Genomic DNA, 71817 nt, shown 5'->3' with positions numbered 1-71817 from the left:
TTAATAAATCAGAGTAGTAGACATAATTTATTATTCTTAAAATTATAATTTGGTTATAATTCCATATTGAAAAATAGCTGAGCTATGCAACAAAACAACTTCAGCAGTCTTGTTGCGTAGCTTTATTGAAACTTAAAATATCCACACTGCAAATTTAAACAAATCAGTTTATTTTTATTCACATACTTTTAGATGCATATTCATATCAATTTTGATTAGTCAACCGGCGGTTAGCTCTCTCTCTAACTAGAAATTTGATAAGAGAAGTGCGAAAGGATTGCAGGCTAGATTCAAGGTATGTCAGTTGTCCACGAAACTTTCAAGATTGGTTGAGTCTTAAGTGTACTTTAGTAAGAGTATGAAGGATCTAGTGGCCGTAATTATATGTCCACTCAAGGCGTTGCAAGCAAATGGCGAAAAACATATTTCCTATCATAATTAAGAAAATAATTCTCATTCAACTACTACTTCCATTAATTATGTTTCTATTTATAGTTTCTAATTATTAATATTGTCTTAAAATTGCCAAGTGGCTTCATTTTAGTTTGTCACTTGGCTTAAGCACAATGCATACTACTCTCCTTTTAATATAATATAGATAAATAGAAAAAAAATCCCCTAATAAATGGTCAATGTGGCTGGGCATAAGAAAGAATTCATATTTTTAGTTTTGGGATCATAAATTATTTTGTTTTTTTACTACTTTGGTTTGGACTCTTAGGTAATATATATAACTCAGGAAACTTTTGTCCAAAATTTAAAGGGAAGTTCCAGATTAGGAAAGCTCAAGGAAAAACGAGTACTTAATTTGGAAGATATTTATTTATTTAGTCAAGTAAGTTACACACACACAAAAAAAAAAAAAAAAAAAAATGCCAGTCCTTCAAATAAATTTGTTGGATGGTAGATAAAAAATAAAAAATTCTCACTGTCTTCCTTCTCCCTTCATCTTCCAAAATCCCCTAAATCCAAACTCCAAATGTGACGGAAAAAAATATTAAAAAATAATTTTAAAAAAATTGCAGTTGCATAGTAGGTAAAATGTGTAATAAATTTAAGCTTGTAGATAATAAAATTGACTATTTCATATAGATTGAAAATCACCTATATAGAAAAAGAAATGCTCCAAAATAACCTTCCGTTGAGTATTTAACTCTACCTCTACTTTACCCTCTTCTAGAATCAATCACTATCAAGTATCAACTCACAAGAAGGATACTAGTTATCCAAAATAATCAATTTTCACTAGTAGATTAAGACTTGTAACTACTAGCTTATGAAGTTACTTCAACAAAATTACAAGAAAATTTTACACTAAGCTGGTCCTAATTCATTACTAATTAAGCTGACTATATCAAAGCAGCACAGAAAATAAATAAATTAAAGACACATTTCATATGTCATAAATCATAATCTATCAATCATATTTCTTTATAACATAGTTAAATGCTCGATTACTCATTAATCACATATTCTAAGTATCTTTTGAAGTTGTATGCACTAAACATGTAAAAGATATTGATAAGCATTAATCGGTAATATGATAAAGGTAATAATTAACATGCATCACAGGTTTAACTATGCTGATAGTCAAAGTTGGATCCAGGATTTGAAGGTGACGCGGGCACATGAGCGGACTGATCAATTAATGGCCCTTTAGGTCTTTGATCTTAAGGGTTCAAAGCAAATTATATGACCATTTTCAACATATATGTGTACACATATGTATCCAGAATTTTTGACGATATTAACGGGATCCAGGGATAAAATTCACATACAAAGCAAAACTCCTAAAGCTTGATAACAGACTCAAGCTTTCGGTACACTAAGCTTCTGCTATACGCGTGATCCGGAGAAGGGCCGGATCATAAGGGTGTATTGTACGCTGTCTTACTCTATATTTCTGCAAGAAGATGTTTCTATGGCTCAAACCCATAACCTCCTGCTCACATGACAACAAATTTACCAGTTATGCCAAGGCTCCTTGAAGAATCCAGCTTTAGTAAAAGAAAAAACAATTTAAATCCATATTAAAAGATCACAGAGAGTAGATAGTAAGAAGCATTACTTCATTTGGAGATCATGGCTCAGTCATATGAAATTCTTTTCCTGCTTCCACTTTTCCTCTTACCTTCAATCTTTTTTCTCCTCAAACTTTGCAAATCATCAAAGATGCCACAACTTCCACCAGGACCAAAACCATGGCCAATCCTAGGAAACATTATTCATATGGGGAAAATGCCTCACATAACTCTAGCAAAATTTGCAAAAACTTATGGTCCCCTTATGTCTCTCAAACTTGGAACACAATGTTTGGTTGTTGGATCATCACCTTCTGTTGCTATAGAAATCCTTAAAACACATGATAGAATCCTATCTGGTAGACATGTTCCAAATGCTTTTCCATTCAAAAAATCAGAACTTGACAAGTCATCAATAGGTTGGACTTCTGAATGTAACAATGGATGGAGATACTTAAGAACTTTATGTAGAACTGAGCTTTTCTCAGGCAAAGTATTGGAGTCTCAAGCTTGTTCGAGGGAGAAAAAGGCGATAGAATTGGTGGAATTCTTGAGATCAAAAGAAGGTCAAGTGATCAATCTTGGAGAGTTAATTTTTGCAACTGTGTTGAACATGTTGAGTAATGTAATGATATCTCAAGATATTGTTAAGTTGGAGAAAGAAACAGAAGATGGTGGGATGAAAAGTCTAATAAGGGAAGCAATGGAAGTAGGATCTACTCCAAATATATCTGATTTTTATCCAATTTTGAGTAAACTTGATCTTCAAGGTTTGCACAGAAAATCTAAAGATTTAATGTCAAAGATTCGTTCTAAGATGTGGGAACGGATTGTTGAAGAAAGAAGGAAAAGTAAAGAGAGTGGCTTTTCTAGCCAACAAGATTTCTTGGAAACTCTTCTTGACAATGGTTTTACCAATGATGCTATACATCAACTATTTATGGTATGTTTTCTCACTTTCTATCGAAGGAGAGCTTTGGCGTAACTGTTAAAGTTGCTGCCATGTGACCAAGAGGTCACGGGTTCAACCTGACCCGTGGAAACAACCTCTTGCAGAAATGTAGGGTAAGACTGCGTACAACAGACCCTTGTGTTCTGGCCCTTCCCTGGACCAGTGCATAGCGGGAGCTTAGCGCACGGGGCTGCCTTTTCTCACTTTCTCTCAAAAGTTACTTCGTGAGATTCATTTTCTGGTCTAAACCAAGTTAGTAGCTTTTAGTAGTATATGAAAATCATAGTGATCATGTTAGTCTTTAGCACTTTCTCTTTTTGAAGTTCTTATATTCAATAAATTTGGAGTTCTCTATTGGGAAGTAGTATATAACAAGTTTCTTTTTAACCCTGTGAAGGAGTTATTCACTGCTGGTACAGACACCACTACCTCAACTATCGAGTGGGCGATGGCAGAACTGATTAAAAATGAAGAGTCAATGGAGAAACTTCAAGATGAGCTCGAGAGAGAACTCAGCGAAAGTGATTTCCCAAAAGAATCTAAACTGCTGCAGATGTCCTATATTCAAGCGTGTGTAAGGGAAACACTTAGGTTGCATCCTCCAGGTCCGTTTCTACTTCCGCATCGTGCTATCGAAACATGCCAAGTGATGAGTTACACAATTCCAAAAGATGCTCAAGTCTTGGTTAACATATGGGCTATCGGGAGAGATTCCTTCGATATGGAAAGAGCCAGAGATGTTTAGACCACAGAGGTTTCTGAGTTCCATTATGGACTTCAAAGGGAATGACTTTGAATTCTTACCATTTGGTTCAGGAAGGAGAATATGCCCAGGCCTACCTATGGCTGCAAAAAGCGTTCCTTTAGTCCTTGCTTCACTTGTTCATTTCTTTGATTGGGAACTTCCGAATGGAAAATGTTCCATCGAGCTAGACATGAACGAAAAGTTTGGAGTAACACTGCAAAAGAAAGAACCACTGCTTCTGATTCCCAAAGCTAGAAAATGATCATTGGGATAGTATCAATATTTTTTATGTGCGCTATCTCCTGCATTGTGCATAAGCTCCCGCGGTGATACAGAGGCAAGTTAGTCTACATTAAGAATAAGATCATGTGTCCAAGTGCATATATATTTCAAGTGGAAGTATTTTACAATGGAAAGTATCTTCAAGATTTTATATGCAGATATTTGCTTTGATGCTAAGCGATTTGTTGTGACAATGGCCTATTCAAAAGATACAGAGGATTCAAACATACTAAAACATAAATAAAGGCGAACGAATTCATAGTTAGACTGAAGAAATTACTAAAGCAATCACTTCATTGAAAATAATATCTGATATCTTCTTGCTACAATGAGATGAATAACAATAATGAATGATTACAACAAAGAATACATTGATGAACTTGACTGAATATAACTAAGAAAGAATACCCCTCCCTAGCTTACAAGAAGAATAAAGAATAAATACCAATATGAAATGAAAGGTACAAACAAAATGAAGCCTAGAATTTTTCCTGAGGAACTAGATTACCTGTACCTGACCACCTATGCAATTTGATCTAAAAGAATTTCTTTTCTTACTCATTTTGACAAATCTATCTGCAGTAAAGAATGAAAGAATGACTCTACCTACAAAGAATTTGGTAACCTTTTTCCTGTGTACGAAAAGAACAAAGATTGTCTGTTTAATGAACGAAGAGCTTCGACAAAAGACCAATCAATCAACTTCGCTGATAATAAGAGGATGAACTTCCAGCTGCATCAAGGGGCGACCACGCGGAGACTGTGCATAGAGGCTGGTCTAACCAACTCAATGTTAGTGCAGCGTCGTCGTTCCCCTGCTTTATGACCCTGAAGTCCTCACACGAGTACATCTTCAACAGCATTTGACTCTGAAGCAGTTCCCTTTCTGTAATCCCTGTGCATCTGAAACCCCCTTGTTCCATCAGCTTCCGCCATTTCCCAAAACATTCATGCCTTTCAGTCCTATCTCGTCCTTCACAAGCAATGATATTTCTAATATCGCGAGCAAACAACTCCTCTATCTTAATCCTGGAAGGGCTGTCTGGTGGAAGGCTGAAACCAATAGAATCAAAAACAGCAGCATAGTATCTGAGTGAGTTGACAAGTCTTGCTTCCAAGCTAGGCTCATTGTGCTCAGCTTCTTGCTCAGCCATCAGAATAATGGTGGGATTTGTGCTTCTAATCAACCCGAGAAAATCCCTCAGGATCCCACCAGAACTATCATATAGAAGCCTATGCATCTGTAATGCACAATTCACTGCAACACTTTCTCCTTCTTTCACATGTAACATCCATAGCCTCACATCTTCTAACCTGTCAACAACTGGATGGAACTCGAAAGCCAGATTCAACGCCTCAGCAAACTCGGCAAGTCTATCTCCTGTTTCAACAAGATCCTGCTTTGATTCTCCTATACCAGTAATTCTAACATGAGTGGGAGGGTTTGGCCTAGAAGCCAAACTCTGAAACAGACTAGGCCACTGCAGCCCTTGCTTAATGTCAAAATCAATAATGTGAACCCGGTCCTTCCCTTCAAAAGCTCTAAGCAGAATCTCATTTGATGTGAAATGGATGAACTTTGGAATTGGACTAACCTGATTCAACAGCCTCAATGCTGTACTGCTATCATCATCTAAACGATCAAGGTCCCGAGGGGGTATAATGTGAAAGATGTGAGGCCAAATCCTTGCAACACGCAAAGCTAAAGCCTCGGTGAAGTAAGCAGTTAGCCGGCATATTGGAGACCCTCTTGGAGAGGCAAGCTCCCCTAGCCTAGCTATCAGTTGATTAACACCAGTGACATTCCTCGAGCCAATTGCTTCAGCACAACTCACAAGTAAGCTGATCAGCTCAGCTGCATCATCCTCGCGATGGTTGTTATGCTCATTATGTGCTGCTACAACTTCACTCCTGTCATTTGGATTAGGTGGCCTCGAACCATTGCCTATTTCATGCTCCCCGGGATTCTCATTAAGCCTAAGAACCAAACCATGACTGTCCAAAGAAGCACTTGATACTGAGGCCTCCTTGGCCGGATCTTGACTTGTTGAAACATTCTTATCACCAAAATTAGTAATCTCAGTCACTACAGAATCAATCCAAGGATTGTTTGACAAAGGCGGAGGCGGTGATATCACTTCACTAGGCACATAACATACACTTTCTTCCTCTCCTGAACAAGAAAATGAGAATGGTGCTGCAGCTTGAACTGATCTCGACACGTTGTAACCTGATTGTAACCAGAAATTGCCACCACCCAATTGTCCCAAACTCAGACCATAGCCTTCTACTTCTTCTGAGCAGTCAACTGATTTCCTATTACCCTTTTTCCTCTTAGCTCCTCTACTCATACAGTTGTCATCATCAAAACATCCCTGATCAGCATACCTCTTCAAACTCCTACCCTTTTCCCAAAATTCATCTTTGCTTTCTCTCCTACCTTCTACATATGATGATGTCTGAGCAGTAGTCGGGGATGGCGGTAGACGAATGTTCTGCTTAAGAGAGCAACTACCGTTCTTGGTTTCAATAGGCTTATCAACAGAAAGGCTGCCTACTGGCCTAATAGATTGGGACCTTGGGTTGTCTTTTCTAGCAAAACTACATGGCAAATCCAATCTTTGTGTGCTCATTGAAGGGAAATTACAAGCTTGAAATTGTGCAGATGCTTCACTCCTTAATCTATGCCTAGGTGACAACAATGTAGAAGAACAACCAGCCAACATAATTCACACCCTTCCAATATTTTTTTTTCTTTCTTTTCAACTCCGACTCACCCACCCTTTTTCTTCTCTATATCTCTTTTATCTTTCTATATATATATTTTCACTATGAAATATACAATTTTTGATAACACTAAAGTTCTATAGAGGATTCAAAGAGAAACAGAACAATGTCTATATGTGAGTGTGTGAAGTTCCAAGAAAACAAAAAATAGGAATCCGATGTCAAAAAAAATCAAAACAAATGTGATATCTGTGTGTCCTATATGATGATCTTATAAATCTGTATAATAATATATTTCTATATGCAACAAAGAATGGAATCAATCAGCAACAAATACACACTTCTTTAAAGAATCAAAGAATTGGAAAGAATTCTCCTACTATCAACAATTTTAACACCTAGCCAAAAAAATCATCGGATTCCAATACATTCAAACTAGAGCAAAACTCATTCTCTAGAAATTTGATTGTTCAACGGATTGAAAGAAGCTGAACTCACACCATAAATGTAAGAGCTCTGGACACATCTTGAAATGCAGCAGAAAAATACTATTGTCCTTTTACGACTTGAGTTGGGCGTGATCAAATTTTGGCACCGTTAGTCTAACAATCCCATGCTACAATCTTGAACCAATCAACACCTTAAAAATTGAATCTTGAACCAATCAACACCTTAAAAATTGAATCTTTAACACCCCCATATCACCAAAACAAGATTGTCAAACAACCCCACAAGAAAATGAAATCCTAGTTGAAATTTAACAAAATTAACAGTACCCCAACAACCCCCCAAAAAGACCACCCCAAGATTTCTATCAAAGACCTTCAAACATGCACGAAAACAGACAAATCAACTGTCATCATCATAAAGAGAAGCTGAAGAAAAAATTAACTTCCTAAAGCCCCACTACCCAAAAAAGCTAAACCCCATATACAACTGTGTTTTTTATATATTGAGAATGAAATTTAACTCTCCTCTAGTTTTTTACTTCTCTAGGGAAAAACAAATGATGGCTTGGTAAAGATGATGTTGGGGAAAGAGGAGAGAGAACATTGGTTTTTGACCGTCTGATGAGAATCTAACGGTGGGGAAAGAAGAAGAATATGACCGTTGTAACATTTGTCAGTGGAATATGACCGTTGGAGGGAGTTGGTATTATAGGGAACAGTGTGTGTGTATCTTTGTGAAATTAGTTTTTTTCTTTTTGCTCTTTTGGAGGGTGCAGTTGAAGTCACGTCCCACGCACGTGCATGTCTCATAATACCCGTTTTTTCACTTGACCGTTGCTCTTTTTTTTTTTTCTGTATTAAGTGAAGTGAAGTTTCTAGGAGATTACAATAATTAACTGACTAATCAGGTAATTACTGTATGCATGGCAGTGGGGTAGTACTTAATTTTAGGGTAATTAATTAGATTGCTTTAATTATGGACATATCGATGAGGACAAAGAATGGCTAGTTGCAAAAAGATTCGTACTTTGTGTCGGAGTGATGTTTGTTTTATACTTTCATATTATGTGCATTTAAGTTTTTTTTTTTAAACAAATTGAGTTTAGAAAACGACTATTAGCTTGTTTGGCCAAACTTATTTTTGGTTAAAAGTGCTTTATTTTTGCCAAAAATATTTTTGGCCAAAAATTGAGGTGTTCGACCAAGCTTTTGGAAGGAAAAAAGTGCTTTTGAGGAGAAGCAGAAAAAAGTAGCTTCTCTCCAAAAGCACTTTTTTGAGAAGTACTTTTGAGAAAAATACACTTAGAAACAGTTTTTTAAATCTTGGCCAAACACTAATTGCTGCTCATAAGTAGGGGCATCCATTCAAATCGGTTTATCGATAAATCAAATCGATTATTTGTTATCGGTTTATCGATTTATCGATTTCGATTTCAAAATTTTCCTTATCGATTTTGATCTTGTCCTCTTCGGTTATCGGTTTATCGATAAACCGATAAGATATACTAAAAAGACAAAAAAAATTAATACCCTTATTCTATAATACCCTTCCCTTTACCCTAAGTTCCTAACCCTATTATTTCCTCCACCACATTTAAGGAATGATTATATTTAAAGCCCAAGGGAATGAAGTTCAAATTAATGGAAAACAGAATTAGCTGTGATGATGTATTTTTTTTTATACTGTTGGAGTGTTGGTGGCATACATTTGATCCCCTTACTTTAGTTTCGTTGCATGTGCTTGTTGACACAATTTTTATGTTATAAACGGTGTTCGTCTTATTTTAGCTTCTTTTTATCTATATTAGTTAGACGTGTTTATAGCGATATACTTTCCGTGGAATCCCGCAAATTTTCTTATTGGTGTAATCGATAACCGAATCGATAAGCCCCAAAAATCGATAAATCGAAATCGAAAAAATCGAAACCTTATTGAAATGATAACGATAAGCATATGTACAAATCGATAATTGATAAGTAATTATCGATAAAGGTCAAAATCGAATCGATAAATCGAATGCACATCCCTACTCAGAAGTGCTTTTTAAACTAATAAGCCAAACACAAACTGCTTCTCACCAAAAGTACTTTTGAAAAAAACACATCTCAAAATAAGCTGATTTTTGCAGTTTGGCCAAACGGGCTATAAATCTGGTGATAGAAGGAGATGTGATATGTAAACACGCACATAGTCAGTCACCTTTCTAGAAGAAAAAAAGGGTAGTCTGATGCACAAAGTATTCCGTATTTAACCAGAGTTCGGGAAACGGCTGCATCACCCTAAAGCAAGCATTAGTGGCTACTTCCACGCAAAGACGGATCCAACATTTCAAGAGGATGAGTGCACTATTGCGAAGAAGTGGATCTAGAATTTACATTTGACGGGTTTAACGTTAGTCTCTTACCATGAACCCATTGCACATTTGAAATTATAGGTCCAAAAGTGTATTCTTTTTTAAATTTTAGTAATTTTTACATATATATATATACTCCATGCCGAAAACAGGACCATTCAGAGTGAGATTTGAACTGTCAATTTCACTTGTAGAGGTGCACCCACTAATAATTACATCATAAGAGTCTTTGAGAATGGGTTCACGAGCATATATTTAAGTAATTTTGAAGAAATATAACATATACATGATTTAGGGCGAGAGGTATGGGTTCACGTGAACTCATATCCCTCAACTTGGATACGCCTTTACTTCCACGACTCGAATCCATAACCTATAAACTGAGATAAATTTACTGTTGCTCTAAAAAAGGTTAAAATAAATAAATACGTATGTTTTCATTTTAATAATTTCAGTTTTTAGATAACACATTATTAGAGCAAGCAAATGCCTTTGAGTTAGAGTCTTGCCACCATCAGTTAAAAATACAATTTGTCATTGCTTGGTTCAAGGAAAACAAACCATCACATAAGATAATGCTGACATACCAATAATTAAATACATTTTATAATAATTCAAACTTTTAAATAAGTTAATCTCACAATACAACAAATGCAAACCACTGAAAAATCATTTTGACATTGTCAACAACTCTTGCTGCCGTTGTAGGCAAATAAGTCTTGGTCTCATTAATTTCAGTAGAACAGGTAAATCCAAGAGTTGTGGAGCTCCTGGAGCAGAGCAATGATGATCGAGCATAGTAGCATCAGTTGATTTGGTCAAAAAACTTGTTTAGTTCATTCTGTGACTAGACACAATTATTCGAATTGATACTGTTAACTAAGACTTTTGTCGGTTTACTATTTAGGTGACAAAAATTGTTGGTTCTTCCGATGGGACTTAGGTAGAATAGCGAGGGGGTCGTTTGTTTGGAAAGAAGTTATCCTAGGATTAATTGTCCCGGGATTAGTTATTCCATTTTTTCATGGAATAAAGAAAATACTACAAACTCAGAATAATTAATCCCGAGATTAATTATACCGTAGTTTTCTGCCAACCAAACATGAAATAAACTCTTCTTAAATTTAGTCCCGAAATTAATTACTCTTTATCCTTCGTACCAAACGAGCCCCAAGAGCGCAACGTGGGGTTCAGTAGAATTATAACAGCTCGCGCTATGTAAATTAAACACATGTCACGAGTTTGAACTCTTACCGCAAACAAAGACGTGTGGAGCGAAATAGATAGAGGTGCACACCCGCTATCCACGGAATTTCTGACCGTGTGTCACTTACTCTTAGAGCTTTCTCGAGTATATAAAATAAACCTGAAAGTACTATATCGGGATGTCTTTTTCGAACCGTGCACCACTAACACGTGAAGCTTTCTCAGTTATGAAAATAACAAAACCCCCAACCTGGAAGCTACTCCATTAGGATGTCTTACCATTCTCTAGTTTCTCTTTTTAGAAATATATTGCTCGCTTTGATTTGCTCATATTTCTCTAAAGCCACTCCATGATGAGCATTAAAGGGACGTTTGGTTTGAAGACAAAGACAAGTTATGATTGAATGTTATACTGAAATTAATTATGTTAAAATTAGTGATCCTAATAGTATTTTCTTATTAATTGTTTGGTATACAATATTAATCTTAAAATTATCAATTTACTATTTTATCCTAAAATAACTTATCCTAAGATTACTATTCCACAATCCGACAGGTATAAATTATCTCCCAATATTATTTTTAATTTTGGGATAACTTATCCTAGAATTAGTAACCAAACAAAGGATTAAAGCCACACTTAATTTTTATCCCAAGATTGTTTTTATTTATCCATCAGACCAAATGACCCTTAAGTTCCGGATATGTCTCATGGCTCACATAGCAGGTCATTCCAGCGTTAACCTCAAACCTTCCCAGATTAGTATTTAAGTGCACAGAACCGAGACCGTGAACTCTTCAGTAGCTATCCTTGGTGCACCCTGAAGACCATTTGCAAGCCATATACAAACTACAATGACCCAAACAACGAAAACAGCAGCAACCATTTCACGAGCTTCGCAAGTTTTTTCAATTTTCAAGCAAACAAATATTTCCAAAGAAAAGGCACCATGAATCACTGTAATACTCCTCACCAAGGTAATCATTTGGCGTTTTCCCTACCAACCAGATAATTTAACCAAAACAACCCATCCCCCTAACACCATCTTCACCATGTATAATCTTAAGTCTTCAGAAGTGATTTTAAACTAATTACAGAATGAATAAATTATATCATCTCCAGATACAGCGCTTCTTGTTTGCTGGATAACCCCAGTTCGTCCAGAGAGAGGACACTCTCTCCATCGCTGAAAGCACGCCTAGGATAAGGTCTTACCTGCATGTAGGACATTGTATTAGCAGGTATTCAATATCTCTAGTTGTTACAAAGCAAACAAAATGTATAACTAATCTACGAAATAAGTACTAGGAAGCGAACTACCAAATCTTCTCTCTCTTCCACACCCCAAAAGCACAAACTACGTGACCATTTTTTTTAGAAGAATTAAGTGACCATTTAAAATGTATATGAACTTTCTGCAACACATTACTTCACTAGACACTGTCAAAGTGGAAGTTCCCAACCATTTTGAAACAACTCTTAGAGCAAAGAAACAACAATAATAACATAAACAACGTGATCCCACAAGTGGTGTTTGAGGAGGGTAGAGTGTACGCAGACCTTACACTCCTACCTTATATAAGGCAGAGAGGTTGTTCCCGATAGACCCACGGCTCAAAAAAAAGTATTTCAAAACAGATTTGAAAAATACAAGAGTAAAGAAGCTATGATGAAAGTAAAGAAGAAAGAAAAGTATTGATAGAAACAATATTAGTAATAAAATTGAAGAATAAGATAATAATAACATGATGATAATAATACTAGTGACAAGAGGAGTTGTTCTGATGTAAGCAACCTCTACTTCCAACCAAGAGGTTGTGAGTTCGAGTCTCCCCAAGAGCAAGGTGGGAAGTTCTTGGAGGGAAGGATGTCGGGGGTCTATTTGGAAACAACCTCTCTATCCCAGGGTAAGGGTAAGGTCTGCGTACACACTACCCTCCCCAGACCCCACTAAGTGGGATTATACTGGGTTATTGTTGTTGTTGATAATAATACTAGTAAGGAGAAGAGAGAGCAGATAAGGTGCTCAAACCTAGGGGTGTCAATATCTTTAAAAACCGACTAAACCGACCGAGCCGTATCGAACCGATTATAAGGTTTCTTTCAATAAAACCGTAGGTTTTTATATAAATTTATAACCATACCGAATAATAGGGTCGATTTTAAATTTTATAAAAATAAACCGAAAAAATACCAAACCGTACCGATAAATTTATATATGTTTCATATATTTTATATATTAAGCTTAAAACTAACAAAGCATTATATTTTTTTTTCTTTGGGCCTTTGAATTATGGAAATGGCTATAAGTGACCAAGTAATTAACACCCAAAAGTCCTAACTTTTAAATCTGTTCTGCTACTATTATTGAAACTAAATTAGTTCTAACATCTTGAGTAGCAAGCCACAAGGTATTGGATATCTTTCCTCTCTTATGATTTAGATTTCTCTTGTTGGATGCTAATCTTCTAATAAACTCTATTCTTGAGTCCCAACTTGATTAGTATCTTTCCACTCGTGTGACTTATAATTTCTCTTATTTTTGCTTAATTTATTTTATGATACCATAGAATAGTGGGATGAATCTCTATTATGGACATCTTGAGCTTTTCCAAAGTACTATGTAGCAAACATTTATCGCATTCTAACTTCTACTACCGATTGTTACATGACGTTTTAAAAGAATACCGAATTGTACCGATACCGAAGAGAACCTGAGATGATTGGGACGGTTCCGAAAAATCTAATTTTGGTCATGTAAAGTGGAAAAACCCGAAAAATAGGTATGGTACAAATTTTATAAAATAACTGGCCGAACTGAACAATTGATACCCCTACTCAAACCCTAACAAATAGAACACCACCACTTAGAATAGCTAGCTCCAAAGTTAAAGAGTTACCAATCTGTATGTGCCAGGCTTGACCGCTCTGCCAACATCAATGTAATCGAAAAGATACTGCGAAGCACACATTGATCCAGTTAAATCATCTTAAAATCATACCATAAAATCTGATGAAATCATGTCTCCCGAACACTAACATACCTGTAATCTATCAGATTTGAGAAAGCGCCGCCCTCTGCGGCTGCCATCTGGCATACGTACAACAAGATTCACAGCATTCTCGTTATCTGCTGTTGGCTCCTGAGGAAGTGAAGCTTCTTTTGCTGCTAATTGTCTCTCCATTTCCTGAATAATAACTGAGTCTGAGATTCTAAAGCCAGCAGAATATCTATACTTAACCAACTACAAAGATAAGAAGAATTCCTTTGATCTTCAATTTATATAGAATCAAAGAAAAGGTAAAATGAAAATTTTTGTCACCTAAAGGATCCAATCACATTTGTGCGCCCATGCACAGACAACATACAACACAGACAAACAAAAAGAGAGACTGGGAGCATATTACCCAAGTAACTAAAATGATAATATTTTTCAAGAAGAATACTGATATAAAGTAGATAGAGAAAAGAAGATTGAATGACAAAATCTGTACTACCATTAAAGTTCATGGGGGAAAAAGTGCTCGAGTTTCTGTTTTCCCATTGTTATCTCCCTTTTTAGGCAGAAAATTAGTACTTTATAGTTTATACCTTTTCCTCCTCTGCTTTCCTTTGTGATTCCTCCTCTTCCTGCCTCTTTTCTTCAAGAGCAGCTTCAGCTTCTTCCTTGGCCTTCAATTCCTTTTCTCTATCAGCTTGCAATGCAGCGTGATATTCATCATCCTAAGTACAAAGATTAGAACTGGAATGAGTGAAAACTAGCCAATTTAATTGCAGCTAAGGGCTTAAAATGCTAACCTGTTGTTCCCGAAGTAAACGCTGGGCCACAAGAGAGGGTGATGGGGGACGAGGCATGCGCCATTGATAAGGACCCATGGGTCCCTCAACACCATTCTGCATAAGCTGATGAGGTACATTAGGCAAACGATATCCACTACCCTCAGGTATTCCACCAAATAATGCAGCCTCAAGCATGACAGCTTCATCGTGTTCCAGGGATGAGATGCCGCCCCACTTCAAAGAAAACAAACGAAAGTATAACATAATCGTAGTCCAAAGCCAAAGGAGTATATATGTTACACAACATCCACCACTAAAACAGGGGGAAAAATACCTCATCAGAAGGGAAGTCAGCCCCGTTTCTCGGGGAGTGGTTAAGATTATCATGCTGTCGAGGACTTGATAATGGGCTAACAACATGCTCTTCGATATCTTGGGCTGTTTCAGAACCTGAAGATATGGGTTTTCTTCTGCGCCAAACCAGTGGTTCCTCTTCCAAATCTTCAGCTTCATCTGGGACGGATGAACTCCCCACCTCTGATCTAAATTGCCTGAAGAGACTAGTTAGATGATCCAAAATGCAGAAACATGCTCTCTGTACTCTCACAAGTACATAACATGCAGGGTAGGTGTAGGTTGAAGCAGGGATGCCCCACATGCAAGTGAGAAACTGGTAAGCCATGTGTAAAAGAAGATAAAGAGAGAAATTTTATGATCATAAATGAAGATTCCAGAAAATAATCAGTACCTTCCATTTGAGGTTATAGATTTTCCACGCTCATCCTCCTCAGCTGGCTTGTAACCTTCTGGTTCTGATATAGCTTTGCTTCCTAGTTCATGAATCGCTTTCTCCTGCTTAGCAGTCTAAATTTCATCCATGTTAGCATGAGAAATATCAGAGAAGAAGAAAGTATAGCATCAGTAAGATGAACCTTCAAAGACAAAGATACTGCATGTGCAAGTTGAGCATCCTCTAGATGAGACTGCCTTGGTTGAGGCGTTGGATCACTTAGATCCTGTGGCATGACAAGGTAACATCAACGTTGAAAGCGAAAGAAGCTAAAAGGATGTCACAACTAGCAATATCTATTACATACATTATTGACATCAAGTTGTTGGTTTGACATTTCAGCATCACGTTTGGAAGCTTCAATCGCAGCACGAACCATTTCCTCCTCAATATCATTGGTATAGTCAGGCAAGACATCGTCACCAGGAGCACTTGGTCTTGAAAACACTGCTGTAGAGTCGCCATTAAAGATAACGTCATTTGTTCTATCACGATGCCTGGCAGCATGTGTTGACAGAGGACTTGGAACTACTTCGTCATCATCGTCATCAACTATGATAGTCCCACGTGTTTCTGGGCCATGGGTCTGCTCAGTGTCTGTAACATCCTCGATAATAGGAGCATTTCTGGAATGACCAGATTGTCCATCCCCGTCCTTCACCTCAATAGGGATCTCTCTTACTTGTCTTGGATGTGAAACAAATGGAGCACGGCTTGTAAGATCGGTGTCAAACACACTTCTAGTGAAATTAGGATCAAGAAGGGAGAAAGGATTTGGACTTCTAGAAGAGGAAAGAAGTGAAAAGGGAGGTCTGCGAAATTCCTCTGTAATTGGATCATCTATTTCCATAGCATCCTCATCTGGAGCAGCAGCAAGAGGTGCTGCATGTACTCTGCATAATCAGAAAGAACGAATTCGTAACTGACAGTATGCAAGATCATTTTAGATGCTAACTCAAAAATAAATAAATAAAATAACCCGCAAACAAAAAAGCCCAATGTAAGAGATGGTGATTACTGACAAGACAAAGGACATGCAGTACTAACCTGTTGCTGTCCCCCTGATTGAAATGTGCATTCACAGCTTCATTCAGATCCCCACCATGCTCCTATCAACACAGCATGTAAGACTATAAAGCCATGCTCATTCAAAGAGCAAAAGAATCGATTTATGGAGCTCCCATATCAACTGTTATGGTTCAAAGCATGCATCAAGTGAAAATGGCTGAACATTTGCAAAAAAAGTTCTAGAGATGAAAATGACACTAAAGTGCATCACCAACCTTACATCAATCAAGACTTGACAGAAGAAAAGCACTCGACCCAAAACTGCTTTGTTACAAAAAAAATTCACGCTTGCATTTAAGCTTCCACTACAAGAGATGCTCTAGGCTTTCAGGTGGTGGGGAGTGATTAAGCAAAAGATGGGTCAATTTCCTGCCAGGAATCTTGTACCATGAGGGTATTGGAAGGATAATATGGTACTTTAGTATTTCATTATTAATTATGGGAGAAATGAAAATTCTGACCATCCTCATCAACTTCCTTGCAGTAGATTCTGGATCTATCAAGTAATGGCCAAGGGAGGCAGAAACCAAGAGCCTCTCAGAGCATTAAATTCATTTATTCAAGTAAACTTTTCAAAATATACAGAAGACAAAAAGACAAGATGGCGTTGTTTAAATTCCCCTGAAATTCTATTTTTTCTTGACTCTAATTTGATACTTCAAATGTATGTTTTGAGCGGATCACTCTCCATTTCTCTCCCTCTCAGACCAGTAAAACAGGACTAAAAAGGAACCTACAGTGGAGCGCTCATACATACACAGACATGTCTTTTTATTAGGAGAGTGGGGCCAAAATAGGCAGACATGATTTTATGGAAAATCACCTATTTATTATCTATTTATACTAGTAAGATCTTCTTTTCAAAATCAAGGTTTTCAGATTTCCACGGATACTTTCCAGATGATGAATATCAGAATGCTTATTGTAACACGTGAACCCACCAAATTCATAAGCAGTCCACAAATAGAGATGTATTAGCTAGTGTTCAGATGAAGTGTGTTCTGCATCTGCCTGCATGGACATTTCCCCCTAGCCATCATGTGGGTCTTGTGTAAAGGGAGAAATAGGAGAGCCTTTGATGAAGCAGAAAATGATTTTGTACATTTGAGGAATACCCTCTTACTCTTAGTTTCTTGTACACCCATGAGGTTCCGGCTTGTACAGAAGACTGGGTGACATTTGTAAACAACCATACAATTGTGTAAGTTCTCTAGTTTTTAATATATGGGAGTTTTCTCCATTTATTTACCTTAGAATAACATCCGGTTGCACAAAACTGTATAACACTACAGACATAGCTCCAATTTAAAAACTACAAACCAGCAAAATTGAACACAACCCAACAAAGACCTATTCTCCAGAGCCTGGAAAATAAACTACAATAGACCAGTCAGAAACCAAGTTTTCCTCATTACACTTGCAACAAACCTCACAATCGGCACACATCCGTGGATAACGACTTCGTCAAGTTCATATCCAATTGATCCAACTAAACATCCCTTAGTAAAAATCACTCCCTGCGTGACAATTTGTTTGGCACCTTTAACTTGTTGAGAGTCAATTTAACAAACATTTAGAGCTTAATTGGAGTTGATTTACTAAGTTTCTTATAATTAGAATTTAGATATTCTTAAATTAAAAAAATATAATTCTCCACATATCGAAAAGGTGAAAGAATACAATTTAAAATATAGATCGACTTAGTTTTCATCTTGGTGAAACCAAAAGTGTCGAACTTTTTGAGATGGCGGAAGAGGATGATTATAGAGAGCAAACCTAAATTCTAAGTAATTAAACACTACATGAGCTAAACGGAACTTAAAAGAGAAAAAGAAGAAAATTATTTTCCATTATTCTTAATACATTTTTTAAATTAAAACTTAGATATTCAAAAACTACGCAAAATTACTACAAGTTTTTTTTTTCTTTTGATAACCGAGAACATCACGAGGGCCAACAGTGCAAGGTTGGAAACTCGTGGATAATGAACAAGTTCCTCTACCCTTCTCCAATTAAATACTAGGATCTTGTCTATGACAAGGTTCGAACCTGTGATGTATGTCTAACCATATATCACGCGCTAGGTTCTTACCACTAGACCAAAGCCCTGAGGCAAAACTCGTCATTTTCAATACTATAAGCTAGTATTCTCCTCGCACTAAATGGTGAAAAGATACATTTCAAAATACCAATCAAAATTCACTTAGTTTGAATCAAAGAAAGCAAAATTGTTAACATTTTCGAACAGATGAACTAGCTGATCACTTTTATTTTTGATTGGTTGAACTAGCTGATTATATTTAAGCTAACAAAAATTAATTCTAAGCATTAAAATACTACCACTGAGTGAAAATCAGGAACTCAAAACAATCGCAGTAATCAGCAATTAAATTCCAAAAAAAAAAAAAATCTTAACTTGCTAATCAAACAAAATTAAACAACTCGGTAAACAAACCATAAACATCAGATGATTACAGCAGTAAAAAAGTCAGAAGCTGAAACCAAGCCGAAACCCTTACGGTAACAATCGCAGTGAATCAGAAGTAAAAAAATAAATTCACCTCGAGTTTTTGAATAGCGGTGGTTTCAGAAACACCAGTAATGTTCATGAATGTATCGATTGCTTCCTGATTAGGTCTCGCCATTTTCTAGAAAATTCCTCCAAATTTTGCAGAATAAACAGAGATCTTTATGAAAACAACTGTTTTTTGTGAAAGGAAACGTGAGAGAGTGAAATAGATATATACTAGATAGATATTTGGGGGAAACTGGAAGAGCAGAAAGGAGTATATTAAAGAGGGCTTGAGTAGAAATTAGGGTGGAGTTTAAGGGGTTTTTCGGCAAATAAGGTGAAATTGCTTGCTCTTCTATAATGTTCCAACTTCCACGCCTTTGCCCGATAAAAAGAGTATCTTGACACATAACTGATAAAGTTGTTGGTATATTAATGATTCGAACTATAAAAATAGTCTTTGGTAAAAATGCAGGGTAAAATTACATAAAAATATAGAATAGACCTTGTGGTCTGACCCTTCTTCGAATCCCGCACGTTACAGGAGCCGGGCTACCCTTTATTTTTAATAAGAAGTTTCGAAATTTAGAAATAAAAAAAATTTATATAAAGTATTCTTTTTTCTTTAACGAGTCTTATATAGCTCAAATCAGATTAAATTCGGATTAATTAAGAATTGAATGCAAGTACGAATCTTTTTTCTTTTGTTAAAACAAAGTATGTAAGGCCTTGACTGTAAATTTTGGATATCTTGGGGCAAAAGTCGTTTGAGGGGCTTAATGTGTGATTTGTCATAAATGTGGGGCCAAAAAGGCAAAAAGCTCAAAATGATGAAATAGAATAACTTTGCTCCCAACTAAAGGGATCCATTTTTCATACTATGTGTTACCCGTATACCACTATTCATTTGTACAGTTGATACATATTTCGATAATGTGCAATTGTGCATATATATTACTTTAGAGAATATGTTAGGTAAGCTTCAATTTTATAACTTGACATTCTGTGGGCAGAACTCAGCACGATAACTTGAATGGGTTATGTTTCCAGTGGTAATTTACTACTAATATCGTTAAATTGTGTAAGTCATAACATTTTCAATATAATATACTAACTTTTAATACCTATAGGTATATCTCATTTTTCTGTAATAAAACGAGATGAGGAACTAACAACCATCTTTCTTGTAAATAATATTTCTTTAAATTTATTTATGGAGAAGTATCCAAATATTTTCCTCCGTGAATCAATTTAAGCATAAAATGAAATTTCACATGCTTTGGCAAAATTATAATTCTAATTTCACTTCGTACGATATCCCGCTATGAGTCGTTCATAATGGAAAAAAATATATCGTAGGTGTTTGTTCAGGAAAAACGTATGAGATTTTTCTTCAACTTTTTGGAAAATCAAGCACCAATAGAGACGAGTGTTTCAATCATATTTTGATGTTTTATTTAGAAATTTTTTTTAAGGGGCAAGTGCACGGATAGTCATTCTTAGGGATGCTATTTAAGAAATAATCAGTACTTATTGTGTCCTGAAATTTTAAACTAAGAATCTTAACCTCAGACCTCTCCTGAAAAACTGAAATTTAGGATACACTGGCTAATTTCTAAATAGCAGTCCTTTAAAGTGGCTACCTGGTGCCATTTCTACTACTTCTCTATTAAATCCAAACACTTTATACATTTGAAGTTTCAATTGGGCATAATGCATTTGCATTAGGCCCAATGTAGCACCCAACCCAATATATTTTGAGCTTTTTCAATTTTAGCCCGCATCAGAAACTATTTATATTTGATAGCCGAAAAAGAATATAAAATTTATATAATTTTTATATATAACATACATAATATATATATATATATATATATATATATATATATATATATATATATATATATATATATATAGGCTATTATTTTGAGAGGGACTATACATTGTCAATTTCCCACTTTTTTTCAATCTTGTATCGGCCCAATAAGTAACCAAGAGCTAGGCCCAATTAAGTAACCAAGCCCATCTAAGTACGACATCGTTCCGTTTGAGGCATTTCTCCGAATTCGATCGCTGCGATTCTGCTACCACAGTCCACAGCCATTGGAGCTGGATCTGGAAGCTCTCCGGTGCAGCAGCAGCAACAATGAAAGAGGAGAAGCAGCAGAATATTCCAACGAAGAAGCCACGCTTTTGGAGATGGACAGTAGCATCAATAATCTTCAGATTAGTTCTCATTTACTTCCCCCAAAACCTTAACTTAGCTACTCGTCCTGAAGTTTCCACTCCCGTCACCAGTCTCCGCCGCTGTAAATTTTCCTCTACTATTTACCAATTCTCAATTTACACGTACAAAACATCAATGTATCATTATTTTCATTGACCTCTTTTTTTTTGGGGGCAGTGGCTGAAGGTTACTGGTTAACACAGTCGTCGATGTCGCCGTATGCTGGTTCGTTTCATTTACCTTCTCTATCTATAAATACTTTGTTTAACATTTTTTTGAGTGTTTAATTTGATTATGCTTTGATTTTGAATGTTCTGGAAGGTTCTATGTATCATGGATCTCCGCTCTTACTCTCGGTTCTCGGTCCGCTTACAATGAAAAAGTAAAAATTTTAGCTTCAATTAAGCATTTGTTCGCATTTCCGCACTCTGTTATAAGTTGATTTTTTTTTCTTTTACTATCACTATAACGTATTTTATTTCTTTTTAATGTCATTTGTAGAATTGAAGGACAGCCTTTTCATCTTCTATGCAGGTATTGTCTCTTTCTTGCTTTCCACGAAAACATACTCTTTTGACTTGTACATATCAGTGCGGATATTAAAGTTAGGATTTAGTTATATACACTTACTATGTAAAGATTTATTTGCACAATCAGTGAATTTTAACTAGTGATAGCTGGTCACTTACCATTTGTACCAAATTACCAATTAATATTTATCACCATATTTATCTATAATCACTTAATAAGTGACCTGATTGTGTAATAATTAAGGCTTGCATTCGTTCAGTGATAACTTTATACATCATTGGAAATAACCTTTGCGGGAACTTCTTACTAACTCCTATACGGCAAATAAGGGTTGGTTAATGTAGAACTTTCAACGGCTGCGTTTGTATTAAAGATCATACGGCGATTATCCTCTGAATGGGTTCGTAAATGGTTCACTAAGGAACTTCAGTAAATGGCATTCTTTTCTTAATTCTTGATTCCATATTCATTGTCCTTAGCTGTCATTATATCAGTTGAACATAGTGACACGTATAAGAAGCGCGTGGAGATGGATAAGTAATGAGCATTAACTATTCTACTGTATTATTAACAGGAAGAAAAAAACAATATGCTGTAAACACCTAGCCTCTTTCTAGAAGATCGAAATAAGAGTAATGGTTCTGAGTAGATTTATACACCTTTACTTTCAAGAAGGTTGGTCGGTTCACTTCCATGAAGCTTTTGGGAGTTGTGTGTAAAGTATAACAAATACTTGTTTGTGATGGTTCTTGCTTTTTCCTCAAAACTGTTTAAAGCACAAAAATTGGGTTACTGCATTATCTGCTTCCATCATCAATTCATCATCACTTTATAGCTCTTAGTTTTTTCTTTCTTTACCAACATTTTTTCTTTTAAAATAAAGACTTAGCTCCAGAGTATAAATGTGAGTTCTGGGCTCCAATGGACCTTCGTTGTAGTATGAAAATGAAAAAGTGTTTAAAAGTAGTATGGCTATCATAAAATAAGTTTCTTGGAGCGTACATAGAACTTTTTCCTTTAGAGAAATTAGCCCCAGTATTTGGACCAACCAAAACAGAGAGGACCCTTAACCTGAGACAATAACCTGAGAAAAAAGGAGTATCATGTAGCTTGAAATGAGTTACCAGTGTGTAACATGTTTCCACTTTTGCCTCCTTCAACGCTGAATCTCCATCTTTCCTGTAGTCTCCTTAAATATCTTGTCATGTTAATCTTTCTGAGACTATAAAATTTGCAGATAGAAATGATCTCATGTTGAGTTTATTTGTTACTTCCTCATGCAGCATCATTTCTAAGTAGCTCTTTCAAAATTATGAAATCGCATGGACATTCAACCCATTTTTGGATATAGTTTGGTTTCTGTGATTGCAGATTTCATCTGTGCCATGCTAATCCGAGCAACTGGCCTTAAACTTCGCATGGCATATTGTGAGAGATTAAAATTGCTGGGTTTGGGGAAGCTCTTTGAAGTTTCTGGTAATTATTCAGCTTTAATGCCGGAATTTGTTTGCTTCACTAGTTAATGATGCAATAACCACCATTCTTTTGTTTCAGAGATTCTACCATCTGAGGACATTGCTGCTCTTGTGTACTTGTGGAATCCTTTCACCATAGTCACATGTGTGGGTTTCAATACAACCCCTGTGGAAAATCTTTTTATTATCTTGTCACTTTATGGAGCCTGCATCCGTAAGAAGTCAATAAACCTTTCCATATGTTAGTGAATATTTTCTTTACTTCTTTTTATATATAGTTTCCTCACCTCTCCTTTTACCCGTTTTCTTATTTGCTTTTATGGAAGTTGGAAACTAGGCATATTTACTCCTTCCTTCTTGGTTCTCTTGTAAAAACATACTCTATTATATTCATCTGATGTAATGAATATAGGGTGCTTATACAGAGGCATTGTCCATAAAGGGTAATACAATAACAAGACTGATTAATTTGCTTGTTGTATACACAGGAGTAGCCCCATTGGCAGCTTTTGGTTGGGTTATAGCATCTCATTTGTCTCTCTATCCGGCAATTCTCATTATACCTGTAAGTCCCAAATGTCATAAAGGGCTGAAAATATTGCATGAGTTTAAATGGAAAGAGCAGAATTACCTATTTAAGTGGGTCATTTTTAGCTTGTGTAACATCAATGTCTATGAACTCTTCTAATTTCTATTTTGTTCTTCTCGTTCCAGGTAATCTTACTGTTAGGTAATGGTCCAGATGCAACCCCAAGGAAATTGTTCCTAATGTGTAAGAAAGATGAAGATGATAGCTCAAGTAAAGGCCGGGTGGAACAAAATGGCCTGAAAGAACTTAAAAGTTTCTCATGGAAACCAGTTGTACTCTTCTTTGTCTGGGCTTTTATTTGGACCTTATATGCATTGGTTTTGTGTGGCATCTTTATGAGAAACTATGGCGGCCTTTCAGAAATGTTTAAAAGGTACTAGTTACTTACTTTTGCTTGTCATTGCCTAGAGAACTTTCATTTATGAATATTCGGTTGAGCAGGGTTTAAATGGAGCGACATTGATAGGAAGGATCCATGTAGCCGGTCCCAATTAGCTAAGGATTGAGGCGTAGTTGTTGTAATCCTTGCTGTTGTCATTTCCTTAATTTGAACTCCTTACTGTTGATAGGAAAAATTCCACAGCCTTTTTGTTTTAATTTTTTTTACTTATCATAGAAAAACTCAGACATTTTATTTTTATAGCTGTTGAATGCCAACTCTGGAACATTTAACTATAGATTAAGTTTTATTGCCCCAGTCCTTCAGGATCTTTATCGTAGCTCGTAAATGGTACTCTTGTGGTGTGAGTAAAGCAGCAGCTATTCTATTGTGTTTCTTCATATCATGCCTGCCATTGCGCCCATCATTGCTCTTATTTATCACCTTTCTTGCTATCAAGTTTCAACATTTGGAGCTTTTCCTTATGCTGTATCGTCCAATCAATTCGATGTCATTGATTGATCTCATTGTTGGACACTGCTGCATTTGGCCAAACATATAGGTCTTTGTTTAAGCTAAGTAGATTTGGTAAAGAATATTGTGACGGTGTAAGTATCTGCAGAATTATCTATTTCTTTGTAGTGCTATCATTTCATGTTTGTAAGCAAATAATCATGTACATTATTGGCAAAAACTTGGTTAAGTTTATTTGCTTCTGTATTGAAACCTGTTGATAACTCTATATCATTATTGACTTGCAGGACCTACGGCTTTATTCTTACTGTCAAAGATTTGTCTCCAAACATTGGTGTCTTATGGTAAGTGACTACGAAATTGCTTTCTCCATGGATTATCTCTTCTTTCTGTAACCTCTTTGTGCATCTTGGCTGCAGGTACTTCTTTGCAGAGGTCTTTGAATTTTTCAGAAATTTCTTTCTGATTGTTTTCCATGTGAACATCCTTTTCATGATACTGCCACTAGCCATAAGGCTAAAACACCGACCGTGTTTCTTGGCTTTTGTTTACATGGCAATCTGTTCAATGCTTAAACCCTATCCTTCAGTGAGTACTCTCTGTCCTGTGTGAATCTCTGACGCTTAAATCCTACCCATTAGGGCAATCTCTTTATCCTGAATATCAGTTAACTCATGAATATTAAATTTTTTCTAAATTTGATGTTTGAAGATTGAGCACTTCAGCCTTTTATATTTTGAGCTAATAGTGGATTTGTGAAATCATGACCTCTGCAGTATAACCGGAATCATGTGTTTGTGATTTTTTTTTGTATGTTTTTTTTTTTTTTGGGGGTGGGGGGAGGGGGTTATCATTGTACAGAGCCTATGCAGTCCCCTTTCTAAGAGGATGTGTGAGACTGTGTTAGTTGAGAGTTTTTCAATTTCTCCATTGTGATTAGGATTCTGGATTTATCATCTAGTACTCTTCTCTATTTGTGAAGCCTTTCCACTTTTGGTTCAGTCATGATGCTGTTGTACATGTATCTTTCTATGTTAGGCTGATCCTGAAATTATGTTTCTGGGATTTAGTCTTTTTTTTTTCCACTCTGGGATTTACCTCATATTTACAAAGCATATTGTTTCAGGGGTTTACCTCATATGTACGAAGCATAAACTGCTTTTACAAATGCTTTGCATGATTGGTTTATTACCAGATGCCATCTCTGGTAGCTGTGCTCGAATTTCTTAAAAGTTATAATGGTTGCTTCAGTTTTACTAGTGCTAGCATTCATTATGTGAAGAGTAAATTTGTTCAGCATTTTTATTGCTTGCATCTGTTGCAATACATTATGATCATTTCTTGGCTTCCACTTAACTTGGTTAAAATTCATCAGGTTGGGGACTCAGCTCTGTACTTGGCTTTGTTAGTGCTGTTTTTCAATGAGTTAGCAGGTAGTAAGCATACCCTTTTCTCTTGATTATGGTCCTAATTGGATCATATCTGACCATTATACACAATGCAGAAATGCAGTTTTCATTCTTTCTCTTTTGTGGGTATGTTGGAGTTTCGCTTCTTAGTCCTGTGATGCACAACTTGTGGATATGGAGGGTATGTATCTGCTCCATTTCTATGCTTATGCATTGTTGCTCTCAGTGTACTATAAACAATAAGGCAATTCCAGATGTCATCATTAGGTAGTTATGCAAATATCTTACTACCTATGCAGGGAACTGGCAATGCCAACTTTTACTTTGCAACAGGAATGGCTTATGCTTGCTTCCAGGTTCGCTTTTGTACCTTTCCTGGTATATTATTGCATTAACATGTGAAACATGTCATGTATTAAAGAGAGTTCCCGGTCAAATTAATTGCTACCTGGTTTCTTGTTGTCTTGTACTCTTGTTGAAGTCTGCAGTAATTGATCAAACCTGTTGGTCTTATTTTGTGTTCTCTGTCTTGGAATACCATGCTAAGCTGCTAATGATATTTTTGTAGAGTGACATGGCTTCTTCAGAGAAAACAAGGTTTTGTAATCATGGTTTTATTAGCAAAATGAACTAGTAAAATCACCGTCTTTCTATCAGTAGAACACCATTCTTGCCTTTATCTTTTCTTAACTCGTGAATAGGGTTTGAATCTCTATTTTTTAAGTTGATAAATTGACTAGTCTCTTCTGAGGTTGACTGAACGGGGCTTAAGACGCTGCTCCTCATCCATATTTATTTATTTTAATGTTGTATATTCTTACCTGTGCAGATTGTATTGGTTGTTGAGAGTGTGAGTGCTATGTTGAACCATGACAGAAAGATCAGAAAGTTGGTTGCAGCTACATAAACTTGAGATTCTACACTAAATAGGAGTGCATCCCGATCACACGTGACCATTTTGGGGCTAGACAGATCCATATTATTGCCGGTTGCAGTTTCTTTAGATCAACTCCTTTGCAACTGAACTGGATCTGAGTTTCTGCTGATGGCCCATAGGTGGCCATTTAATGAGTGTCATACTATTTACTGGTACACGGGAAAATTCATACCACAGAATGGAGTCTGGTTATTACGCGCAAGTTGTATACTAATGTAATCTCTCTCACAGAGCAAGTATAATTTACAATGTTATTGGTTATATTCTCATCAATCGAGGCATGGTTTTGATAACGAGCTTGGTAATGGCCTTGCTTATTGCCTAGGCCAATTCCCAGCTGACATATCGTCATGTTAAAGGACGACACCAACATAGTCAGTGTAATCTCACATAGTGGGGAGGGTAGTGTGTACGTGGACCTTACCCCTACCTTGTGAAAATAGAGACTGTTTTTAATAGACTCTGTGCTTAGGAAAGCATAATTATCATGATAAAGGAGAAAGATTAAAATAAGAAAGCAGTTCATGAAAAAGAGAAATTGTAAGCAAGAAATGTCAGATGCTCTATGCTATTACTGGTCTCCCAGAGTCCTTCAATGATTCTAATTGAAGCTTAAACTCTTATTAATCCTTCTAGTTTCTTTTGTCTACAGTTCTTTTATTAAAAATACATTTTAGGACATGCTAAATAAAACACAAATCAGATGCCACGCTGAAGCTGTTGGTTTTTCTTTTTCTCCCCTCAATATAGTTGACAACGATTCGAATTATACCTATTGCCTTATCCAAGTTAAAATACTCAATTCATAATTGGGCATTTCTGTTCTATCAGCCGACTCACCTGTAATTTTTCGAAGGCCAATAGGGCATTTTCCTTTTTCTTTTTGGTGTTAATTTTTGAAAGGTCACAAAAATTGTAGGAGGGGCGGGGAACCAATAACTGTGCTTAGTTAATAGCTTTGTCCCTTTTAATGACATCAACACTGAATAATCAACATTGAATGAAAACGTATTATATAAAGAAAATACATATGAAATAGGTATGTCAGGGCATGTGACATACAATGAAAAATTGCAAAAGAAGAAAGGAGTGTAGCGCAATAAAATCGAATGTTCCTTTCGGCTTGATCAATATTTTTCGCTTGTAGTTTTAACAACATGACAGGAACAAAGTTGGGAAAATGGCACTGTATAGCCGCTCTAAAAATAATAGTTGAAAAATGAATTTTTTTTTATAGTATATATATGCATTCTATATATTATATACACAAATTTTATATACTTTTTCGACTACCGAACATAAATAATTTCTGGCGCGGGCTAAAAGTAAAAAAACAACAACAAAGTTTCGGGTCTCTAGGCCTTTTATTTATGATCCCATCAGGTCATGCATGATATCACCTCAAAATTTATAATCATTATGGAGAAGTATGCTTACCTATTTTTCTGGGGAAGATATTAATGATAGTGTAGAAAGTAATCTCTTGTCAAATTTTATATAATACTCCCTCCGGTCCAAAATAACTGATTTTTTGGATGTTTTCATAGAGATTAAGAAATCCACCTTTTAGCATTAATTAGCAATGAAATTGACCATATTAACCTTTACTATCTCACATAAATACTCCTAACACATATTCCAACACTATTTACTCCAAGGACAATGTAGAAAAAAATAATTAATCCATTCTTGAAATCTGGAAAAATCACTTATTTTGGACCACAAGAAAAAGGCCAAAAAATCACTTATTTTGGACCGGAGGGAGTAACAACTTTTTTAATTGAGATTTTTTTAAAGATTAGTTCCTATACTCCTATCATTTACTACGATTTTAGTGCTTCTGAAGTAGTTTTTAAGTAGGTAAATTTGTTTTTAAAAACAATTAGAATGAAAATGCTCGAGCTCATATTCAAAATTAGATGCTGAGAGTATCATATTCTGAATTCTTACAAGAAACCAAATAGTGAAAGGTGAAATAGGGCAAGTTAATATCCTATAATTATTTATTTATCCCTAAATAGCCGTAAACCAAAAGGTTAATTTCTACATTCTTGACTCTAATGTATCCATAAAGCTCTACTTTTGACAGTTGTGTCTGATTACATGCGTTTCCTTTTGACACAATTCTGAATCCCACTTTCTTGGATAATAAGTAGTCGGCTACTGATTAGTTTAATATATATATATACTAGGGAACCCGCATATGCTATTCTTCACGTGCGTTCTGAATAAACTCCGCTTTAGTGTAATAGCTCGCAAATCATACTAGAGAAATAAACCGTACTAGACAAGTTCCGTGCAACGAACTTAACCGAAAAAGCATGCAGGGGTTTCGAGTAAGACATAAGAGTTACACATGTCTATTTATTTATTTATACATATAACGTTTCTAAAGTGATAGTTTTGGTTTTGATTTCCAATTTGAATTAAGGAGTTTTTCCATATAATTAAAATTTGAACCACTAAATAATTAAGTAGCGAATATTAAATGTACTTGTCTGATTTAAAATCGAATGAAAAACTAAATTGTCTTCTTCAATTCAGTTAATATTGGCGCAAAAGAGAATATTCATTACTAGTATGTATAGTGAGACATTCGATTATCCAAAACAACTTGTACATTATGAAACATGTAACGAGTATACTTGTACTATTCAATATTATTGTTCGAATTTAGCCCTGCAAATATTAAATACTACCATTTAATTAATTAGATAATGTACGATAAGCACAAACAATTAATCATGTAATTAATAGTACTTACTAGATATACTTATTTTAGCATGATTTATATAGTACTTTTAGATTATGTTCATTTTTATTATGGCTTATTAATTAGCAATATTTATTTTATGCGATTTTATTATCTTTGTTTATTGGATATTTTAGTACAATGCTATGACTCAATTTTCCAAAGTCTCAAATTTAGGGCTTGTTTCCGGCCTTTTCCGAGAAGCGAGGCGCTCTAGACAAAAATATTATATTATTGTGTTATTTTCTTAAAAAATACATTATATAGTTGTATCCTACTATAACTTAAAAAAATATTATGAGAACACGTTATATATTTTGTGTTATGAAGGCTTTACTGGAAAATATTCGAAATTCGAAAAAAATCGAAAAACCCGAGAAAAACCGAGATTGAAAAATCCTACTTTGTTGGTTTGATTTGGTTTATATATTTAAAAACCTGACATTATTGGATTAATTTAGTAATTTAAAAATCCGAACTAACCCGGCCTATGTACACCTCAATTGAGTTGTACATACAGGTATCTAAAATAGCAAATTGCTCATGCTTCATGTTCTTGAATCCTTAATCACCAAGAACGTGTCAGTGTATGCCTTGCGATGAAAATTATTACTATGAATACAACTTAGCAATCTGCTAAGCATATTATGTCCTCGAATTCAGTAGAGAAGTATTATTTATTGTGAGCTGAACATGGAATCAGGGTTATCTTCACTTAATTTTTATAATATTTATATGTTTGTTGCTAAATTTAATATATACTTCCTTTATTTCTACTCCAAATGTTCACTTGGTTTCTGAGGGTGCTACAGCAGCTAAGCTATTTTGTTCATACAATATCATTACATTTTCTTGTTGATTGTAGTATTCAAATGTAACACAAACTTTACATCAACTAAGAAGTTAACGCTAGCTGGTATATTAAATGTATTAATTAGTATCAAGCTAATGGTTGTGGATTAGTGAACGTGGCACCAAAACACACCACTAATTAATGACACATAGTTGGATTATATTATTATTAGTATTCCAATAGCATAAACTCATGAGTATGATCAGTTAATTAACCGTGGTACTTAAATTTACTTTAATACAACAAGCAAATGGTCGTGCATGGGGCCGTTCAAACCGAACCGAAAAATCGCACCAAACGAAAAACCTAACCAAATCGATTAAAAAACCCGACTAGGTTTGGTATTGAGTAAAAAAATCCGAACCAAACCGACATATAAATATATAAATTTTATTTATATTTTTAAGACTTTATAGTGATTTTTCTTTAGAAAATGTATAAATATTTCGGATCCTCTCATGTATTAACCTTGAAAGTGTAAATTAACGAAAAATTATTGTTAGACGACTAGGAAAATAACTATCATGTGCTACTAAAAAAATTCTCTCATTAAAATATTTTAATAGATCATATGTTTGTCAATTTTTTCCATATTTACTAAACATATATTCACTTATCAAGGCTTTATCTATAATTTTAATAAAGTAAAATTGAAATAATATTCATGTAACAAAAAAAATCCGAAAAACCCGACAAAATCGAACCAATCCAAACCGATATAATTAGTTTGATTTGGTTTTAATAAAAACCGAACCAACCCGATCCACGTACAGCTGTACACCCCTAGTCGTGCATAAGTGAACGTGGCACCAAAAGACTCCGTCGATATATATGTGGATCTTTTGGTTATCGAGAGATTAGAGAAATACCACTAGTTAACATTTAATTTTAGGTATATAGAAGTAATATTCATAAAATTTTATAACAAAATTGCAATATTATTTATGCTGGATCTCCAACATGGAATAATTTACACAAAAATAAAGCACTAAAAAGATCAAATAAACCTTGATTTTATACTTGTATTTTCTTATTTACTTTCAAATACAAGCGTAGAATTGTAAAGTTTTGTATTATACATTGGGTATCCATATTTAATGTAGTCCAAGTAGCATAATAATACTAAACAATATCAATATTTTACACTCATAAGTAATTTTTGCATAATCTTTGTCTTTGAACCACACGAATTTTTGGCTTACCGAATAATTTATGCATGTATGACGAGAGCTAGAACTAGGGGAAGGGCAAATGGAGCTATATATATTATATTTCCTATCATTAAACGTGCAGAGCAGATCGATAAATTGTCAAACTCTAATATTAGGAACATTAGTACAACTTATGGCTAGTACCTATTGGATTATATGCTATTTTCTTTTAGTGTACTGATTCCAGTTTCTACCCTATCTTTTACCTTATTTTAATGGAAGGAGGGACTTCATTAATATCAAGAATCTCTAACTTAAATAGTGCCTTTGCACCCCCCCCCCCCCCTCCCACAATTTTTTTTTTCTTTAGGTTTTTAGATTGAATACATTAAGTTTCATAATGTAATATAGGTTTTCTTGCAAATTGTAAACAATATTTATGTGTTAAATCTAGCTTCAACCGAGCATACGTCTGTTACTAGAACATGAAGAATGGAAATTGACTTTTATATTGAAGTTTTTCCCGTTAAAAGGGCTGGGGGCACCTTGCACGTCTGGGAAAAATCATTATTTCTGATTTATAATTATGTTTTCATTTCTTTCCTACGTAAAAATAGAAACTAGAGTTATATATGGTGATTAATCAAGATAGATTACTGTATATGTATGTTAGTATTACCACTTTAATTAATGCTCAAGTTAATATGAGTCTAGGATACTCAACGTGTTAAATAATAATGTTAATATATAAGATCTGCCAATCGACAAAATTCTCTATTTTCTACATCCAATCATCACGATTGCGTCGGATAATATATAAAACAACCAAGTTTTCTACTCCAGTCAGTACAAATAATTTAATATAGTGTAAAATTCTTCAAACATGATCAAAACATAAATTTTAGAGATGCAATATTTTGCATTAGATTGATTATGACTTATGATGCAAAACATAATCTGGGAAGAAAGAACAAGAAAAATCTTTCTTTAGAAATAAAATTGGAAATGTACGAAGAAACGACAAGAGAAGCATTAATACAATGATTATATCAACATCAACTCTAATAACTATTCTAATATTAGCATAATGATTATATCAACATCAACTCTAATATAAAAATATTCTACAATAATCAATTATTCTATGTTGATACCAGGGCCTTATATTCTCATATTGATTGCAGATTAGGGGTTCGGATAGTCTATACCAGGATCTTGTGTCATTATTTCTAGCAAGACTGACTCTATTTTTATACTGTCGTATTCTTAGATATTTGTTGTTGCACGTATCTCTATTTGCGTTCATGTCTTATTACCTGATTGTTGCTATTGTCTGTTTATTGCTTTATTTTCACTTCTTTTGAGGGCTTTTCGGAAACAACCTCTCTATCGTCATTAGGTAGGGGTCTGCATATACTTTACCTTCCTCAAACCCCACTTGTGAGATTTCACTGAGTTTATTGTTGTTGTTGTTGTTGTTATTGTTATTGTTATTGACGTCTTTTCAAAACAGAACAGAACTCCAACATAACGGAAGAATTTTAGTTTGTGTCTCATACAACTGACACTAGTTGTATGAAGTATCTTTTTTGTCTCACAGTTTTGTGGACCCAAAAATGTAAGATTTGGGGTCCACAAATTTGTAAGAGAAAAATGAGTCTCACACAACTAATGTAAGTTATATGAGGCACACAATAAAACTTAAGTTTTTTGACAGTGTAGTAAAACATTATTTTGCTAATCAAGGAGCAATGCGTGAAATCTGAAATGTGCACAATAATTAAACTAATTCTAACCCCCGAATAGTAATCATTTGATCAAATTAAGCATAAAACTAACGCGTAAATTTATATGAGTTCATATTCCAACAAATTAAAATTTTTAAAACTAAGTCAAAAGCACTGTATTCCTCCCCGGATCAAGGAATTGATTACTAGGTTTTACCTCTCTATTAAACAAAGTAAAGCGGTAAAAGTCAAAATCTAGCACCCAACTAGTCAAAAGTCAAAGCACGAGAACTAAGAGAGCAATATTTACTTCTATGAAGAACCATTTCCAAGAATATGCATGGATCCAAAGGCAGGTTTTCCTTTTCTCCTTTTTTTTTTCTTGTATGGGTCCAAATTTGACCAACCACGACCGACGACGAGCACGGCAATTGATGGGGTTTCCTTGAATCGATGTCCTGAGGGAGACGACCTTAAGACAAATAAGAGACTGGACGACCCTTGTAATAATGTAGGCCCATTAGGGGACATTAGGAATATTCCTTCGAATATTCCTTGTAATTTGTCTTTTACTGCTTAGAAGAGTCTCGCTCTTTATATATATAGAGGACAATAACCTTGTAGAGGGAGGGATTCCGAATATTGGTTACATTACTATTTATGAATGAGAAGATTTCTAAAAGGTTTTGAGAAAAGTAGATCGTAAAAGAAGTCTTGTGACCGGTCTTCTCTTTATCTATCATTCTTTCTAGAGATTATTATTCACATCTAACATCTTTTGAGTCAAACAATTTGGCGCCGTCTGTGGGGATTTCTATAGCTGAAATCATAGTTTTCATCTAGATTCTTGAAAGAAATAACCACCTCCCTTTAGCTCCACAAAGGCCAACAATGGCAGGAAGGGGAGAAGCAAGGCTAAAGGCAATAGTAGGTGTTACAAACAACCTCGTGAATTCCCTCAATGATGCCAGTGGGGAAGACAACGAAAACGCAACTCCAAGTGCTACACCTGAAGGAGAAATCTCACCTCCTCCGCATGAAGGTCTAACGGTCTCAAGCGAGAGGGAAACCTCAACATCCGCAGCAGGAAAAGCACCACCGGCCGTGAAAAAGCTATTAGAAGAATGGCTAACAAACACCTTAAGTAGCATGCTCGAGAAACCCGTTTAGGGAGATATCGAAGAAACATTACCCGCAAAAACTGCAGTTGTCGCCGATGAGCCAGGCACTATGCGAATGGGTAACACTCGTACTGTTGCTGATACATGCAACGATGCACTTACGGCCATCTTAAAGAAAATGGAAGAGATGGAAAATGAGAACAAAACACTCCGCGACCGATAAAGGAACATCAGGAGAGGGTTGATAAAATACCAGGTGCTCCGAAGTTGTTACCAAAATGCGATGTGGGCCGATTCATCGAACAGCCATATAGCGAAGGGGCAGCTCCCCATTCTATTCCAAAGACCTTCAAAATGCCGCCATATTTGAAAATATATGATGGCACCACGGACCCGGAGGATCACTTAATCCATTACGTTACCACAGTAAAAGGTAACGATTTATCAAAAGAACAGGTACCGTCTGTGCTGCTGAAAAAGTTCGGCGAAACTCTGATAGGGGGAGCGTTGACATGGTATTCCCAACTACCAGCACAATCGATATCAACGTTCGAAGAGATGGCAGATAAATTTGTCACTGCTCACGCGGGAGCGAAAAAGGCCGAGGCTAGGGTCAATGATATCTTCGCCATCAGGCAAACGACGGGCGAGGGACTTCGGGATTTCCTAACCCGATTCAACAAGGTAAGGATGAGACTACCGAACGTATCAGAAGGGATAGCAGTAGCAACCTTCCAAAATGGGCTAAGCAGAAACGGGTCAAAAGTAACCAAAAAGCTACTTAATAGACTCATGAAGTACCCCCTACCACGTGGGAAGAGATCCACAATGCCTATAGCGCCGAAGTGAGGGCAGACGAGGATGACCTGAATGGCCCGCTTCAGCGATTAACATCAGTCCAGACCGAGACAAGGAGAGATCGTCGCAACGACGGGCGAAGGGATCAACTGCCACGTTTCAATCGAGAAAGGCACCAGCCATATATCCGAACATCTAATCTACCTCCTCTACGACATGCATATGTCGCGTCTCGACATACCGTACCCCTCCGAAACGAAAGAGGTATGCCTCCATTGTTATCCGCTCATAATTTTTGTGTTTCCCCTTCAGAAATAGTGTACGCACTGGAAAAGCTCAGGACGAAGGTGCAGTGGCCGCAAAAGATGAAGTCGGATCCGAGCACAAGGAGGCCAAACGTCCTGTGTGAATTCCACCAGGAAAGAGGACACAAGACCGAAGACTGCATAGGTCTGCGACAAGAAGTAGTAAGAATGTTAAACTAGGGATACCTGAAAGAGCTACTGAGCGATAGAGGACGGGCCAATTTCGCTCGAGGGCCCGATCAACCTCAAGGACCTCCAAAACCACCATCACTAGCTCGTACCATACAAATGATCATTGGCGACGATGATGACACAGTAATCAACCATGTGAAATTCACCACCACACATAAACTCAAACGGACAATTGCCCACGAACGGTATGATGACCTCGAAGATAGTATCATCTTCGATAAGTCGGATACCGATGGTTTGTCTTTCCCTCACTATGATACTTTAGTTATAACTTTACGCATCGCGGATATCGATGTAAAAAGAATAATGGTGGATGACGGAAGCGGCGCGTGTATTTTTCACCCACGAGTTCTCATGCAGATGAGGCTCGAGGATAAAATCATACCATGTTGCATAACACTAATGGTTTTAATAATGCAGTGGAGCGAACATCTAGAGAAATAGTGCTACATGTCCTGGCAGGAGGGGTCACCATGGAAACGATATTCCACGTCATGAATAAGGAAACAACCTACAATGCCACCATAGGACGCCCATGGATACACGTCATGCGAGCCGTCCCGTCGAGTTTCTATCAAGTAATCAAATTTCCCACCCCATAATGGATATTCAGCATCCGAGGCGAGCCACGCACCGCTCAAGAATGCTACCGGATCGCCCAATATTGTACACACACCAAACAACTAAAAGGAGAAAGTGCGGAGGCATAACAATCAGCCATGTCGGGAACCAAAACCGACGTACAAGTAGAGGCTATCAAAGACCCAGACATCATAGAAGCTTGCAATGAACCGTAGAAGATCTTGATCCCGTCAAACTGGACAACACCGATAGCACAAAAAAGGCTTATGTTGGACACAACCTCTCGGAACCAGGTAAATATCTTGAGTTTTTAACTAACAACGCCGATTTGTTTGCCTTTTCCCACTCAGACATGCCAAGAATCCCAAGGGATATCGCCATACACAGGCTGAATGTCGATCCACTTTACCCCCCGGTACGACAAATAAGGAGAAAGTTCAATGCCTCCATCAATGAGGCGGTCAGCGAAGAGGTCGATAAATTACTCGCTAACTGTTCCATCAGAGAGTCGAAATACCCCCAATGGGTCGCCAATATGGTCATGGTCAAAAAGAAGAACGGGAAATGGCGGATGTGTGTCGACTTCACCGATTCTGAACAAGGCATGCCCAAAGGACTCCTTTCTGTTACCCCACATCGACCATCTCATCGACGCAACAGCGGGGCACGAACTGCTGAGCTTCTTGGACGCCTACTCCAGTTATAACCAAATTCTAATAGCTGAGGAGGATCAAGAAAAGACAACTTTCATCACTCACCAAGGAACGTACTGCTATAAGGTAATGTTGTTCGGACTCAAAAATGTAGGGGCCACGTATCAAAGATTAGTCACCAAGATGTTCAAAGAACAGCTCGGTAAGACCATGGAGGTTTACATCGATGACATGCTAGTAAAGTCGACAAAGAAAGAGGATCACATTGTCCATCTAAAGGAAGCCTTTGAGATATTAAGGCAATACAGGATGAAACTGAATCCCGAAAAATGCGCCTTCGGCGTAACTTCAGAAAAGTTCCTTGGTTTCCTAGTGTCACAAAGAGGTATCGAGGTCAACCCATATCAGATCAGGGCCATCGATGCAATACCAAAGATACTGACCAGCAAAAAGCAGGTGCAGAAATTAACAGGACGAATAGCCGCCCTGTCGAGGTTCATTTCATGATCTTCGGATAGATGTCACAAATTTTTCAATGTGCTAAGGAAAGACTACGGACTGCAATGAAATGAAGAATGCGTCAACGCCCCGAGAAAACTGAAAGCGTATTTATCTTCGCCTACTCTGCTCGTCAAGGCGAACCCAGGTGAATGTCTACTTGTGTATCTAGCAGTTTCTGAAGTTGCGGTAAGCGCAGTCTTGGTCTGTGAAAATAAAGGTATGCAATCTCCGATTTACTATATCAGCAAAACCTTAATCGATGCCGAAACAAGGTACCCTCACCTTGAAAAACTAGCTTTGGCATTAGTCGTAGCTTCACGAAAGCTTAGACCATATTTTCAATGTCACCCCATAAAGGTGGTGACAACCTTCCCCCTAAGAGGTATCCTGCACAAACCCGAACTATCGGGTAGATTGGCCAAGTGGGTCATAGAACTAAGCGAGCATGACATAATATACCAACCGCGAACTGCCATTAAGTCACAGGTGCTCGCCCATTTCATCGCTGATTTTAGTGCAGAAATATTGCCTGAAGTAGAACAGGAAGCGCTCCGCGGTTCCATGCATACCGACCTTTGGGTCCTCTACACCGATGGCACCTCTAATACCTCGGGATCGGGACAAGGACTCGTCTTCGAAGTCCCTACAGCGAAGTAATTCGCCAGTCCATACGATGCCCCGAGATGACTAACAATGAGGCCGAGTATAAAGCTGTGATTGCAGGTTTGAAATTAGCCCTCAAATATGGCGCCCGATGAGTCATCCTACATTGCGACTCTCAACTCGTGGTGAACCAAATCATTGGGACTTTCCAAATCAAAGAACAAAGACTACAAAAGTACCAGTCGGAAATTCACAAACTACTACCAGAATTCGATGAATGCCGCCTTGACCAAATATCCAGGGTGCAGAATATCGAAGTAGACAGATCGCCAAACTAGCGGCGGCTACCAAAAATATCAACAAGGAAAACGTGGTCACCCTTCTCCATTACGCAATAGACCACGTCGAGGTACATTCTGTAAACCTAACTTTGGACTGGCGTAACCGCCTCGTAGCATATTTGCAGGATGGAATGCTCCCACAAGATAAAAAAGAATCCAAAAAGCTCCAGATACAGGCAGCCAGATACAGCCTCGTAAATGGTGATCTCTACAAAAGAACGTTTGGTGGCCCCCTATCCAAATGTCTTGGGCCAAACCAAACAAGGCGAGTACTGGAAAAAGTAAATGAAGGGCATTGCGGCGCCCACACGGGAAACTGCACCCTCGTCTGATGCCTCATCCGCGCTGGATACTACTGGTCCACCATGAAAAAAGAAGTCGCGGACTATGTCAGGAGATGTGAACAATGTCAGAAGTACGCCCCTATGATACATCAAGCAATGGAACTCCTTCATTCCGTCACTTCACCATGGCCATTCATAAAGTGGGGAATGGACATAGTCGGTCCCCTCCTAGCAGGACGAGGTAAGGTACGTTTCCTTTTGGTTTTAACCGATTACTTTTCTAAATGGGTGGAAGAAGGTGCATACACTCAGGTACACGAGCAAGATGTCATCGCGTTCATATGAAAAAACATAATATGTCGTTTTGGCATCCCCAAAGAAATCAGTTGCGACAATGGACCTCAGTTCGTCGGAAAGAAAATGACCGAGTTTTTCAAAAAATGGCACATCAAACGAATACTCTCCATGCCATATCACCCCGCCGGCAACGGTCAAGCCGAGTCCTCTAACAAAGTAATACAAAATATATTGAAAAAGAAGCTTGAGGATGCTAAAGGGCTATGGCCTAAACTACTACCGGAAGTGCTATGGGCATACCGCACTACACCAAAAACCAGCACTGGAGAGACGCCATATTCACTGGTCTACGGGACTGACGCAGTTATAACCGTCGAGGTCGGAGAGCCTAGTTTGAGATACTCCAACGAAAGCGGACCGAGCAACGACGAAAGTAGACTACAAGATCTGGATGAAGTCGAAGAATGGAGAGACATGGACCACGTAAGAATGGTGTCCCATAAGCAACAAGTAGAAAGGTATTACAACAAGAAAGCCAAAGTGCGACCGCTCAAAATCGGAGACTAAGTCCTCAAGGCTAAAACACAAGCCGCAAAAGACCCTAATGAGGGAAAACTAGGAACAAACTGGGATATACCGTACAAAATCATGGCCACAGCAAACAAATGAGCATTCCATTTAGAAACAATGGAGGGAAAAATACTCCAAAACAATTGGAATGTCGCCCATCTCAAATACATCCACTTCTGAAAGGAGGAGCCACCTAAGTCGCACTCTTTTTCCCTTACCCGAGTTTTGTCCCAATCGGGTTTTCCCGATGAGGTTTTTAATGAGGCGACAAGGGGGGCATCTCAAGGTTCGAAGTATTGTTCATTACCCCGTCCATCGACATGATCTCCGGTACGGAGTAATGAAGGGACTGGATATAGATAATCAAATCTCCATTATATGTACAAAGTCGACATATGACTCCTACAAGAATATAATCAAATCTCCATTGTATGTACAGAGTCGACATGTAACTCCTACAAGAATGTAATCAAATCTCCATTGTATGTACAAAGTCGATATATGATTCTCACAAGAACGCAATCAGACCTCCATTGCATAAATAAAGTCGACACGTGTCTCCCTACAAGAATATAATCAAATCTCCATTGCATGGATAAAGTCGACATGTGCCTTCCCACGGGAATACGAGCATACCTCCATGGAATGGTTGAGGCCATCGACAAATCATGAGTTCGACCTCGTTCGAACTACGACGGGATACTACTTCGACGACAATTCAGAGCATCCCAATGGCCAAGGCCATCGACGAATCGTGAGTTCGACCTCGTTCGAACTACGATAGGATGCTACTTCGACGACAGTTTGAAGCATCCCAATGTCCAAGGCCATCGATGAAACATAAGTTCGACCTCGTTCGAACTACGACGGGATACTACTTCGACGACAGTTCGGAACATCCCAATGGCCAAGGCCATCGAGGAATCATGAGTTCGGCCTCGTTCGAACTACGATGGGATACTACTTCGATGACAGTTCGAAACATCCCAATGGCCAAGGCCATCGATGAATCATGAGTTCGGCCTCGTTTGAACTACGACGGGATACTACTTCGACGACAGTTCGAAGCATCCTAATGGCCAAGGCCATCGACGAAACATGAGTTCAACCTTGTTCGAACTACGACGGGATACTACTTTGACGAGAGTTTGAAGCATCCCAATGGCCAAGGCCAACGACAAAACATGAGTTTGACCTTGTTCGAACTACGACGAGATACTACTTCGACGACAGTTCGAAGCATCCCAATGGCCAAGTCCATTGACGAAACATGAGTTCGACCTCGTTCGAACTACGACGGGATACTACTTCGACGATAGTTCGAAGCATCCCAATGGACAAGGCCATCGAGGAAACATGAGTTCGACCTTGTTCGAACTACGACAGGATACTACTTCGATGACAGTTGGAAGCACCATCCCAATGGCCAAGGCCATCGATGAAGCATGAGTTCGACGTCGTTCGAACCACGATGGGATCCTACTTCGACGACAGCTTGAGGCAACATCCCAATGGTCAAGGCCATCGACAAAACATGGGTTCGACCTCGTTCGAACCACGATGGGATCCTACTCCGACAAAAGTACGGAGCAACATCCCATTGGTCAAGGCCATCAAGAAAAGAAAGAGGAATCAAACCACACCCAAAAGATAAATCAACTCCACAGCTCGACATGTATCTCGGATACAATAGAAATTACAAAGAGCACCAACCCATCGACAAAATAAAAACTATATTGCATAAAAATAATTTACACTGACCCTTACAAAACGGGCTCAAGCATGCCACCTCACACAAAAGCCCAAAAACAAAAAGAAAACACAATATTACACATCATCCCCCGTAGGGTAAGCTTCTTCATACCAAGAGTCCGAAGCAAGACGATTCGCCTCATCCGAGTTGATATCATCTCTACCAGCAGTATGAGGGTCGTACCCACATGCCTCACGAGCTGCACGAGTTTCGTTATGCACGGTTTGAAGCTCCGCCTTAGTTGCTCTCCCCTCGGCACGTGGAAAGCCTTGTACACGTCAAGTCGGGCCTCAGCAAGAACCCATAATTCATATAAGCGACGAGGCACGACCGGATCGGCTGAAGCATGGGACGTGAAAGGTTGAGAACGTCGAGTTTCATCCTCCGCTCTCAGCGAGGCCACTTGCCCATTCAATACAGATAACTCCGCCTCCAACTCTTTAACACGCCCTTCAAGCCCCGCGACCTTAAGACTAAACTCGACATTCTCGGCCATCACCCCCTGCTTAACTCAAGCTCATCCTCCTTCGCCCTAAGGGAGGCCTCAAGTTCACTATTACGGGCGACAACCTTTATGAGCTCCTCATCCCGCTCCTTCAACTCTTCGACCTTGCGCTCTAGTTAGTCCTCCCTCTGTTTGAGCCCTTCGCGAAACAACTGAAATTTAGGGTCTTGAGTATAAATATCGACCATCGCGCTATGCTTAGCACAATACCGTTGATACTTGGACGACATCTTCCCATATACGGTCATCCTCCTCTTTTCCCGAATCTCGCGTTCGGTCTCCATGATGAGGGTCTAGCACAAAAGAAAAAAAAAGTTAAAAATGAAATACAGGTCGGCAATCGCTGCACAAGCCCAACGACGAAAAGAAAAAGAATGGAACTTACCCACAAAGCCATATCGGCGACGTTCTGAGACAATTCCACATCACTCATTACCCTGAGCACCTCGTTTTTAGGGGCAGCACATAGAGGAGCTAAAACGGACGCCACTTGCTCACAGTTTGACAATAAGTTATAGTCCCCGGGGATGACTATGTGATGATCAGACCCCTCTGCTCTGACCTCCACGTGAGTGTGACGACCTACAAACTCGTTGACTTCCTCCGGGTCGACATCTGAGCCTGAGCCTTCGCCCTCGACGCAACAACCTCCAACATTGGACGATGCACCACCCTTGGCAGAGCATACGGAGCCGGCTCCTAGACAAACCCCCTCTCTGTGAGGATATCTCCCCTATAACATGGCATCGACCATAAATGTGGGCACAGGTGCCGTCTGCAACGCCCTACTTCTATCAGTGTCGAAAGACACACCCTTCCCGAGCTCCATTCTCCTCCTTTTTCTCGATAGCGGCTCGTCCCCATTGGAGGATTTGTCCAAAAGGTGGGGGTCCGGCATTGAAGAAGCCTCCTCCCTCACGACCACGGCCTAAGAGGGGCCTTCTAATTAAGCAGGTTGAGGATGACCCTCTCGAACAGATTCACTCAAAATAAATTGCGTGTCCGCAGCGGCAACGACCTGTCGAAATGCGGGAACTAGCGCCCTCCGCCTTGAAGCTCCTTGACCTACCATCATGAAGTAGTCGAATTAATAGATGGTGATATATAACCAGTGAAGGGGTAAAGGGAAAACACTCACCAGTTGGAACTTTAGGGCCGTAACGATTTACGAAGGAAGGCCAATCACAGGTTTCCGCTGCGTGGGATAACAAACGAGCTACCCAATCCCTTATGCCCGCAATAGGGCGGGGCGGACGTCCCATAGTTGCAAACGAGAAGCAAACAAACTTTATAATGAATACAGACGAAGGAAAAATAAAATGAGTGGCGACACTTACGAGCCTCATTCCATTGCTCCGGAAACCTGGCAGAGTCGGAGACAATATGTTCGATTTTGACAAAGAAGTACTTGTGCCAAAACTTGTGACTTACTCGGTCGTCAGTCCCGACCACCAACCCTTTCGTGCCACGGTACCTCAAATGCACCATGGTGCCTCTGTAGAAGCTAGGAGAGAACAGGTGCAAAAGGTGGTGGATAGAAACATTACATTACGCCAACTCCGCATACTTGGTCAACAGTAGGAGCACCTTAAGGGTATATGGTGAAAGTTGTGCCGGGTAAACTTGGTATAACCTACAGAACTCTTCCGCTAAGGGGAAGAGAGGAAAGGTGTAGCCAATCACGAAAGGGTACTCATAGAAAGTACAATACTCATGCTTGTGGACATCTACAAAATCTCTCCCCGCCGGAATCATGTCAACGTGAGAAGGGATGCTATATTTTATACGAAGAGCGTCAAGGTGAAACTGCTCCGTCTCAGAAAGTACGGGGGCAGGAGTAGGAGCGGGGTCTTTGAGAAAGTCACTTCGAGACATGGGGTGTCTCGGTAATAACTCCTCCACCATAGGGGGACTGTCACCCTCTTCTACCACCGTATCTTTACTGCCTGAAACGGACGCCGTGGGCAATGGGGTGGCCTTAGGAACCCCTTCACGAGAACGATCAGATCTTGGCATGATGTCATTCGAAGAAATATCAATGCAAAGAAGGAGGAAGAAGAAGCTATGAATGAAGAACGTAAGAAGAAAAAGCAGGAAGGTATGAGAGCAAGCTTAGAGGAATAAGAGAGGTTATCAGGAGTGAAATGGCCAAGAACTTTCGAAAAAACAAACCCTTCACCTATTTATAGGGTTAGGTGGCGCCAAAACCGAAGCAGAGGGTCACAGAGTAGCGCTGGAATGGAAGCATCAAGCCATCAACTCCTGCCTCGAAAACATGCATAATGATGACGCACGTGAAGATGACGTCATTTCCCGGTAAAGTGTATTACCAGGTGTCTTGCTAAGCACGCTAGCCGTCCCCCATTGGCCACATCATAATGTCTCAACGGATCAAATTTCTCCATAGGAACGCATGATGTCCGCTCATCAAGGACGCATCCGGTTGCAACCCCAACAAGCGGAGGGACTAACTGTATGGGTCCAAATTTGACCAACCATGACCGACGACGAGCACGACGATTAACGGGGTTTTCCTTGAATCAATGTGCTGAGGGAGACGACCTTAGGACAAACAAGAGACTGGACGACCCTTGTAATAATGTAGGCCCATTAGGGGATATTAGGAATATTCCTTCGAATATTTCTTGTAATATGTCTTTTACTGCTTAAAATAGTCTCGCTCTTTATATATATAGAGGACAATAACCTTGTAGGGGGGGGGATTCCGATTGTTGGCTACATTACTATTTATGAATGAAAAGATTTCTAAAAGGTTTGGAGAAAAGTAGACCGTAAAAGAAGTCTTGTGATCCGTCTTCTCTTTATCTATCATTCTTTATAGAGATTATTATTCTCAGCTACGATTTACCCCTTCATCTTTGATTGATTTGTTCAAAAAGGTTTTAATATCCTTTGAGTCAAACATTTCTTCCTCTTTTTGTTTACAAATCGTCTATCCAAGTGCAGAAATCTTGAGGCACACTTATGAGCATATATTTGCTCGTAAGGGATCATACAAGAGAAAGTCAAAGTCTAACGAGATTGAGATTATGATCGCTATGAGGCTCGACTATGGTGGCTTTTAAATGGAATTTTCTTTTGTTTAATTTGCTTTTGCTTCGATATGAACCTATTAGGCTCTGGCTAGCCAAGTCAAAAAATTTGTCAACGTAGGTACAGAGATTCAGCAACTAATTTGACTGCTTTTAAACTTGTCCTAAAACCTCAGGTAACATGCACCTGAGAGCAGTTACATGATTTCAGTGGTAATGCGTAGTTGAATATTTATTTTAAGTTATATGGACTGGCTAGACCTATAACTCTTTATAATAAGTCTGATATCGTAAATTGAAAATTAGAATAATAAGTCTCATATGTAAATTAAATCTAACTTAATATTAAATATACATAGAGGTGGAGTCAGAATTTGAAGTTACTGGGTTCGGGATTCTAAGTTTTTTATGTTACTGAGTTCTAAAGTAAGAATTTGTACTTATTCAATGAATTTCTTAAGACAAATATAGTGTTTGCACTAAAACTATTGGGTTCGACCGAACCCGTTATCCAAGCTTTGGCTCCGCCCCTGAATATACACAAACATAAAGCTCAAGCTTACTATTATTCGCCTTTGTTTGGAATGACCATGAATTAATAACAGACACTTGACTTTGGATCGAACTAATTAAATTTGAAGAAAATATGGAAGCGGTCACTACATATATTGGGTTCGCTATTTATACGAGGGACAATGATACTTTACATCCGCGATATATTTAAAATCTTGAATCCGTCTGTATATGCAGCAGGTGAAAACTCACAAATTATTTAGGAAGAGGGAGAACTAGTTTAAAGCCTGTTGACCAGGATCATTGTCGTAAGTTTTATGGAAATAATACTTTCCCTATGCGCACGGCACAGACAGAAGGTACAACTTTGTCCTCAATCTTCTCCTCTTCTCCTTTTTTATTTCTCGTCACATATAATTGTAAGTAAAGAAGACACCACTGTATATATACACTTAATACTGGGAGCATATTACAGGTGGTAGTTGAGTGCTTCCAAATTCCAAAGCATGTGCTCTTTACCCACACTGGCGTGCTCAGGGCTATTTCCAGAAGGGCCATGTCTTGCAGACTATTTCAATTATTTGAATGTCGTCGATTTAGCTAGCGTTTGGATATAGATTTGGTTGAAACTTGAAAAAGAAAATTTGAAAGTTAAAATTGTATTTGGACATACATTTTACTTGAAAAAATGTTGAAGTTTTGTGAGGGGAAGATTTGCTTTCACCCCAAGCTAGTTTTTGAAATTTGAAAATTTTTCTTCAATTTTTTTTCGAAACTGATCAAATTCCATGAACAAACAATATTTTCAATTTTTTTTAATAAGTAGCCAAAATCTATATACAAATGGAAGCTTAAGTTCCAATTTGGAGGGTGGATCTAGGATAAGAGTGAATTCATAAGTTCTAACTAGCTTGAAGAGCAAATGACAATGCGTGCCTCATTGCGGGCTCAAGGATGGTCAGAGACCACCATTTTTCATAAATTATACTGTGTAAAAATATTACTTAGTACCTTTTATACATACATATAAACTCTTGAATATCCTCAGTGAAAGTCCTGACTTGCATGGTATCAAATTGCACTCTTGATGCATTGGATTAGTTTTAAATTTTATTTTTAATATATGCGAGTAGTTAGTTCTAGTGAATTTTCAGAATTCTTATAAACTAGGTCCAACCTTCAATCATTGTTTTTGGGTGGTAACATTTGAAATCAGGAGAGGGTTTCAACTTCAATATAATTTTCTTTTATGATTCAAACAACTTTTTCTCTAGGATCATTTGAGTTGGAATAAGGTATGCTCTCCTAATGTTGAGAGACTAGAAACAAAGTGTGACATGTTTACTAGACTAATATATTACTCCTAGTATATGGTTGAAAATTTAATTTAATAGATAAAATATCACATCAAATATTATATTTTAAATATCTTAATGAAATTAAATTCTTAAAAGTTTTAAAAATAAATAATGGATATCGTCAAACATTTTTGAAACATCTCAAAATGAAAAGATTATGGGTGTATTTGGTACGAAGGAAAATAAGTGATTTATTGTTTGGTTGGTGAGTGGTAATATTTTTTCGAAAAATATTTTCTAGTGTTTGGTTAGAGATTATGAAATATTTTTAGGAAAATATTTTTTTATGCTACTCTCCTCAACCCCCCTCCCCCTTCCCCCAACTCTCTGTACTCCTCCCCCCCCCCCCCTCTTCTGGACTCTATTTTCTTTAAGAATTTAATTATTCTTTTCAAAATTCAAACAAACCCAAAGAATTAATGTGCTATTTTACTTTTTCACACAAGACAACGTTAAAATTTGACCTCAATAACTAAAAAGAAGATACTTTATTTTGTTGAAAAAGAAAGTATCTTTTCTATAATATGAAAAGAAATTACTCATTTTGTTACATGAAAGAAAATAATTTTCTATATCATGAAAAAGAAAATACTCAGTTTGTTGAAATGAAAGAAAATATTTTTTCTACATCATGAAAAGAAAGTACTCGTTTTTTGGAAAAAAAATACTTTTTCTATTCCAGGAAACTATTCCAGGAAAAGAAAATACTTAGGCTGTTGAAATGAGAAACTTTTTCTACAAAAAGTACTCGTTTTGTTGAGATGAAAGAAAATACTTTTTTCTACATCATGAAAAAAAGTACTCATTTTGTTAAATTGAAAGAAAATACTTTTACTATATCATATATACTCATTTTGTTGAAATAAAAAAAATACTCTATCTACAACATGAAAAGAAAGTACTCTTAATAATAGTTCTACTTAGGATGGGTGGTGGGCGAGGTTGGGGTGGGTGGGCGGGGTGTGGTTGGGGGGGAGGGGTTGGGGGAAGAGGGGTTGGGGTGGTTTGGGGGTGGGATGGGTTGGTGGGCATAGGGAATAGGGTGGAGAAGGTTGAATAAGAGTTTTGGAAAATATTTTCCCTCCTTTTGATAGGAGAACATTTTCCTCCAATTGGAGGAAAATGAATTGCTAAGCAAAATATTTTCCAAAGCATTTAAGCCAACCAAACATAAAAAAAATAAAAAATATTTTTCAAAAAATATTTTCCTTCGTACCAAACACACCATATGATTAATTCAAATAGACAACCTACTGTAAATATCTCAATTGCTTTTTTCTACATTTTTCCATACAGAACAAAGGATTTAAATTTATGAGTTTGAAATACGTAAGGTCCAATGCTTCCATCCAAACGAGTTCTATCCTTATCTTAAGCCCTAGCACGTCGGTGTGAAGTTCGAGTTTGACTATAGCAATGTGTTCAACAATTAATTACACAATTAGCACTTCTAACACAGCAGAAATAAGTGGTACATTATAGATCCGTAACCTCATGTGGCTTTTACAACGGGTGGGGTGGACCAAGGATTTGAAGGTCGTCGTTGCATTTTTGCGTTTAATCGAAATCTACATGGTATATAGGATGCTACTTTTAGTATATCACTATTTTTTTTAAAGACATCCGCCTCTAGAAATGTAGCTTATAGGTCGAAAAGAATCCTGTAATTTTAGTTCTATATATTTGTTTAAAAAATTTATTTTATATGACGAATTATTAACTTGTACAAGGGTGTCACGTCGTTTTTCAAATTCACAAATTAAAAGGATGCACATTCTAGCTAGGCTCCCTCTCTTAGTTTCCCTATAATTTTCATAGTTTAATTAGTGGTTAGGATGACCCCGGAGTTGGAAAATAGGAGAGGCCAATGAGGATCAAGTCTTGTACTTTAATACTATGATTTAAGATTCAAGCTTTATCTCTTCATTTTTGTCTTCTTCCTTTCCTTTTTCTTTTTCCCCTTTTAGCAATCTAGCAATAACATATCCCATAGTGCATCAATTTTGAAATTTAACAAAGAGGATTCTCTCTTTTATAAAAGGACAAAACAAACAGGGTTGGGTAAGGGCGCTCGAGATAGGGAGACAAGAAAATTGAGAATAAGTTCAGAGGTTGTAACTTGTAAGCACAAATTTATTACAGGCTAAGGGGGTGAAACGCATTTTAAAAAACAAAAAGAGGGAGTATTTCTTTTGTCAAGAAGAAGAAAATTATCCATCGAAAGGATATTTCCGGACTAATTATCTCTTATGGGGTGGAAAAAATTTGCTCCCACTTCTCAATTTGTATAGGAATAAGAATTAAACCTTTTGCTCTGTATCACGGATTAGGGGTGTCAATGGTTCGGTCGGCCGATTTTTTATAAAATTTATATCAAACTAATTTTTCGGTTATTTCATTTCGTATAACCAAAATTAGATTTATTGAAACCATCAAAATCATCTCGGTTTCTCTTCTGTATCAGTATTAGTACCAGTACGGTTCGATTAATTTTCGGTATTTTTAAAAACGTCATGCAAGAGTCGCTAGTCGAAGTCATAATATTATAAATATGTATTTGAATAGGATTTTAGAAAAACTCTCTAGGTATTTTTACTATTTTAAAATTAATGATCAAAGGAACATAAAAGATGTGCAAAATAGAGATTCATCACACTATTTTATGGTAGCGTAAAATAAATTAAGCAAAGACGAGAAATATAAATCATACAAGTGGAAAGATACTAATCAAGTTGGGACTCAAGAATAGAGCTTATTAGAAGATTAGTATCCAACAAAAGAAATCTACATTATACGAGAGGAAAGATATCCAATACCTTGGCTTACAACTGAAGATCGCTGGAATACCTAGTGCTAGCAACTCATGATGTCAGAGCTAATTTAGTTTCTATGAGTAGTAGAATAGATTTGGAAGTTGGGAGTTTAGATATTAATTATTTGGTCACTTATAGCCATTTTCATATCCAAGACTCAAGAAAAAAACTTAATAATTTGTTACTAGTTTTAACTTAGTATATTAAAATATACTTTTCATATATAAACTTATTCGGAACGGTTCGGTATTGTTTCGGTTTTATTTTTATAGAATTAAAAACCTACCCTATTATTCGGTACAACTATAAATTTATATAAAAACCTACGGTTTTATTAAAAGAAACCTAATAATTGATTTCATACGGTTCGATCGTTTTAGTCGGTTTTTAAAGAACCATTGACATCTCTACCACAAATAGCATGGTGGATAGCTAAAACTCTTTGCTCTTAATTTGGGTCTCGAGTTCGGAACCTTTCGGTGAAGAGATTTAGAGGTCATTTGGTTGGGAAATAAGTTATCCCATAACTAATTATTATGGGATTAGTTATCCCATCCTCCCATAGGAATAAAAGACCCTACATTCTCGGGATTAGTTATACCATGATTTTATCCCAACCAAATATGAGATAAATTTATCTCAAATTTAATCTCGAAAATAATTATCCTTTATTCCTCGTACCAAATGAATTCTTAATGGGTTATTTATCACAAATCTAGAATAGTCAAATTAATGAATTTAAAATATATCAAATAATTAAAAGAATGTTTACTGTGGATTCTTGGGTAAACTAAAGAAACAGTTTTATTGGAGATGCAAAAGTCACAATATAAAAAGTAAACAAATGACACCAGGTGGAGAGGTTTTGCCTTAAAAATAGGTGGGTCCCAAATATCAGATCTGTGCTTTACACCATCAAGACAAGTAGGACCTTTTAATGTCGGTTCTTAGAAGCCCCATAAGAAAAAAGTCCCTTACTCTTAAGCTATTAAAAAATAAGTACTCGCCAAGGTCCAGAGAATTTGACTTCATTAATCACTTCCTTTTCTGTCTAATCTATAGAGTTAGTACTAATTCTTTATTTTAAAAAGCTTCAAACTAGGAGTCAAATTGAGCTGTCATTATTCTGCACCTCCACATAAGACCTTTTCTCTAGCCTAAGGCCAAAAGGCAGTTGAGCTATCTGTGTCATCCTCTTAAGCAATCCATTCAGAATTGGTCATTTTACTCTGTATTCACTGAAACTTTTCTACTTAAAAAGCCTTTAAAACAAATCACCGAAAATTGGTACAATGGTACAGCATCAGTGACACCATTCCAACAATAGCTAGGACTTTCCCTGAGGTTTCTCTAAAAAGGAAAACAACAAATTTCTCTGTAATAGTGACCAAAAAGAACATTTTAAAAACACAAAATTAATATGTTAACAACCTAATAGAGCCTTTTTTTTGTTGCAAAATGGACCCCCTTTGACCCAAATAGTTCAATCTGCACACGAGTTCTTTTATTTTAATCATAAGTATCCAGAACCAGACAAAGATTTTGATTCCCGCGCTTGTCTAGATTAAGACTTAAACAGTTGCTTAAACTCATAATCCAATTCTGTTGTCTTAACACATGAATCTTATTACATTATTATACTACTAAAGTACAAACAAATGCAGGATTAGTATTAAGAAGCAAGCTAACCTGCATAATTATGGTTGGTCATAATCCACAGTAAACCTACCTATACTTCATTATTTAGTGGGATTAAGCCCGCGGCTCGACGGTGGGGGTGGTGCTCTATGTGTTGAAAATGAAAAAGGGTTACTATAAGGCAAAAGAATAGTTAATTTTTCCCTTGTCAGATAAGATAATGGATGAATAGTTTAGTAGAGAACCTGATACAGTAGTTGCCTCAATATCTAGAATACTCCTCTTGGAATCACTGCTTATGTAATTAAGATTCAAAATTTGACATGGTATAACCGACTACAACTAAAGAATAAGATCTAGGATAAGATCTAAATCTTGACAAGCAAAATTGAGGAGTAGAACAATCAATCATGAGTAGCATCTATCTTGATTCTTTACATTAAGTCTGTTTGAATGACATAAGAGTATTTAACTTAGATACTGGCAAGATTTTGCTGCAGCTAATTCAACCATAAGATTTTGTAGTTGTAATTTCATATTGATGATTGATTTCATACTTCCAAGTGCAAGAAAGAGATGCCTTTAAATCCAATTTGCACCCTATTAAATCTGTGAAAATGGCTTTTTTTTTAATCCCAATTAAAGCTCCTAAAGATATGCAACATTTCTTGCAAGTGCTCCTTCAGTTTTGTGTGTTTAGACCTTTCAAAGATAATGTACAGAGAGAGAAAGAAACAGAGAGAGGACAGCTTCGTGGTAGCTTCAATCGTCATTTTAGTTTTTTTTTTTCTTTAGAATTTTTTATATGTGCCCGTTGACAAAGGAATGAGGATGTTCTCAACTCAAAATAATTCTGGCTATACTATTCTTATCTCCAACTACTTGTACAGCTCTTTTGAGCAACCAACTTGAAAAAACAAATGGAACTATTATTCTAATTAGTTGTAATTCTAGCCTGCCTATTTAAGAACTCCTCCTCGTGGATATGGAGTACATGACAGCAGTTTCTTCTCATTCTACTAATCTTCTTCTCACAACATCTCCTACCATTACTCTCCCACTTACTATTTTATTGATAATAAACCAATATATTTCCTTCTCTTTGGGCAGCCTTTTCTCAAGCTCTTTCATACCTGCCTACAAACACATTTCCACTTCCTTCTCTTGGGAAGTTCTTTCTGCCTCCCTTTACAGTTCTTACTTTCAGAAGATCTCCAACTTCTCTTCCTCTCATCTATAGATACAGAGAGGCAGATAATACATATTAACTAAGATGATATCAGTGGGTATTTGCATTGGAGCTTTTCTTCTTATAATCATTATACATTGGGTTTACAACTGGAGGAATCCCAGATGCAATGGAAAACTCCCACCAGGTTCAATGGGCTGGCCATTACTTGGGGAAACCATTCAGTTCTTTGCCCCCAATACATCATCAGATATTGCCCCCTTTGTGAAGGACAGGATGCAAAGGTGGTTGCTGCAATCCACTTTTTTTGGTTTTATTATATAGTAATAATAATACAAACTGACATTACCAGACTTCATTTTACGATCTTAATAAACAAGTCTTTGGCAATTCTTTCAGGTATGGGCCGATTTTTCGAACTAGCGTGGTGGGACGTCCTGTTATAGTATCTACAGACCCCGACCTAAATTACTTCATCTTTCAGCAAGAGGGACAGTTGTTTCAGAGCTGGTATCCGGATACATTCACTGAGATATTTGGAAGGCAGAATGTAGGTTCCTTGCATGGTTTTATGTACAAGTACTTGAAGAACATGGTACTAAACCTTTTTGGTCCTGAAAGTCTGAAAAAGATGATGCCTGAGGTTGAAGAGGCAGCGAAAAATAAATTGAAGAGGTGGTCAGGTCAGACAAGTGTAGAGATGAAGGAAGCAACTGCTAATGTAAGTTATCCAAACTTTCCCCTTGGGTAATATGCTAAAACGTTCTGAATTTCAATCAGCTAATCTCTTGGTGTTTCTACAGATGATATTTGATCTAACTGCAAAAAAGCTAATCAGCTATGATTCTGAGAACTCATCGGAAAATCTGCGAGAAAGTTTTGTAGCTTTTATACAGGGATTGATTTCCTTCCCTATTGACATTCCCGGAACTGCCTATCACAAGTGCTTACAGGTATTAACACTACATATTCAGACTTAGCTATCTGGCACAAGTATACTGTTCTGCAAATTCACCCAAGAATGGTGTGCCCATATACTTGTTGAAGTGATTAACTGACTCTGGAGGTGATCACCAGGGAAGAAAGAAGGCAATGAAGATGCTAAAGACACTGCTAGAGGAAAGAAGAGCAAAGCCTAGGAAGGAACAAAGTGATTTCTTTGATTATGTCTTAGAAGAACTTCAAAGGAAGGACACAATCCTCACCGAGGCAATAGCTCTAGATTTGATGTTTGTACTGCTCTTTGCCAGCTTCGAGACCACCTCTCTGGCTATAACTTTAGCCACTAAATTTCTTCACGACCATCCATTGGCTTTAAAAGAATTAACAGTAAGTGTGACTAATCTTGTTCAACTAATCAGCCTCGTTTTTCCATGCCAGTAATAACGTGTTTGTAATACTTTCAGGAGGAACATGAGGCGATAATTAGAAGAAGGGAAAATCCAGCTTCTGGACTTACATGGAAAGAATATAAATCAATGAAATTCACATTTCAGGTACTTTATTTAAAATTGATTTTCCATTTTCAAAATTCTTAGTAACCAGAACTAAGAACATTCTTCATTAACATGAATACTGGATATGTAGGTTATTAATGAAACAGTCAGACTGGCAAATATTGTTCCAGCAATTTTCCGAAAAGCACTAAGAGATGTCAACTTCAAAGGTATATACGATTAAAATTCTTTACCAACATATTCTTGTGAATAAAGCTCCAGATTTACTCATAGGAACATACCTTAATGTAATACTCCATCTGATGCAGGGTATACCATTCCAGCTGGTTGGGCGATTATGGTTTGTCCTCCGGCTGTGCACTTAAACCCTGCCAAATATCAAGATCCCCTTGAATTCAATCCATGGAGATGGGAGGTGAGCCTTTCATGCTTTATTGTTACTTTATTTGCACGATATTGAAGGTTACAGAAAATGAAATTGGTTGTGTGTGATCATAGTGTAATTTCCTCAAGTCTTAATGAAATATTCATGGAATACAGGGAGTAGAAATGAATGGAGCTTCTCGAAATTTCATGGCTTTTGGAGGTGGTATGAGATTTTGTGTTGGTACAGATTTCACAAAGGTGCAGATGGCTGTCTTTCTCCACTCCCTCGTGACCAAATACAGGTAAAAACATAACTTGCAGTAATATCTTTGAGGAAAAAAAGAGAGGGAGCTAATATTATACATGGCGAAAACTGTCAGGTGGGAAACAATACAAGGAGGAGACACACTGCGGACTCCTGGTCTACAATTTCCCAACGGTTACCACATTAGGCTCTCGGAAAAAGATGAGAAGATACAATAGCCAACAACAAAAAATGAGGAAATCAGTAGAAGTGTCCAAGAATACGAACTTACCCGGATATTCTCAAAGCAGCAAAAGATAACGCTGACAGACAGAGTGCTGGGACAAAGAAAGAAAGAAAGAAAGAACTCAGCAAATCATTAGTCTGGGGAAATTTTGCTAAAATTTACTGATATCAACATCTATACATATATTTTTTCTTTTCTTTTCTTTTTTTATGATTCCAACACAAAGTGTAGTTGTTATTGAAGAAGAAAAGAACAAAAGTGTGCATAAATTCAATACATGGTACAGTTTTGAATTAAGAACTCCTACTAGAATCTGAGAGCAATATAATTTGCAAAGTTCACTATTTCCTGCTCCCCCATATTTCAAAACCCTGCTCTTCTCCGCGAAATATCTCTAGAGTATTTAGTTTGAACTAGAGATACTCTAAGAGGGGTCAAAAGAACGTTATAAAGAAGAAAAAACCAAATTTAACATCTTCTCTACATGACATAGCTGCAAGGCTTTGACAATCACTGTCAAATCAGTTCTAGTCAGTCTTTCCACTTGATTTGCCTCTTATGATGTGTGTCATTTAAGATGGGATGTTTGTGCCTTAGATATTCCTCTTGAATTTCAGCACTTGGCTTCTTGTTTATGACAAGTCCTCCCAAAGTTTCTCTCTCTTTTATTCGTCTGTGATGTCTCAAATGGTCATCCTCTCCCTTCCTTGAACGAAGTGGCTTTGTAATGCCTGAGCTCTTGGTTTTTCCGTGTTTGTGCTTATCCTTGTGCACATGGTGAAGGTAGTAATGATAATCAGTTTCTCTCAAAAGATTCTCGTGCCTTGGATCATTGTGAAGCTTTGTGTGCCTCCTTAGTGCATGATGCTTATGATGCCTTGGCTCATGTTTATGGCTTTTCTTCTTATGATGAATTCTTAATGAGTCAGGAGTGTAACTATGCTTCCAATGACTCATATGACTATCTTCAGTAATTGAAAAATGATCATCCCACCAGTCATACAGAGGATCAAATAAACCTTTCTGGTGAAGAAGCCAGAGTAGTACAATCACTGCAAGTCACAAAAGTAACATAGTGTCAAAATGTTTCTGCTTTCAACTTCTAAAAGATTAGCACAAGAGTCAAGTAAGCAAGAAACCTGTTGGAAGAATTGCCAAGAACAGGCAAAACATTACTACCCAAGTGATACAGATGTACTGTATATGGCAGCTGAAGTCGAAGAATCCAGAGCACTTCATTCTGTAACTTGAATAATCAGGGTTGCATAATCAGATCCAAAAAGTAACTTGGGCACAACTAGTTTCTCTCAGGAAATAGACAGGAATTACTCTTACTTTCAGCGAAATATAACATCCGCATCAGACATCACCAAACTAAATCAAATAACAAAATGATATAAAATTCGTGCAATTGTATGTCCTCACTCAGCATGAGATTATGGTAGTCAGCATTCTTCTTCAGAAGACGAAATATGTCCTTAGGATGGTACATGATATTTTCAAGCGCTCTACATGATGGAAATAGCCGATATATGAATTAAATGCCCTAATCAAGAATAGGATAATTCAAAAGAGAGAACTGGAAGTCTCCAAGAAGAGATGCATCAATTTCTCAAATAAAACTTCAATTGGTCCGTTATGCTTATGAGAGAAACATTCAGGAATAAATCGAAGACTATATCACTTTTGGTCCAGAAAGCAGAGGCAATAGCTCTTGCCACATCATAATGCAGAAAGAACTGGTAACAGAACCTAAGTAGCTATTTAAGTTCATTTTGGAAAAAAGATGTTGGTCTCCTAAATTCAAATTTATACACTATCACCAATAATGTTTGGTTAATATATGTAGCAGACTAACAACTCTTTTAGTTAAAAACATTTGTTGACTAAAATCTAATCAGGAAATTATTTTATCAAAAGAAAAGCTAATCAGAAAATTCATATGAAAACTGAAGTTATATGAATGGAATACAACACTACTCATAACCCTTTAAGTGGATGCAATAAATCCTTTGATTGCCTATAGTTTATCATGGTTAGCCAGAGACCAATGCAAGACAGATGGAAAATTAACATTGAGGGTATATATAGATATCTAGAACTCTTGCCTAGAGCACTCAAGTCAGTATATAACCTTAGTGAATCAATTACAAGCTTTAAACTTTAGTGAAACTCAATGGAAACACCACGATTGAGATACAAGTCTTCTAAGAGTCTATATCTATAATATGCTTCATTGGCTATCATTTGACACTAAATAGACATAAAAGATTTACATACCTGCAACTTTTCCCAGTGATAAAATCTGTCAAATTCTCCCAAAATTTTTTCCATAGATCCTCAATGCTCTCAAAGAAACCATTGATGCTTGTCTTAGGAGGTTGAAATGGAATCTGCATTAAGAAGATGACGTGTGATACAAATAAGAGTGGGTGCAGGACATTGCATGTTTATCTGACAGCCTCACCAACAATGTTCTCCGACGAATGGTTGAGAAACCTAAATCCTAGAGGGATCAATCTTAGGATAATGGAATGGCTAAAGGGATACAGGTAGGAGGAGAAAAAGAACGCATACTTTCAAAAGCTAGTTTCACAATATACTAATTGGAATCCACCGAAGCTATTCTTTCTGGGAATTAAAACTGAAACTTTGTTGGAGCCCTGGGAGGCAAAACTGATGGGATAGAAGCAGTTTTTGAAAGTGCAGTTCTTTACTTGAAAAAGAAAAAAGAAAAAAGAAAGAAAGAAAGGAAGCTTTTCCATTCCATTCTCTCTATTCTTTTGCGATTTAAACACACTGTAATCTCATCCAATGATAGCAGAAACCAAACCTCTTTCCAGGTTGACACCTATATAAGGAAAAATGCAGAGATAATTACAAATGGAAAGAAGCTAAACAAATGCTTCCAGCAACACACATAGTCCTATTGAAAAGCACATATGCCACTCTCTTTTCTGTCTGGCAAGTTTCTGCCCCCTCAAACTAATCATCCAAGGTGCTAAAGGTTCAAACTCCAAACATGTGCAGATAAGAAATCCTTTGAAATGAAATACCTTCTCTCTTAAAGGAATAAACTCATACCAGGCCCCATGTCAGAATACTAACTTCAACTATTATCAGTCTTAATTTGTACACTATGCAGGAAGAAGAGAAACTTTCTTGGTGTCTCCACTCCACTCTCCCCACCATTTAGCCCATAATATCATTGTTATTTTCCTTTTTTAATATTGGTAGAAAAAAATATGCACAAACACAGTGTGCACCAAGATTTCCAGCATAAACTACAGCTGACCTGTGATCCATTATCAAGAACAGTAGCTGTGGTTGTGAATTGACACTCCGCCCGATCAACTTCATTAAAATCTGAGTCCTTCAGTATTGCTGCAACAAAGAGTAAACATAGAAGATGTGGCATCTCCGGAATCATCCACTACATCTCATGCCCTCCTCATTAATATCTTACCTGAGCAGATATACTTTGCAGCTTGATCACTTGCTGGGTACAACTTGAATGCTCGAGTCATGACTTCATTTGGCTTCATTATATAAAATTGTTCCTGCAGCACCATAAGGTTTACTAAAGTTATTTCTTCTGAAATAATCATGACTTTGTGTCATATATCAGAAATAAGTATGATAACCTCCATTTGGCTGACACCGGCTGAGCATTCGAACTGCATGATGAAAAAGTCAATTATGAATAATTATTCAAGTAGACGAATTGAAGTATATCTGTGATTGAACAAGAACTGCAAATTGACCTGCTAAAATCAGAATTAAGTCTACAGGCTTGCGATGCTTTAATAAAGTTTCTGTTCTCGAACATCTATGTGCTTTTCTAGAATCCCATAACAAATTGTGAACTTTCTGAATAAAAGAGAAAAAAAGGAAATGATACACCAAAGGACATCGCAGATATTTAACTATTGTCCACTGGTGAAATTTGCTTAGATTAGATCTGGGGTAGTACAAAGGAAATTATCAAGTTGGTAAATCAAAGCAAATATAAACCAAGATAATGCTACAATGATGTAGCATGACTTATTATGGGACTTCCTTTTTTTTTTTTTCCTTATTTTCTCCTTTGTGGATTGGGGGTGTGGGTGGTCTATGGAACATATCAGTAAGGGGAGGACTCGTCCAGGGCCAAAGCATGCTGCAGGCCTCAAGGAGGACTTACTTTGGACGTACAGGTTGTCCAGCAGAGGGGATAACCAAGACCTTTCAAGCAAGCATTTGATCCTTACAAACTGAGCCAACTCCTATTGGCGACTTAATTCTGGGATATGAATATGAAACTTTATCCTTTTAAATAGCATGACGGAACATTAAACTGATGAACAGATAAAACACATATATTTTAACTGTCTAAACATAAAGTAGTTGTCTACCGTGAGGCTGTAGGACGCTTCCACTTCACCTATATTTTTTGTTGTAATTGTTGCTGATCCAAATTGAGTTAAAGCTTCAAAAGTTGGGATTGTAATACTTATAATTTTCCCAGGGCTCCTGCATAAAAGGCCTAAATCAATCTTCAAAATGTTCAATGTATGCTCATAGTCCGTCCAAATTAAGGGACAACTTTTATCTTCATTTTCCTATTAGTTGATAATGTTTGTTGTTCCTTAAAAGTTTGATGTACTATGCTTCTTAAAATTGTAATTTGGTTAGTACTTGGCATTTCTAATAAAGGACAAATTGTTTTTTTTATTAAGAAACATAAATAATAGTAGCGATAGAGAAGAAGTACGACCACAATTAAACAATCTCCATTATATGAATATAAAATCTATAGGAGTTTCCAAATAATAATAACTGCAAGGACAAAATTAGCAGATTAATCGTGCAAATAGAAAAAAATCTTACTCAAAAGAGCTACTTATCTTACTCCTGAAAATCGATGAAGAAGTCTAAAGCATCAAATTTGTCTCAACTGACTGATTATCAAATGCTGCCTAAATTAATTTGACAGGAAAAATATCAAAAGGTAACTTCAGATAGCTTTTTCTGGATTGCATAATATTTAAACAAATTTTAAAAGCTGATGAAGAAACACTAAGGAATTGGTCCCTTGTCTAATTATGTCTCTGTCGTTGTTATTGCAGGCTTGGTCTGGAGGTGATACAAAATCGGCCATCAAATAAGCTCACATTTTTCAGAGGAAGGGGAACACGTATTAGAAACTAAGCCAAGGAGAACCACAAGACAAAGCACTAACACCTAATAACATGACTGACCTTTGATATACATATTCTATATCATCTGCATTCAGTTCTATCAAAAGATTTGTGTTCAGGACTTCTGTAATTCCAATAGAGAATGCATGACTTCCTGCATTCTGTAGATACTAGTAAATTACAAGCAGAAGCAAAAGACATCTGCGCAGACACAAAATCTAAAAGCGAAACTTAACTGGATGCTGGTTGATTCTTTCAAACCTTCCTTGCACGCAATATAGCGGCACCTGATTTCTACTGATTCTATTCTGATCAGCCTGCAAGATAAAATTACTCACAATTCAAGTCCGGAACATTGTAAATTGCTTTTAAGGTCCATTTGTACTTCAACCACAGTCAACCACCGTTTTCCCCATGTTATTTATATCTACTTTTAGTATAAATGTGCTGGTTGATTCTCAAATTGGTACTTTTCCTTAAGAAAGATAATTTGTACAAGCCACTGGAATAGCAGACATGTAGGGAGAAAATGTTTTCAAACACAAGCAACAAAGAAAAAGGGAAAACATGGGCAGCACACGCCTGTAGAATATAGAAACAGATAACAAACAGTTACAGAAATCTAAAAGATGTCTCTTTCATGCAGTTTAGACAGATATATGAATTGGATAGACCATCATTATGGTGCAAATGTTGTAGTGGCAAGAAAATTTGCAATGCAATTACTTAAGAAGGAAAACAAAGAGGGCACGACTGCAGTAGAATAAGTTTTCGAATGACGTGGGAATTTATTAGACAAATAGAATCCTATTTTTGAAAACGAGCATAGTGTTTAAATTTACTGACATCCCAAAAGTTCCATAGTTGATTGTGCAGGCAACTCCAAAATGGTGCTGAACAAAAATCTGGCTGTGCATTGAACGCGTCGTAACCTACACCAATTTTGTTACATTCAAGCCCGTCTAATGTAAACCTCACTCTCTCAAGTAGCATCCACATGGAAAAATTGCTCCCCAGATTTTGTGGTTGACCTGGGCCACCCTTCAACAAAAGGGATACAAAAACCTTAATATCACAAATGACAAGAGTACCCAAGAATGAAAAACAAAAAATTCCATCGGAAAGAAGAAACAAATTGCAGTGAGCATATTGAAATGCTTGCATGATCAACGAAAGACACATGGCCAAAAGTAACGAGGTGCAAGCAATTGCATATGCAATAAAGTAATAAGCAGTATTCCTTTTTTATTTTTCCTGATAAGGAAGTAATAAGCATTATTCTTGTCCTTCAAGAATTAAATTTGCATAATATGCCACTTTAAGGAGTGCTTTCTAGTTTCTAGTATAGCATATTCTCAGTGATTTATATCAGGTAAAATTGAAAACTGTTAAAGAGTTCTCTTTCAGAGTGAGATGAGTGACAAGATCTACCTGTCTTGGTATAACAAGGTAGAGGTCATCAAAAGACGGAATATCAGTGTATCCAACATAGTCTCCAACCAGATTAACCCGCAGAAAACTATCACTGGATGTAGCAGTTCTATTTTCCGGACCGACAATCACTTCCTGCCGCCAATAATTCACAGTGAATCAACTATAACATCTATACCCTTCACATGCAAAAGTGAGTGGAATATCATCATTCCACCAAAAAAAAGGCATGGTTTTGATTTTGTCATTGGTTCTGCTAATTATTCCTGTATTCAAATTTGCACCATATATTAACTCTTGCAGGCAGTAGTTAAATGATAGAAGCATCTAAAACCCGGTACCATACTAACAGCAAATAGTATATTTTTCAATTGTTTTTTCTTAAACAGTCATCATTGAGATGACCAAAGGAGTTAGCTTGACAATATATTCTACTTTAGTTCTACTAGTTTTGGTGATTCATAATCTTTTAAGATGCTGGAACAAAATATGCTCTCCCTCCCAAAAACTGAATATTGTCAAACAAATGAGATGTAGAAGTATGAATTAGTCAATATTAATATGGAGAAGAAATGGTGAAAGGTGAACTGGTGAAGATAAGGAAACTGCCATGTCTATAGCTGATTTTTAGGAGCTAATGCCCAGAAAGACAGATAAATCAATTCTAAACTAGCTGTACATGAAAACATGTATAGGGGATAAAGCACAGTGCTGAAGACTAGCAAAGCAACACTATTTTGCAAAATTGGTCTTTCTCCAATTCATGCTGCTGACTTCTCTTTCTAATAATTAATATATATCAATCAATAAACTATGCTTTAATCCCATATAAAGTTGGATGATTAATAACTAACATATTTCAAAGAAATGATCCTGCATGCATGACACCACCATACCTTAGACACTAAAAACAAAATAAAAAGGAAATGAGTGTTGTATGCTAAGAAATTAAATGTGAAACAAGTATGCATGATGGAGCATAAAATAGAAAAGATACTTGTAAGGATTTCCAGAGAAAATACCGAATTCTGAGATTGCTGCTTAACGTCAATTCGGATGGTAAATCCAATTGAGCGCTGCCCAATGCCAAATACATGAAACCTAAAGGTAGAGAGAACTGTTTGCAATATTAACTAATCTTTACACGTCACTATAGCCTTGCATAAATCTAGTAACAATAAAAATATATCATTGGTAAAGAAGGAATGTATGGAAACTGAAATGTTATAAAAAGCCATTTTAGAACAGCATCTCCAGAAAACCATTTTAATGTTTTAACATCTGCAACAAAACAATTTTGATCCAAGAAGCTAGATGACTTTCAAAATTAATTGATCTCAAATCATAACACAATTTTCCATAGAAATTTATTGACACAAAATGGAGATTTATAAAGGCCTTACCAGTCACCTGGAAAACGAAGACAGTGAGCAGTGTTTGCCTTGCCGTGCATCATCTTGTCAACTAAATCAAGAAACTATATCAGCTAGGAAACAATTTCTTGCTTACTCTGAAATATGCACTGAAGATGAAAGATTCTTTGAAAAATGGATAGGAACTTACAAAAGTTTCCACATGATGAAGGAACTCTCCGCTGATCTCCACAAGGGCAACAGGTAGGCTGAGAAGAAATAATAGTAGAAGGATTACATCCTGTGCTAGGATAAATTAATAAAGGAAACTTTTCAATGGGAGAAAATATTGTGAAGTAGACCTTCCGGTTATCAGTAGATAATATGTTCTACATTAACTGAACATATTCATTTGCCTTTTCAACAATACTCCTAAATACAGTTTTAAATGGATGACTTCCACTTACCTTTAAAAATTCAATTCGAAAGACAGCTCTTAGGTATTATGATTGGCAGCAAATTTCCTTAGAGCTCTAGTTATCAGTCATTAAGAAATTGGATATATCTCTCCTTTATTTTTCTTTGGCATGAAATGTTTTCTGAAAAACCAGCCCAGATTGAAGATATAGTCATCATTGTTGAAGTTTGGCAAAATGCCAAAGTCCCACATTGGTTGGGAGTTAAGTTTGGGGGGGATTTTTCCCCTATAAAAGAAGGCCTAATGTTTAGGATTGAAACACACCTCTCATTTGCCTTCTCATCTGTTTAAGGCATTTGTATCTTCTCTCTTTAGTATTATTTCACTTGTATTTTTGGAGTGGAATAAAATATTGGTTGTGTCCGAGAAGTAGGCAAAATTAGCCGAACCTCGTAAATTCTGGTGTTCCCTTTATTATTGCTTTATTGTCTTATTTATTATTTGGTGGCTGTCATAATTTTTGGTATAGTAGTTGTGACTTATTCACACTCTATACATTTGGCTTCCGCAACAATTGGTATCAGAGCCAAGGTACTGTCTAAGTATGCTCTGTGGTTGCAGCATAGTCTGATCTTCCACATCAGAAAAGATTTATCTTGGTAACTGAGTCAAGGTTCTGTCTGAGTATGCTCTGTGGTTGCAGCTTAGTCTGATCTTCCACACCAGAAAGGAAATAATCTTGATTTGTGTCGTCAGCTATTAAATAATATTTGTGTCAAAGATGGGAGACAATAAACAAGAAGAATCTACATCAAGTGTCAACAATACGTCATCATTGGCATCTTCGCTTATGACAAGAATTGTGTCAAATGCGAAATTTGCGGTCGAAATATTTGACGGGTCCGGACATTTTGGGATGTGGCAAGGCGAGGTTCTAGATGTCCTTTTTCAACAAGGGCTAGATCTGGCCATTGAAGAAAAGAAACCAGATGTTATTGGAGAAGAAGATTGGAGAATTATCAACCGTGTTGCTTGCGGTACCATTCGATCCTACCTTGCTAGAGAGCAGAAATATCCATACACAAAGGAAACTTCTGCAAGTAAATTATGGAAAGCACTGGAGGATAAATTTTTGAAGAAAAACAGTCAAAATAAATTGTACATGAAGAAGAGACTGTTTCACTTCACCTATGTTCCTGGTACCACGATGAATGAACATATCACCAGTTTCAATAAGTTGGTTACAGATTTGCAAAATATGGATACAACTTATGATGATGGTGACTTGGCCTTGATGTTGTTGGCGTCACTTCCTGATGAGTACGAGCACCTTGAAACTACTCTACTCCATGGAAATGACGAAGTTTCTCTCAGAGAAGTTTGTTCGGCTTTGTACAGCTATGAACAAAGAAAGCGAGAAAAACAGAAGGGCGGAGAAGGAGAAGCACTATTTGTGAGGGGTCGTCCTCAAAATCAAACGAGGACAAAGAAGGGAAGATCCAAGTCAAGATCCAGACCCAGCAAAGATGAATGTGCCTTTTGTCGAGAAAAAGGGCACTGGAAGAAAGACTGTCCGAAGTTGAAGAATAAGGCCAAACATAACAATGGAAAGGCCTTTATGGATTCAAATGTAGCTGATTGTGATGATTCAGACTTCTCATTAGTTACAACAGAGTCATCAACATCATCAGACATATGGTTGATGGACTCGGCTTGTAGCTATCATATGTGTCCCAACAGGGACTGGTTCATGGAATTTCAAGAAGGAGAATATGGAGTCATCCACACAGCGGATAACAGCCCTCTTACCTCATATGGCATTGGTTCAATACGATTAAGGAACCATGATGGAATGATCAGAACATTGATAGATGTTCGATATGTACCGGATTTGAAGAAGAATCTCATCTCTGTGGGAGCCCTAGAATCAAAAGGGTTCAAAATCATTGCAGAAAATGGAGTGATGAGAGTATGCTCCGGTGCACTAGTGGTAATGAAGGCTAATCGGAAGAATAATAATATGTACCGCTATCGTGGCAGTACAGTTATTGGGACAACGACAGTAACATCCAGTGACGACAAAGAGGCAGAAGCAACCAAGCTATGGCACATGCGCTTGGGACATGCTGGAGGAAAATCCTTGAAAACTCTATCAGATCAAGGATTGTTAAAAGGAGTAAAGGCTTGCAACTTGGAGTTTTGTGAGCATTGTGTCAAAGGGAAACAGACAAGGGTTAAATTTGGTACAGCGATCCATAATACTAAAGGCATTTTGGATTATGTACACTCTGATGTTTGGGGTCCTTCCAAAACACCTTCATTGGGTGGGAAGCACTATTTTGTAACCTTTGTTGATGATTTTTCTCGAAGAGTGTGGGTGTATACAATGAAAAACAAAGATGAAGTGCTGGGAATTTTTCTCAAATGGAAGACGATGGTGGAGAATCAAACAGGCAGGAGGATCAAGTGTATTCGCACAGACAATGGAGGTGAATACAAAAATGATCATTTCAATAAGGTCTGTGAAAATGATGGCATCGTCCGACACTTCACTGTTAGACATACACCACAACAGAATGGAGTGGCAGAACGTATGAACCGGACCTTGCTGGAGAAGGTACGGTGTATGTTGTCCAATGCTGGCTTGGGCAAAGAATTTTGGGCTGAGGCAATTACATATGCATGTCACCTCATTAATCGTCTACCATCTGCTGCTATTGATGGCAAAACACCATTTGAAAAATGGTACGGAAAACCTGCTGTAGATTATAACTCTTTGCACGTGTTTGGCTCAACTGCATATTATCATGTGACGGAGTCAAAATTGGATCCAAGGGCAAAGAAGGCTATTTTTATGGGAATTACTTCTGGAGTCAAAGGATATCGCTTATGGTGCCCTATGACAAAGAAAGTAATATTCAGCAGAGATGTTATCTTTGATGAATTTGCTATGGTAAATAAGGTAACAGAAGATACCAAACAAAATGAAGGTGCTTCTAAGCAGGTGGAGTTTGAGGGAAAATTTATTTTTCCTACACAAGAAGCAGAGGAGGAAACAAATGAAGATTACCCTCTGGAAGGAGAGCCAGTAGAGGAGATTCCAACTCAGGAATCTCAACAACAACTTGAATCAATAGCAACCAGCAGGCCAAAAAGAACAATAACGAAACCTGTTCGTCTCATAGAGACGGTTGCTTGTGCAACCTCAATTGTAGCTGATGATGTTCCTACTACTTATAAAGACGCTGTCCAAAGTTCAGAAGAAGATAAGTGGAGGATTGCCATGAATGATGAAATACAGTCCCTTCATCAGAATCATACATGGAGATTGGCCAATCTCCCGAAGGGAAAGAAAGCAATTGGGTGCAAATGGGTATTTGCAAAGAAGGAAGGATTTCCTAACCAAGTAGATGTTCGCTACAAAGCAAGATTGGTGGCCAAAGGATATGCTCAAAAGGAGGGAATTGATTACAATGAAGTGTTTTCTCCAGTTGTAAAACATTCCTCCATTAGAATTATGTTGGCTTTGGTAGCACAATTGGATTTGGAACTAGTTCAGATGGATGTAAAAACTGCGTTTTTACATGGAAACTTGGAGGAGGAAATCTACATGACTCAGCCAGAAGGATTCAAAGTTGCTGGAAAAGAAAATATGGTGTGCAAACTTGAAAAATCGTTGTACGGATTGAAACAATCTTCTAGACAATGGTACAAGCGATTTGACGAGTTTATGTTGCGGCAAGGGTACAAGAGAAGCAAATACGATCATTGTGTGTATTTGCACAAGCTTAAAGATGGTTCCTTTGTATATCTTCTCCTATATGTTGATGATATGTTGATAGCTTCCAAGAATTCGGAAGAAATTGATAAGTTGAAGATTCAACTGAAGAAGGAGTTCGAGATGAAGGATTTGGGTGAGGCAAAGAAAATTCTTGGCATGGAGATAATTAGAGATAGACGTTCAAAGAAACTCTGTTTATCTCAAAAGGAATATTTGAAGAGAGTACTTCAACGTTTTGGCATAGATGACAAGACTAAGCCAGTTAGTACTCCACTTGCTTCCCATTTTAAGCTAAGTACTACTATGTCGCCAATGGATGAAGCTGAACGAGAGTATATGTCAAAGGTACCATACGCAAATGCTGTTGGTAGCTTGATGTATGCAATGGTTTGCACAAGGCCTGACATTTCACAAGCTGTTGGAGTTATTAGCAGATATATGCACAATCCAGGGAAGGAGCATTGGCAAGCTGTGAAGTGGATTCTACGGTATATTCATAATACTGTAGATGTCGGGTTAGTTTTTGAGCAGGAAGACAATCAGTTTGTAGTTGGATATTGTGACTCAGATTTTGCGGGTGATATGGACAAACGAAGATCAACTACTGGTTATGTGTTTACTTTTGCAAAGGCACCAGTTAGTTGGAAGTCTACTTTGCAGTCAACAATTGCTTTGTCTACAACAGAGGCAGAGTACATGGCTATTACAGATGCTGTGAAAGAGGCAATTTGGCTTCAAAGATTGCTAAAGGAGCTTGGTGTTGAACAAAAAGGTATCACAATTTTTTGTGATAGTCAAAGTGCTATTCAATTAGCGAAGAACCAAGTTTATCATGCAAGGACGAAGCACATTGATGTTCGGTATCATTTCGTACGAGAAATCATAGAAGAAGGTGGAGTCACGGTGAAGAAAATTCATACTACAGAGAATCCTGCTGATATGCTGACAAAGGTGGTGACTGCGGTCAAGTTTCAACATTGTTTGGATTTGATCAACATTGTTGAACACTGAAGATTGAAGATGAAGACACAACCAAAATTTGTTATTGAGAGAGAATTGAAAATGTGGAATTTTGCCAAGGTGGAGATTTGTTGAAGTTTGGCAAAATGCCAAAGTCCCACATTGGTTGGGAGTTAAGTTTGGGGGGATTTTTCCCCTATAAAAGAAGGCCTAATGTTTAGGATTGAAACACACCTCTCATTTGCCTTCTCATCTGTTTAAGGCATTTGTATCTTCTCTCTTTAGTATTATTTCACTTGTATTTTTGGAGTGGAATAAAATATTGGTTGTGTCCGAGGAGTAGGCAAAATTAGCCGAACCTCGTAAATTCTGGTGTTCCCTTTATTATTGCTTTATTGTCTTATTTATTATTTGGTGGCTGTCATAATTTTTGGTATAGTAGTTGTGACTTATTCACACTCTATACATTTGGCTTCCGCAACAATCATAAGTTTGGCAAGCTGATGAATGTATCAGTGGGTCATGTTCCTTAACAAGAAACAATTCTACCAAGATGAAGAAGCAATTAAAAATCTCATGTTACCTGAGTGTTCTCGATAATGTGTCCGTTCTCATCTCTCAACCTATTAAAAACATCAAGAAGTTACTGAGCTGACACAGAAAGCACTTTTGAAAAGTTAGCTATCACAAAAATACAAACATTTATGCCTTAAAAAGTGTTAGCGGTGGAGTTGCTGGAAAGATAGCATAAAGATGAAATGTCTGTCAAGAAGCAACGTTACATCCAAACCTCTACAGACAGGGAGACATGAATATTAGTCTAAACTTAGCATAGTCGCACCATAGAAAAAAGGAGGCACATTCAGATATTCAAAAATAAACCACCGGCCATCAATCATTTCTCAAGATTATATACCTGTTCAGTTGAAGGAAATTCAAAGGACGAAAACAAAGATGAAGATACTTAGATGGTTGTACTCTTCTATCTAACTGTATGAGTTTTTCTGTCAGCTAATGAGATAGTTATAAATTGTTGTTTACTTGATAGTGGCAAGTCTGGTCATACTAAATAGAAGAAGTGTGTGGAACACTATGTGGTGTGAGCGTCAATTAATTTCTGTGACCAATATCACGGAACTATCTCAAATCCACATAGGGCATCCTTTGCAGCCACAGTTATCTCCTTTTGCATTCAATCTGATTCCCATCAAATGGTGCACATTTAGGAGGAAACGGAATCCTCTAATAAGACTGGAAACACATCCTCAACACTTCAGGCTACTTAACTTATCATCCTATAAGCCTTCAATCATCATGGCTCCTAGCATTTTCCATTATAAGGCCTTTGGTACTAAGCTCTTCCGGTGCTTGATTATAGATTATGCTACTGATGTATAAGTGTGAATCCATGTGATGTCTACACTCTAAATACATGCTGTAATTCATCCATTATCTATAAATAGAACTTAAAGTAAATGCAGGTTTATGTCAAACATCAAATCACGATCATCAAATCCATCTTAAACACCCATTTGGTTTAGGAACTGTCTCTTTAGCCTATCGGATCTACCGATTCATTTTCTCTATCAAATACAACAATGGAAGGCTATAAGGCACAGCTGGCTTGGAGACAAGTTTGCAGCTTACCTCTGAACACGGACCGCTGAGGAATAACATTTTGAGGTAATTAAGGACTAAAATTTTATCAAAGTTTCTGAACTTATCTATGTTTAAGGCAGTGAAGCGCAAGGAGCACTATCTGCCTAGATTCCCTAATGATTATTTTTTCTTTTGGTATCCCTTTCAAATCATCTTCAAGATTTCTTAGGAAGATGGAAATTGGAGCCAAATTTGGACTTACCCATAAGATAGAAAAGTTAAAGCTGATATTTCTCAAATTCAATAGCAGAACTATTTAATCACCGGATACTTTGACTTAACCAGGTTCAGATAACCTAGAATCACAAACAAAGATTGTTGATGAAAATGAAAAATTGCCTAAAGCAAGTCCAATTTGGAAAAGAACACTATCAAAATGAATTACCTCTCACATATTTTCACCCTATCTGCCCCAGCATCTGGCTCACACTTGCGTGTATTGACATAGAATTCTTGTGGTTTATAAGCAACATCCTACACGAGAAAAGTCAATTGAACCGACAGAAAGCAATACCATGGAATTAAACTCAAACAAGGATCGGACGTGTTATCTTTTTTTTTTTTTCTGCTTTCCTTTTCCAACTGTCTACTATTTGGTGACCTAAACAAGTTTCTGTACAAGACTATAATCCTTAATACTAGGCCACAATAAGTCTTATATAACAATGACTCCGACGTACATCTGCAAGTGTTGTTCCACCATTTTGGCAAATCAGACGAGTCAATTATTCGTCATAAGAGAAATAAAAGTGTACAGGATAATAAATATAGCAATAGAGAAGCTTCTTCAGGAATAAGTGCTACCAAAAACATGAGTGCATTTTGGAGGAATTACATGGATCACATATATGGAAGGATTGCTTGGATATAGACATTGCTAAACAAAATCTACCCGATGGACTGTAATATACACAGGACAATCAAGTATGCTTAAAGATGTAATCTAGGGGCCTCCAGCTTCAAACTGCTAACATAGTATAAGAAAATAAATTATTCCGAAAATTCCAGCGAGTTATCAGAACTACTTAATAGTTGCAGGATGCAATTCAGCAGCATTACTGAATGAAAAAAAGTTCCACTCACTTATTCAACAGCAAAAACATACTTCCACAAACATTATACATAAGAAAGGAAAGGAGACAAATATTTGACAAAAATTCCATTGACAACATTATTTCAAACAATTCCAACAGCTTTTTGAGAATTCAATTCATTTAACTATATTCAAATTTTAACCGTTTTTCAGATTAAAATTTTGAACCTTTGATGCAGTGCTCCTGTATCAAACTTTACTATTCACCAATTACTTGCATGTTTTCTTGCACAATCACTAAGAAAATATTGAGTTCAAAACTCAGTGTCCAGTCAAACATGGAATGTTTAAAAACATACGCGTATATATGTCAACTCATACAAAGCATATGCGGCGGACTTGTTAATGGTAACCACCGGGGGAACTCGAAGTGTTCGCATGTTAGTGCTTGAGTTATCTTCCACTTCAACTATCTCTGCCACCAACGAAGCCTCATTTCCACTCTAGAATAAATAAACTCAAATATCAAACTTGCAATTACATACAATTCGCTATTCTACAACAATCGATTGATAAATCAGAAGTTTCTAGAAGAAGATAGAGAGATCGATTACCGATTCACTGGGAACAGCCAAGTCGATGATGATTTTGTTGGTGCAATTTAGGCGGTTCGAATCGGAAACTTTCTCACATTTTTGAAGCTTCGATTTCGAGAGGATTTGTACTGCGGAAGCGTATTGAAGAAGGAATAGAGTGAAGAGTATGAGAAGAACGAGCGGTTTCATTGTGGGACTTTTGATTTTTGAATGTTAAAATTGTGAAACTGGCAATTTTCAGTGCATATATAGTGTAGTGGACACGGTTTTGGCGCGCCCGTAACTGCACCTAACGTTGGGTTTTGCAGGTAGGTCCTCTAAGATTCCAGCAATTCTAAAAGTGTCATGAAAAGCCTTTTGTATCTTCTATCTTAGCGATAACTGAAATTATAGCGTTTAATTGACTATGTTGAATTAGGTCTTTAGTATTAAGTTTTAGATATATGCTTTAGCGCGCATCAAATTACTAATTGTTGCATTACTAATACTTATATAACTTGTCTTTAACCAAATGACCCCTTACTCCATTTGATGAATACTAATTTGGGATTTGCTCTAAACAAAATTATTGCAATTTTTTTTTCTAGTGATAAGCTTCTCAATTCCCTGGTCTTTGCGGTGCAAATGAACAT

The 71817-nt window shown here is 37.1% G+C and overlaps 5 protein-coding genes and 1 pseudogene across 8 annotated transcripts; 3 read left to right on the top strand and 3 right to left on the bottom strand.

Annotated features, from left to right (window-relative positions):
• Positions 1-1969: 1969 nt before the first annotated feature.
• Positions 1970-4199, top strand: LOC107820280 (putative (S)-N-methylcoclaurine 3'-hydroxylase isozyme 2; annotated as a pseudogene).
• Positions 4200-4278: 79 nt separating this feature from the next.
• On the bottom strand, positions 4279-7756 carry LOC107806964 (scarecrow-like protein 28). Its single transcript, XM_016631236.2, has one exon. The coding sequence runs from the start codon at positions 6724-6726 to the stop codon at positions 4699-4701; it is 2028 nt and encodes a 675-aa protein (XP_016486722.2). The 5' UTR covers positions 6727-7756; the 3' UTR covers positions 4279-4698.
• Positions 7757-11622: 3866 nt separating this feature from the next.
• LOC107806966 (plant UBX domain-containing protein 8) lies at positions 11623-19146 on the bottom strand. 2 transcript variants are annotated; one of them, XM_016631238.2, is made up of 11 exons: positions 18938-19146; positions 16356-16417; positions 15616-16201; positions 15451-15534; positions 15267-15382; positions 14853-15060; positions 14537-14752; positions 14330-14461; positions 13782-13925; positions 13638-13694; positions 11623-11952 (listed from the first exon to the last, which is right to left on the bottom strand). In XM_016631238.2, the coding sequence occupies exons 1-11, from the start codon at positions 19019-19021 to the stop codon at positions 11845-11847; spliced, it is 1797 nt and encodes a 598-aa protein (XP_016486724.1). In that variant the 5' UTR covers positions 19022-19146; the 3' UTR covers positions 11623-11844. The 2 variants fall into 2 exon arrangements, with proteins under 2 accessions (XP_016486724.1, XP_016486723.1); XM_016631237.2 differs by having other exon boundaries at positions 14853-15069; positions 18938-19145.
• A 1792-nt stretch (positions 19147-20938) lies between these two features.
• Positions 20939-27202, top strand: LOC107806967 (uncharacterized). Its single transcript, XM_016631239.2, has 14 exons — positions 20939-21197; positions 21293-21340; positions 21437-21497; positions 21617-21649; positions 22998-23122; positions 23201-23335; positions 23610-23686; positions 23836-24083; positions 24851-24907; positions 24983-25151; positions 25939-25996; positions 26068-26153; positions 26272-26328; positions 26802-27202. The coding sequence occupies exons 1-14, from the start codon at positions 21035-21037 to the stop codon at positions 26877-26879; spliced, it is 1395 nt and encodes a 464-aa protein (XP_016486725.1). The 5' UTR covers positions 20939-21034; the 3' UTR covers positions 26880-27202.
• Positions 27203-50592: 23390 nt separating this feature from the next.
• Positions 50593-55075, top strand: LOC107774155 (cytochrome P450 87A3-like). Its single transcript, XM_016593635.2, has 9 exons — positions 50593-52745; positions 52861-53182; positions 53265-53414; positions 53539-53790; positions 53868-53957; positions 54049-54127; positions 54227-54333; positions 54459-54586; positions 54665-55075. Exons 1-9 carry the CDS (start codon positions 52546-52548, stop codon positions 54765-54767), a joined length of 1431 nt encoding a protein of 476 aa, XP_016449121.1. The 5' UTR covers positions 50593-52545; the 3' UTR covers positions 54768-55075.
• A 138-nt stretch (positions 55076-55213) lies between these two features.
• Positions 55214-71583, bottom strand: LOC107774156 (protein HAPLESS 2-like). 3 transcript variants are annotated; one of them, XM_075239284.1, is made up of 18 exons: positions 71204-71582; positions 70949-71092; positions 69942-70030; positions 68481-68520; positions 62950-63007; positions 62790-62850; positions 62409-62487; positions 61387-61521; positions 60802-60996; positions 60192-60272; positions 60016-60116; positions 59170-59287; positions 58420-58452; positions 58242-58335; positions 58071-58159; positions 57056-57168; positions 55915-56021; positions 55214-55827 (listed from the first exon to the last, which is right to left on the bottom strand). In XM_075239284.1, the coding sequence occupies exons 1-18, from the start codon at positions 71372-71374 to the stop codon at positions 55307-55309; spliced, it is 2229 nt and encodes a 742-aa protein (XP_075095385.1). In that variant the 5' UTR covers positions 71375-71582; the 3' UTR covers positions 55214-55306. The 3 variants fall into 3 exon arrangements, with proteins under 3 accessions (XP_075095385.1, XP_075095414.1, XP_075095443.1); XM_075239313.1 differs by having other exon boundaries at positions 55915-56015; XM_075239342.1 differs by lacking the exon at positions 60802-60996 and having other exon boundaries at positions 71204-71583.
• Between the last annotated feature and the right edge of the window lie 234 nt (positions 71584-71817).

Source organism: Nicotiana tabacum, chromosome 1, assembly GCF_000715075.1.
Source record: "Nicotiana tabacum cultivar K326 chromosome 1, ASM71507v2, whole genome shotgun sequence".
NCBI classification, from domain to species: Eukaryota; Viridiplantae; Streptophyta; class Magnoliopsida; order Solanales; family Solanaceae; genus Nicotiana; species Nicotiana tabacum.
This window is presented reverse-complemented; position numbering and strand designations above follow the sequence as displayed.

Coding starts and splice junctions, on each gene's coding strand:
- LOC107806964 (XM_016631236.2), bottom strand. CDS start 6,726: ATGTTGGCTGGTTGTTCTTCTACATTGTTGTCACCTAGGCATAGATTA.
- LOC107806966 (XM_016631237.2), bottom strand. CDS start 19,021: ATGGCGAGACCTAATCAGGAAGCAATCGATACATTCATGAACATTACT. Junction 15,383..15,450: donor CAGTATCTTTGTCTTTGAAG/GTTCATCTTACT, acceptor GATGAAATTTAG/ACTGCTAAGCAGGAGAAAGC. Junction 13,695..13,781: donor TCAAATCTGATAGATTACAG/GTATGTTAGTGT, acceptor TGTGCTTCGCAG/TATCTTTTCGATTACATTGA.
- LOC107806967 (XM_016631239.2), top strand. CDS start 21,035: ATGAAAGAGGAGAAGCAGCAGAATATTCCAACGAAGAAGCCACGCTTT. Junction 24,908..24,982: donor CCAAACATTGGTGTCTTATG/GTAAGTGACTAC, acceptor TCTTGGCTGCAG/GTACTTCTTTGCAGAGGTCT. Junction 26,154..26,271: donor ACAACTTGTGGATATGGAGG/GTATGTATCTGC, acceptor CTACCTATGCAG/GGAACTGGCAATGCCAACTT.
- LOC107774155 (XM_016593635.2), top strand. CDS start 52,546: ATGATATCAGTGGGTATTTGCATTGGAGCTTTTCTTCTTATAATCATT. Junction 53,415..53,538: donor CCTATCACAAGTGCTTACAG/GTATTAACACTA, acceptor GGTGATCACCAG/GGAAGAAAGAAGGCAATGAA. Junction 54,334..54,458: donor TCAATCCATGGAGATGGGAG/GTGAGCCTTTCA, acceptor CATGGAATACAG/GGAGTAGAAATGAATGGAGC.
- LOC107774156 (XM_075239284.1), bottom strand. CDS start 71,374: ATGAAACCGCTCGTTCTTCTCATACTCTTCACTCTATTCCTTCTTCAA. Junction 62,488..62,789: donor CTTCGTTTTCCAGGTGACTG/GTAAGGCCTTTA, acceptor CTCTACCTTTAG/GTTTCATGTATTTGGCATTG. Junction 60,273..60,801: donor AACTATGGAACTTTTGGGAT/GTCAGTAAATTT, acceptor TTTATCTTGCAG/GCTGATCAGAATAGAATCAG.